General features: G+C 35.2%; 1 protein-coding gene across 1 annotated transcript; it reads right to left on the reverse strand.

Moving 5' to 3' along the window:
• Nucleotides 1–15128: 15128 nt before the first annotated feature.
• On the reverse strand, nt 15129–40690 carry qdpra (quinoid dihydropteridine reductase a). Its single transcript, XM_056472402.1, has 7 exons — nt 40543–40690; nt 40293–40385; nt 37608–37704; nt 34420–34560; nt 21888–21996; nt 18934–19017; nt 15129–18044 (listed from the first exon to the last, which is right to left on the reverse strand). The coding sequence occupies exons 1-7, from the start codon at nt 40627–40629 to the stop codon at nt 17942–17944; spliced, it is 714 nt and encodes a 237-aa protein (XP_056328377.1). The 5' UTR covers nt 40630–40690; the 3' UTR covers nt 15129–17941.
• Between the last annotated feature and the right edge of the window lie 31399 nt (nt 40691–72089).

A 72089-nucleotide genomic window follows, 5' to 3' on the forward strand; every position in this document is an offset into this window, starting at 1 on the left:
GTTTTGCAGGTTGTAATTTATTTTGCAATATTTTGCTTGGGTTTAATTCAACACAATCTCACGGCAATTCATAACTTTTTGATTAAGTGGCTAATTCGTATGAATTCGTATGATATAATTCGTACAATATAGTACGATTTGCTCATCCCCCAATGACGGTTTGGTTTAGGGGTGGGGTTAGATGCCACGCCTCCTTTTTAAAATCGTACAATTTCGTACGACTGAACTCGAATTTTCTCATGAGATCAGGCTGGTTTAATTGTGTTATCTTTCAATTTCTAAATATGTTTGGTGACCAAAATATTATTTTGATAAATATATCTGTTGAATAAATCTGTTTTGTTTAAATGCACCTAAATACATTAGCTATATTTGTGCATATGCATTAGATTAGTCAGTACTGAAGCCAAATCTGTAGCTAATTTAATAAAATAACTTACAATAACAGTCCAAACAGTAGTACAGCCAAATTTATATGTTATAGAAAAATATTAAATACAAATTTAACAGAGGAAAAATCAAGGGAAGCAAAAAATTGAAAAATTTAGTTGAAATTTTGTAGGTTGTAATTTTATTTTGCAATATTTAGCTTGAATTTAATTGAATTATCTTTCAATTTCTAAATATGCTTGGTGACTAAAATATGATTTTAATAAATATATCTGTTTTATAAATCTGTCTTGTTTAAATGCACCTAAATACAGTATATTACCCATATTACCCAAACCCATATACAGTCAAAATGGGGTGTACTCAATTATGCTGAACACTGTACTTAACAATAAGATTAAGTATTTCAAAACCCTGTAAATGTACTCAATCCACATTTTTTCCCTCTTGGTAATACCTTAGATTGACCTGAAACCTTTTATCTTAAAGTAGATTCATATTAAAATCATAATAGAATCGCTTAGTCTATTCAATTACGTTTTAATTGATATTCAACTTGCCTTAATTAAATTAGAAAAATCACACATGATAAGATTACTTTCAACAACATTATTATTCAGAAGTGCAGCATGACTTTAATGAGTTTTATACATGCAAATTAACAATTAGTTTGTATTTAAATGCCCAGGTGAGGTCTTGACTCCTCCATTATTTAACACACTTTATTGACCTCATCTAATTTACCAATATAACTTTGCTACACATAATCAAGATGAAGCTTTTCTATCTTTCTAACTCATCCCTGCACACTCAAAAATTATGTTTGCTTTTGCTCAAAATACTTTTTTTAATCGAGCTGCAACAACACAATTCTTGAGTTTTTTTGGTTGGGGCAGCTTAATTGCTTTATGTTCATTCATTCAATCTCCTTCGGCTTAAAGGTTTATACTTTTGTGTCGAGTGCATGTGTATACCGCAATGCAGTCGCATGCCCCTCATCATGGTTGACATGCACCTCTCAAAAAATTTAACTACACGTCGCATTGACACATAGCACAAGCTTTGTGATTGCTCAGCTTGGTAGCGTCGATGAGTGTGGGCAGGGTTGAGAGCCGAGCGAACCCGTTGGAGCGAGAGTTGAGTCCCTTAAAGGAGCTCCAGTCAGAAACTTTTTTTTTTGTGTTTACCTTATGATCAAAGTTGTCGCACATTCCTGCCTCTGTATGAGTGGGTTTTAGCTACTTGTACATTAAGGTAGCATTCAGAAATAACAAAACACCCGCAAAGAAACTCGACACAGAGGAACATGAAAACCTCACTGCCTGCTAGCATTTTGCAAGTGTTATCACAGAGCAACACAAACAGCACGCAGAAGTATAAATGCACGATTACGCACATATCAGGCGATGTGGGTCATGCAGATCACTCAAAACAGAAGTATAAATCAGCCTTTAGTCTCCATTTTAAAGGGCACCACAGCGTAATGAACCGCCAACTATTCCAGAATATGTTTTACGCAGCGGATGCCCTTCCGCCACAACCTGGTACTGGGAACACCCATACACACTCACTCACATTCACACTCACACACTCATACATTACGGCCAATTTGTTTATTCAATTTAGCTATAGCAAATGTGTTTGGACTGTGGGAGAAACTCACGCCAACACAGGAAGAACATGCAAACTCAACACAGAAATGCCAACTGGCCCAGCCGGGACTCAAACCAGTGACCTTTTTACTGTGAGGCGAGAGTGCTAACCACTTAGCCACCATGCTACCATATTTCCGTCTCATCCCCACTTAAAAATATTATGTTTAATGTTTGTTTAATTAACTTATTTAAAATGAAACAACAACATTTGTGTTGTTTTTGGGATGACAACTTATAATAAGTTAACATAATACCTTCACGTTGCCCCAACACAAATCAATTGTGTGAAACCCTAAATTTTTCACAGTGCACACAAAATTCATTTATGTTGTCCTAACACAAACAGATTATGTTTACTTAACAAATTTTCAACAGTTCACACTTAGATATTGATTGATAATATAGTTTGGCATGCTGTCCCGGGACAGAAACCTGAGCTCGGAGATACTTGAGCCCAGGGCTTCTGCCTGGTCAAAAAGCATGTAAGCAGGTACGAGATTAGGTACTTCTCGAGAGCTCCCCCTGGTAAAAGAGGAAAAAGATGGGGTGGATGGGGGGTTTCTTCCTAAAACGAAGATAAGGGAGTCCTTATAGAAAGGCTACTTAGCCTAGTGAGTTTGGGTTAATCTGATTGGCTTACTAATGATTGCATATGGGAGATCAGCTGCGATCAATCATATCATGTGCTCCTCTCGAAATTAGTTTATGAAACTTCACTAAGTAGATTGAACACAAAACCAGCGACACGGTGGCTCAGTGGTTAGCACTGTCATCTCACAGCAAGAAGGTCGCTGGTTCTAGTCTCAGCTGGGTCAGTTGGCATTTCTGTGTGGAGTTTGCATGTTCTCCCAGTGTTGCCATGGGTTTCCTCTGGGCGCTCTGGTTTCCCCCATAAGTCCAAAAACATGCAGTACAGGTGAATTGCAAAAACTAATTTGGCCACAGTGTGTGTGTGAATGTGAGAGTGTATGGGTGTTTCCATGTACTTGGTTGTAGCTGGAAGGGCATCCGCTGTGTAAAACATATGTTAGAATTGTTGGTGGTTCATTCCGCTGTGAGGACCCCTGATAAATAAAGGGACTAAGCCAAAGGCAAACAAATGAATGAACATAAAATCATTAAGTTGTCAAAAAATCCCAAGAATTGTGTTGTTTCACCTCAATTAAATAAGTAGTTTGAACAGGCAACAAAATCTTTTTTTTGATTGTAGCATGCACTTTATGGCAGACAATTAATACATTCACTAAATCAATAAAACTGGCCATTTCTACAAAAAAAAAAAAGGTTGACTGTAGAAAACAATATGACAATTTTCCAAAATAAAAAAAGAGAGACACAGCAAAAAAGACAAAGACAGAGGGAAAAAGATTTTTCCGGGTCCTGGATTTGCAATGGCATCCTGTGTTCTTGGATGTGCCGTTGCCAAGGCAACAGTAACTTGGTGACCTCGTTATTTCAGCCTAATCCAGCGCTGAAATTATGGTTGCTCCACCCTTTTGCCTGGCTGCCCTGATAACATAATCATTGCAAATGAGGCACAGGAAGACGAGAGAGAGAGAGAGAGAGAGAGAGAGAGAGAGAGAGAGAGAGAGAGAGAGAGAGAGAGAGAGAGAGAGAGAGAGAGAGAGAGAGAGAGAGAGGAGAGAAACAGACTGACAGAGTTACACCGAGATCCAAAGATGAGAAGAGAGCGAGAACCAGAGCACTAACATGCAGAGAGCGAGTGTTGGTGTGACTGATGAATAAATCAACAGCGAATCAAACCATAAAATATAACTACTGTAATTTCTGAATAAAATAACTCCTGAAATTGCTCAGAGACCATCCATTATCTCATTCCAAACCGGATGATTTGGACGGCTTGCGCTATAACTGCACTTAAACTGTAATCCGACAATAGAGTTTCTTTGAAATAACTAACAAGACTGCCAATTCACACTTTACATATCTGACGTGTGCTTTAAACAAGACGAGACAAGGAATAATGATGCATTTAAAGTCTATATTTTAGCTATAAATGACTTTTTATTCAACTCAAATGAATGACTTAATAATAATTAATAAAAGGAGCACATAGAATGATTAAAAAAGATATTTATTTCAAATAAATATGAGAGCTAATGCGAATCTTCGACTATGCCTCTTTAATAATTCACCAAATTTGCATATCATTATCTGCATATCTCATTACCTCTGACAGAGACACTTACATATTCAAAAATATCATTAGGCTTATATTCGATTGCATAAATTAGCATGAATAATGCAGGGCTGATCCCTTTTAACCGGCTGAAAAGAAATCAATTGTGCGGATGAATTTGTTTCTTTTTGATAATTTTCTAAATGCGTAATAGTATGTGACAGTTGGATAAAAGGTAAATGTGAACTCAAAACTAATATACAGTTGAAGTCAGAATTATTAGCCCCTCTGTTTATTTTTTTCCCCCAATTTCTGTTTAACGGAGAAAAGATTTGTTCAACACATTTCTAAACATAATATTGTTAATAACTCATCTCTAATAACTGATTTATTTTATCTTTGCCATGATGACAGTAAATAATATTTGACTAGATATTCTTCAAGAAATTTCTATACAGCTTAAAGTGACATTTAAAGGCTTAACTAGGTTAATTAGGTTAACTAGGCAGGTTAAGGTAATTAGGCAAGTTATTGTATAATGATGGTTTGTTCTGTAGACTATCGGAAAAAGATATAGCTTAAAGAGACTAATAATATTGACCATAAAATGTTTTTTTTTTTTTTTTTATTAAAAACTGCTTTTATTCTAGCCAAAATAAAACAAATAAGACTTTCTTAGAAGAAAAAAATATTATCAGAAATACTGTGAAAATTTCCTTGCTCTGTTAAACATTATTTGGGATATATTGAAAAAAGAAAAAAATTCAAAGGGGGCTAATAATTCTGACTTCAACTGTATGTAGGTGCATGACTCTATCTAAAGGGAACGCTCACCCAAAAAAAGGAATTTGCTTAATATTTCTTCACCCTCAGGTTATCTATGCCGAACATTAAAAAAGATTTTTAAGCTGAAATTGTACAGTAGCATTTGGTGATTCACACTTCCGAAACAAAATTAATCTTTTAGTTGTGAAGGGTGTCGTGTAATCATTTCATTTGATAAGACCTCATTCTTTCATAAGGAGCCACAAGTATTTCTGTTGTCTTTATAATAATAAAACTTACTTACTCTCAGGGTCATTTATATTGAAGTTGAAATTTAGCCACACCGTACTGGTGTTTCGTAACATCTACACTGTAAAAATTAAAATCACCATTTGTTCAGCACACTGTATGACAACAATATTCGCTAAAATGTTATATCTACATGTTTAACAGAGTTTTCTGGACAAACATTTTTGTGTTGAACAGGAATGTTGATATTTAAATCATTTGCGCATGTGTGATGCGACGTTCGAAAACTAAGCTTGTTTATCTGTTGCTTTCAATGGAAATAAATTGGAGAAGTTGTAAGAGGCAAGACACAGTGGCGCAGTTGCTAGCACAGTCGCCTCACAGCAAGAAGATCGCTGGTTCGAGCCCCGGCTGGGTTAGTTGGCATCCCTTTCTTCGTGTTGGTTTCCATTAGGTGCTCCGATTTTCCACACAGTCCAAACACATGCGGTACAGTGTGAATGAGTGTTTCCCAGTACTGGGTTGCAGCTGATAGGACATCCGCTGTGTAAAACATATGCTGTATAAGTTGGTGGTTCATTCCGCTGTGGTGACCACTGATGAATAGAGGGACTATGTCGAAGGAGAAGGAATGTAGTAGTAGGTTTGTGCTTGTCATTTGTAAGTAAAAAATATTTAAAAACAGGATGATAAGCTAACTAGTACTAATTAATTATTTTGCAGATTAAAAAAAAATCATCCACTAAACAGAAAAAAATGAATTGACTCAATAGCAGAAACTGTTGCTTCAGTTGATGTGGCAGGAATGTCTTTATTAGTAAAATCCAATAATCAACATTGCATGAACAAACTAAATTATGTTAGCTGAACAAAATATTGTTACTGAGATAAACAGTTGAGACAACTCAAAGTTCTTACTGCATCAAGTTGCCTTGTTTTTTATGTTTTCTCAACAATTAATTTTTACAGTCTACTTTTTATGAGGCGAGTTGTTAGCCCAATGCTCAACCCCCAACCTGGAGGACCAGGACATACACTACGGATAATTTAGCTTACCCAATTCACCTATAGCGTATGTCTTTGGACTGTGGGGAAAACCGGAGCACCAAGAGGAAACCCACGTGAACACTGGGAGAACATGCAAACTCCACACAGAAATGCCAACTGACCCAGCCGAGGCTCGAACCAGTGACCTTCTCCCTAACCACTGCGCCACCATGTCATAAATTAGTCTAGAAAATAGCAACTTTTCATTTTCGTTGGTCTTAATACATGATGTATCTACAGACATTCATTCATTCATTTTCCTTGAACTTAGTCCCTTTATTCATCAGGGGTCACCACAGCAGAATGAACCACCAACTTATTCAGCATATGTTTTACATAGTGAATGCCCTTCCAGTAGCAACCCATCACTGGGAAACACCTATACACTTTCATTCACACACATACACTACGGCCAATTTAGATTATTCAATTCACCTATAGCGCATGTCTTTGGACTGTGGGGAAAACCGGAGCACCAGGAGGAAACCCACGTGAACACTGGGAGAAAATGCAAACTCCACAGAGAAACGCCAACTAATCCAGCCGAGACTTGAACCAGTGAGCTTCTAGCTGTGAGGCGACAGCGCTAAACACTGCGCCACCATGTCACCTTATAATAATAATAATAATAATAATAAACTTTATTAGGAGCCTTTAAAAGGAGCATCTTAAGGCACTTTACAGACATATAAAATGTGCAGCAGTAAAATATACATGCATAGAAAAAAATTTGTAAAAAATAAACTAGATAAATTAGTAAAATAATAATCATAATAATAATAATGATAATAATAATAGATCTAAAAATAAAATTCAAATAAAATCACATAATGTTTTGTGTATGTTTTTTTTACTTTCAAAGTGCGGGTAGCAATTGACTTGCATCAAGGGGTTTCACCCAAAAATAAAATAAATTCTGTTTACTCTCTGTTTACTTGTCACACACCTGCGAGTTCTTATTTCCTGCTGAACACAAAAGAAGATATTTTGAAAAATGTTGGAAACCTGCAACGATTGACTTCTACAGTATTTGTTTTTCCTACTATAGAAGTCAATGTTTACAGATATCTAACATTTTTCAAAATATCTTCTTTTGTGTTCAACAGAAAAATAAAACTCTTAATGGTATGAAACCTTTTGAGGGTGATTAATTGTTTATTTTTGGCTGAACTATCTCTTTAAGTAGAAAGATTTGAACCTTTTTATTATTTTAACCAAAGTTAGAGCAATGTTAATGAATGTGACATGGTGTAAAGAATGGAAGAGAACAGAAATACATCACAGCTCAATATTCATAAGAATGAACCTCTCCAATTGAACAGTGAACATATTCATTCAGTTTTAAAATCACTGTTTGCATGTTCATTCACATTTTATTATAACGTTTGTCTCAAAACTAGTCTAAAACGCTCTCAGAATGGCAGAGAATTTTATTTAATGGAACAGAAATTAAGCACTCATATAAAATAAGTACCTTACTCTATAAAGTACTTGATTATTACACCATTATGAGAGTATAGTTCTTGTGCATAGCAGTCTAGAAAATAGAAACTTTTCATTTTCTTTGGTCTTCTTTGGATAGTCATTTCAAATTTTATGTAACCTTTTATTGGTTTGTTTTATTGTTAAGTTACAAATTAAACACTGAAATTAAATGTTTCAATATAAATGGTTTAAATTAATCATATTCAGTTTAAAATGTACATACTGCCACCTGACTGATAGAGGACAATTCAGAGAGTTTGGTGAGTGAATCAATGCAAGGGCAGATTCTGCTTGACTAGTCTATACAGCACTGAACTACACTGGTATAAATGTGATTGTTTTTAATGCAATAGGTTATAACTAACATTATACTGCATTAGTTAATATGATTCAAAGTAATGTTTTCTATTTATTTATAAATATTATGAAATTACTTAGAAAATTACTCAGGGCAACTTTAATGTAATATAGTTTGGTATATTTATTTTCAGCACCCGGCTCTCAATGCAATTTGGATTTTGGCCCTTCATACAAAAAAGTTTGGGCATCCCTTATCTTAATACATGATGTATCTACAGACGAGTCAACTTTAAAAATGAAAATCATGAAAACTAGTCATCTTTTTCGAGATGCTAATGGTCTAATCTGATTCAATGATTTATGCTAAGCTAAGCTAAAACCTTGTGCCAGACCCAGAGATCTGCTGAATGGATTAAAAAATGGTGAAACTCAACAGTTTAACTCTAGGGGATGATTTTATTTTGAAAAGTGTTTTTTTTTAATCCACAACTGAACTATTGATAACCATTCAGCAATTTTCATGCATTGCCAAGGGAGACTCTACAATATTATCTGAGAACTTACATGTAAGTCCATTTATATATAGCAGCTCACTCTTATTAAGAATAAGTCATTTACATTGATTGACGTTTGTGCATAAAAGGAAGTAACACTTTTTGAAAAGCTTTTATGTATTACTAGTGTTAATGTACTGTAGAAAATTATTTCCCAACCACGAGACACATCCCAGACAACTAAAAGAGGCTTGTGAAATTATTGATTTGTGGAAAGCTGCTCAGTCAGTTTATAATCATGCACGGTGCAGACACTAACTCTGTTTTAAGAAGGTCCTGATTATATTAAAAATGTAATGTCTTTCTGCCAACCAAATTCATATTTAGCATTAACTGAAAAGGCTTCTCAGACTTCTTGCTGAAATATCTGATATCTGTTTTTCTTTTGCCTGTGGTGGTTTCTGACCTCCTGCACTCATCTCACTTTGCTCCAAATGTACAGACAACCCATTACAGTTAAAAGTGATGCTAAATTTTGCAGAGGCATTCAAAATGTGGCAGACAATAAGAAGTCAAAGTGGAAAATTCACACATGCACGCGCACACACATCAATATCTCTGCATTTATAATAAATAGTTATATGATTGAGAAAATTTAGATTTTTGTTTTATTCTGCAAACTACTGATGAGATGTCCTCTCATTTAAAAACAAAATGTTGTTACTAAGAGCATTTTCTTTTAGCTAAAACAACACATGTGTATTCATTTTACACAACACAATACCAATGTTTTAACTTCGTAAAGTTTAAGAAATCAATCATTTCATGAAATAAAAATTTGGTTTAAAAATGATCTCACAAATCAAAATCAATGGCCCAATCCCAATTCTACCCATAACCCCTTCCCCCTCGTTTTGCTCGTTCACGTGAAGAGGTAGGGGTGTCCCAATTCTCTTTAGCTTGAAGGCGTAGGGCTAAAGGGGAGGGCTAGAAAACCCTTCAAACAGAGATTTTTCAGGACCACACTCGAAAACAAGGGGTAAGAAATTTGCCCAGAATACATCATCCACAACGACAGCATAGCTGCACCCGGAAGTAAGGAGATGCACAATGAGTATTTTTTTTGTCCTTGTTATGAATTTTTACAACAAACAAGCACATGTTTTAATATATTCATAATGGTGTTTGTGTTTTACCGTTAAAAACGCTAAATTTCGATAACTATCATTCCTAAAAATAACTCCTGTACAGCAGTCCCACAACATTCTGACACTCGATGACACTGGAATACCCTGTCAGTAATGTCTAGTGGAGGGAATGAGCTTTTTACAGTGTCTGCTATAATGTTAATGTTGTTTTTTGTGTGTTTACATAGATAAATATGGCCACTGTGTAAATGCACAGTACCGTTACAATCTTATTGCCACATTAGATCTTTATGATAACATAATTTATGCCTTCAGTGATTTCCTGAAGATAATTACCCACAAATAACACAACTGGAATAACTACAGCAGTCGCGATTATCGATCTCTTATTAAGCATGAGATCGCGATGACATCTGATGACGTGTGCAGGTGCTGTAGTGCTGTCCCATTTCTTAGGGGTAAATTTCGAAGCCCTTCCCCATCACACTCTGTTTCAAGGGCCAAGGGGAAAGGGAAGGGGTACACAAATAGAATTAGGATTGGGCCAGTGTGTGCAAGCAGATGGTCTTGTTTCTAGTACTTTGAACGTAACTAAAAGAGTTCCACAGGGTTCAGCACTTGGGTCTCTTCTTTTTACCATATATACAAATAATATTGATCAAAATATCAGGAATGCAAATTTGTATTATTACGCTGATGATACAGTCATATACACAGCTGCATCTACACCCAATCTGGCCCGTTTCTCAACTATAGATTGCTTTTAATGTACTTCAACATAATTTATCTGAGTTAAAACTAGTTTTAAATGCTGATAAAACAATGTGTCAATATACATTAGTTATTTTCAAATTCAAAACAAGCTAAGCAAAAGCTAGGTTCTATTACAACTCATTGCGAAGAGATTTTAATTGGTGTCCCAGTACAAATATCTTGAAATTTTAATCGATGATACACTGTCTTTGCTATTTCTGCACAGAATTTTGTACAAAATCTGTGTATTTATGCAGAATTGTAATTTTGAGTATATAGTAGCTAAAAACTGAACACATTAAATAAAAACAGAAAAACTTTTTTTTTACCTCCATTTAAGGTTTACAATGCAAATCAAATGGGGTATATGCACACTGACTTTTAATTTCAGTCAGCCAGCCCCATGGCTTCTGGTGAATTGTCATCCCATACAAAATCGCTGCGTTTAAGATATGATTTTTTTCCAAAAACAGCTATCTTCACTGCTGGCTAAGATACGATATTAAGTGAGTATCAGACCAAACAAGAAGCACAGCAGTAAATTATAATTTTCTACACCATGTCTTTAAAATATGGAAATTAATTTTATCTCAAAGGCAACGCAGTGGCACAGTACGTAGTGCTACAGTAGGTAGTGCTACAGTAGGTAGAAGGTCGCTGGTTCGAGCCTCATCTGGGTCAGTTGGCGTTTCTGTGTGGAGTTTGCATGTTCTCCCTGCGTTCGCGTGGGTTTCCTCCGGGTGCTCCGGTTTCCCCCACAGTCCAAAGACATGTGGTACAGGTGAATTGGGTAGGCTAAATTGTCTGTAGCGTATGGATGTTTTCCAGAGATGGGTTGCAGCGGGAAGGGCATTCGCTGCATAAAATATGTGCTGGATAAGTTGGCGGTTCATTCCGCTGTGGCAAAGGCGGATTAATTAAGGGACTAAAAGAAAATAAATGAATTTTACCTCAGTATTTTCAATGGAATTTCTGCACTGGCCTGCAGCTAATGACGGCTTTCGTCTCTTTTTAGGCTTTAACAACCAAATGGATGCTTACGTCTATTTAACTGATTATATTGCATTACATTACAACATCCATGCTGTAAAAGTAACCTTATGAAATTAATAAAGCTCTTACCGGAAGTTCATCATTGGCTGAAAAACACTAGCTGTGTGTGCATAGCCCACTAGAACCACTTGTTTGGTAAACAAAGTAGGCTAAGTCTCTCATATAATATATCTAAATAAACATTTGTTACCAACATTAATAAAGAGAGAGAGAGAGAGAGAGAGAGAGAGAGAGAGAGAGAGAGAGAGAGAGAGAGAGAGAGAGAGAGAGAGAGAGAGAGAGAGAGACATCAACGTGTTGATTGTTGTGGTTCATGTCAGCAGAGTTGATTATTAGCGCCATCTAGAGGTGAGGTCATGCCAAACTATGAACACGATGTGAAGCTTATGGTGATTTATCGTCAACTGTGCAACATAAATTGTTTGCATTTGTGAGTCGGATTCGCGTGCTTTCTAAACATTAGGAGGACACAACGTTTGTCGTTCACAATTTACTCTCACATACACACACACACACTCACCTTCCAATGTCCTCACACTCAAGTTAACCACGGCTGAACTAACCACTTCCATCTGTAAGCTCTTCATTTCTACAGTCTCCACGCTTGCCAGACAAAATGGCTTCCACATGGCAATCAGACAGAACAACAACAACTGCGGGGAGAGAAGGAGATTTAAGCCAACAAAACACAGAATTGCTGAGGGAAACCATCAGCCAAACAAAACAAAACAAGACAAACCTTGTCCTCAGCACATCCTCATTGAATACAAACCATCAACAGCTATCTGTTCAAACAGACAATGTGAACCTGGACTTAGTTTGAAGTATAAGGTAGAACTAAAAATCTCTTAAAGCAACAGCTGAACTCACTCACCATGTTGTGTTTGCAAATACATATCCTGTTCGTTTTTATTCTAGCAACACAAAATGATGTTTATCAATGTCAATCCACTCCAATTTTTGAATTAAAATAACAAATTCTGGGTATTTACGTCAAATTTAGTCATTTAGCAGACACTTATTTTGTCCAAAGCGACTTTGGATTAGCTAAGCTAGCTAATTGGTTAACATTATGCAAAACCAGTCAGAAAATAACTTGCAAAATGGGGAAAAAACAGAACAAATGTTTATGTTGTCCATCGTTTGCATATGAAATACATAGCCTTTAAATAAATAAAAAAACTTATATATATATATATATATATATATATATATATATATATATAATTTTACGTAATTAAAAAAAACCTAGTCACATTGAGAATTATATTCTCCAAAAATGACCTCTTCACCGCATCTCAGAAATCACAAATTGACACGGTGATAAATTGTGAAAATAAATATATAAATAAATCTAAATAAATACATCAGAAAAGTTCCAATGGTTTCCGCTTTGAAAACACTATACAATTTGCACCATCAAAATCAGTACATTGTAATGGTTTTTAATGTGCTTGGGGACATATTCCATGTATTTCTATTAGCATGCCAACAACAGAAAGCAAAAAAATATATATACCAAGAGACCATTACAGACAGTCCAAAACAATTTCCATTATAACAATTAAACCATTAGAACTTCTGTGATGGTTTCCATAGTTTATCATGTGCCAATTCAAAGTTTTATTATTTATTATTTGTCGCAGTTCAAGCATTGGCTAGGTCAGTTAGCATTTCTGTGTGGAGTTTGCATGTTCTCCCCGTGTTCATGTGGGTTTCCTCTGGGTGCTCAGGTTTCCCGCAGAGTCCAAAGACATGCGCTATAGATGAATTGAATAAGCTAAATTGACCATAGTGTATGTGAGTGTGTGCAATATTGTGTGGGTGTTTCCCAGTGATGGGTTGAGGCTGGAAGGGTATCCGCTGCGTAAAACTGGATAAGTTGGCGGTTCATTCCACTGTGGCGACCCAGATTAATAAAGGGACTAAGCCGAAAAGAAAATGAATGAAGGAATATCTGTCACAATTAGCATGATTTAGCCAGTTACATACATTCCTGTATGATTTGTCATATTCAACTGATGAATGTCTATGTAAATTTTATTTTTATAGCACTATTAAACACAACCAAAGGTTGACCAATGTTCTGCACAATACAAATCACAAAGAGAAAGATATAAAGTTATAGCTAAAACAAACAATTCTCATTGATGAAATGCCAAATCTAATAGGTAAGTTTTCAATGTAGATTTAGAAAAAGACAGAGATGAATTAAATCTAATACAAAGCGGCAGAGCATTCCACAATGTAGGACCAGCTACTGCGAAAGCATGGCCACCCCTGCATTTCAGCCTCGATTTAGGGATGCATAATAATCTCTGGTTTGATGACCGAAGAGACCGACCAAGCTGATGCTCATTCAACAGGTCTGACAGAAAAGAAGAAGCTAAGCCATTTAGTTATTTAAAAATCAAGAAAAGATTTTTAAGTGGCACAATAGCGCACAGGCAACCAGTGCAAAGAGCGCAAGACTGGTCTGATATGGTCATGTTTTTTTGGTACCAGTTAAAAACCTTGGAGCAGCATTTTGAACTAACTAAACGGGACCGTAAAAAGCAAGATGCCATAAAATATAATGCATCCTCTGGAGGTAAAAAGAGCAAAGATGTAAAAAAAAAAAAAAAAAAAGGGATTAACTGTCACAGGTGGGAATGTGTTGGTTTGTGTTTTTAGTATTACATTTTAAAGTGTTAGCTAATCAGCCTTCAACTTGCTGTCTTGTTTTATTCAGCAAAATCAATTGCTTAAATCTATTGCAGATTTGAAGATAACTTTAACAGACACATACTAGTCAACTTACTCTAGCACAGAGATGCCTAAAGTATGGTCTGTGGGCCAGAGTTAGCCCATTGTAAGCTTTGATTTGGCCTACAGTACCATCCCATCTGAGAGGAGAGTGAGAATGATGGAGAGGGTTGGGGCGAATAACTTCAACACGGAGATCAACATTTCTAATTTGACGTAACCGTTTTTTAAATGTAACCTCATTTGTTTTATTCTGAGCTACAAAAAAGCAAACTGAAATTAAATGCTTCAGATTAAATGTAAATTAATCAGATTTTTAAAAATGTAAATTCTACTGTATCACTCGACGGAGAGAGGACTATATGCAGAAGACCTCGACGAGCAAATCAAGGCAAAAACTAGTGTCAATCTGTTTTAAATGAGATTGTTTTGTTTGAACTGTAATAAGTTCATTATGACAATGTAAAAAATACTGTATTAGTTAATATGAAGCAATGTTTTTTAGTAATTTTTAAATATTAATATATAAATTAGGAAATTACCCATGGCAACTATATTTACCTTCAGCCCACTAACCTTATTCGAGTTGTTTTTGGCCCTTCATAATAAAAGTTTGGTCACCCCTGCTGTACAATGTTCTCTGACTTACTTGTGTTTCAATCTGGCAGACAACTTCGTATAGCGACCAGTAGAAACTGCTGCTAATGAGGCATCTATCTGTATTTATAGATATATATAAATATAAGGGCATAATTGACAGTTATTTAACAGCATACAGTGCAAGTCCAAATTTGCATGCAGCAAATATAAAAGAAATACTAAGAAATATTTTAAAGTAAAAGTTATTTAAAATATATAAATATTCATATAATATTAATAATAATGACAGTGCTGACAATCCATATAGTGTTTGTTTTTCTTTATTACGCAGGAATGGTACACATTCAGCAGCACCACAACACACTGGAGAGGAAAACTACTTTAAGCATCCAAACATGATTTCATGGGAATTGATAATCAATCACTCACACACAGTTACACAAACTAAGGCCACTTTTCTGAACAGAAGACTGTACGTTTCACATACGACAGCGGCACACATTTATACAAGGATATCCTCCATTAACCACCATTCTTTTTTACCATGATTTTATACTATGTACTAATGTAGCAAGGCAGTGGTATTAAAAGTCCAAATTTGGTGCATATCTCACACATGATGCAAACTATCTACAGCCAAACAGATTTACCTGGAATATGAATGCAATTACTTAAACTGCATTGTAAACGTTCCCTATATTTTATGAAAAATGCTTAAAATGGCCCAATGTATTGAGATACTGTATATCCTGACATTCATACTGTGATCCATCTTCTTGCATGTATATTGTATGGTTTATCAGTAAGATGTACTGTACTGTCAATTAAATTTCATTTTTTTAAATAATTCAAGTCTTTAATTCAATAAAACACAATTTAGTCATTGTAATCCTGCACAGAAGTGGTGAAAACATGTTGTTTCTTCACATCTTTTTTTTCTTCTTCTTTTAAAATGCAATCTAAAGCTATCTACAATAGATAGTTTGAGCATCAACACTGCAATAATCAACAATAGTCACATTGCTGGATGTGTGGTGTTAAAAATATATTATAATGACCAGACACCACAATTTAGAACCAATGTGATTTGTGGATTAATTGCTAAATTTTAACTTAACATAATGAAAGTTTGACGTGTGACTGAAAACAAACAAATAGTCTAATAAAGTCTTAAAGGGGTAGTTCACCCAAAATTACAATTCTGCCATAATTTACTCACCCTTACTTATTCAAGACCTAGTGGAGTTTCTTTCTTCTGTTGAAAACAAACAACCAAATATCCTATTTTGTGTTCAACAGATGAAAGAAACTCAAATTTAAAATAAAAATGAGCTTTAGAGGATTTTTTTGTGCATAAAATGACAAAATAGCACCTTGTTTTGGCGTGTTTATATTGATTTTTTTGACAAAACAACATCAATTTCAACTTCCAATGAGTAAAGAAGGCAGTTTTTGGTGGAATATACTGATTTTCAAATGAAAACACTTGCATTATGACCAATTGTCATTTCTAAAGAAAAAAGTTTGAAATTTGTTCAAAATTAAACGACAATAATTCTAAAAATACTTTTCAGATCAGATGCAAAATTTGAAGTGTCTCACATTATAAAGTGAAATTATCTGCCTTTTCACACGGCCATACATAAGATAATTATTACATCAAGGGGTTGTTTACCTCAAAATATAAATTCTGGCATAATTTACACTTCACTTCTTTAAATCCTATTTGAGTTTCGTTCTGTTGTACATAAAAGAAGATATTTTGAAAAATTATGATATAGTTGGCACCAATTAACTGGCATGGTAATGTTTTTCAACCAAATATCCTATTTTGTGTTCAACAGAAGAAATAAACTCCAATTTAAAATTAAACTGATCTTTCGAGCATTTTTTGTGCATAAAATGACAAATAGCACCTTGTTTTGACGTTTCTATTTTGATTTTTTTGATAAAACAAAACCAATTTCAACTTCCAATGAATAAAGAAGGCAGTATTTGGTGCAATAATCCTGATTTTCAAATGAAAACATTTGCTATTATTACCAACATATTACCATCATTTTTGAAGAAAAAAATGTAAATTTGTTCAAAATTAAACGACAAATTCTAAAAATACTTTTCAAATCAAATGTCAAATTTAATTGATCTGCCTTTTCACATGGCCATACATAAGACAATTATTACATCAAGGGATTGTTTACCTCAAAATATATATTCTGGCATAATTTACTCTTCACTTCTTCAAAACCTAGTCGAGTTTCTATCTTCTGTTGAACATAAAAGAAGATATTTGGAAAAATTCTGATATAGTTGGCACCAATTGACTTCGATATAGTAATGTTTTTTTAAACAAATATCCTATCTTGTGTTCAACAGAAGAAAGAAACTTCTGTTGAAAAAAGAACTGAAAAAAGAAATGAGCTTTAGAGTATTTTTTGTGCAAAAAATGACAAAAAGCACCTTGTTTTGATATGTTTATATTGATTTTTTGACAACACAACACCAATTTTAACATCTAATGAGTTAAGAAGGCTGTATTTGGTGGAATAATCCCAATTTTCAAATGTAAACACTTGCTATTATGTCCAATTGTCATGTTCTGAAGAAAAAAAGTAAAAAATTTGTTCACTTTTCTGAGTTTAGATGCAAAATTTGAAATGTGTCACATTATAAGGTGAAATGATTTGCCTTTTCACATGGGTTAGATATCTATTACATCAATATTAAAGAAATAGTTTACCCAAAAGTGAAAATCCACTTGTTCATATCCTATTTGGGTTTCTTTCTTTCTGGTATTCGGGTATAGTTAGCACCAATTAACCTGTATAGTAACTTTTCTTAACCAGCAATATCTTTATTTTGTGTTCAACACAAAAAAGAAACTCATAAAGCTTTTAAAACCACATGAGGGAGAATAAATGGTAAGTTTGGATTTTTGGGTGAACTAACCCTTTAAGTTGGTTAATACTTTGGTCATTCAAAGATACTGTACAATGTATTTCCAATGAGACTGAATAGAAATGCCACATTATTTCTCTCTCCTCTGCTGCACAGTATATTGGTAAACATCACTCTCCTCCACTCTTCATTTTTCTCTTTTTTCCATCTGTTCCTCCTTTACTGGATGGCCGTGGCCTCGGTTTTCCCCCCAGTGGTCTCCAGCTGTATGAGGCTGCCTGAGGCTGGACGGCCTGACCCAGTGGCCCAGCTGTGGAAGGTTCTGGAAAGAGAGATTGAGAGACAGGTGCAAAATAATGGTGCTGAGGGATGGATAGAGAAAGAGAGCGAGTGAGATAATGAGAACGGAGATGGGAGGAGGGCGACGGAGAGTGGAAAAATAAGAACCGAAACAGCTCTGGAACATTCAGGAGAAACTGCGGTACAAAACTGTAGCAACTGAAGTGAGACTACACATTAATTACCTCTTACACAAAGACTATTTATACTCCTCTATCTCTCATGTGCTCCTCTAATCCAGCCGGGTTTTGCCGCAGCTCCTTTGGGATTATGGAGTTGCATCAAATCCTCATCCTAATCTGCGCTGACTGGCAGGAGAGATTTGGAGGCACTGAGATACGCTAAAAAAGTACAATAGTGTGCAGTGCTAAACCTTAAAACTGGTAGAATGATGTTTTGTGTGTGTGTGTGTGTGTGTGTGTGTGTGTGTGTGTGCATTTCTCTAATGAAGCTTGACAGTACTCCTTTAAATTCCTGATTTAATTCAATCATTCATGAAGGGTGTGCTTGCTTCTAAGAGACTGTTTGTGGCTTTTTTGGCTTAACACTACTGAATCAAATCAAATGGTATACATATTTTCAATATTTTCCTAAAGCAAGACTTACACAAATCTATCATAACACTCATAGGTGAACAACATGAGACCTTAATAAATCATAACAGTGGATTTCAGATTATTAATGTGTATTTCATAATATTGAGATCATCCCCAAACAGCATGACTTGAGGTTTTTTATTGGAAGAACATCACTGCCCTCTTCTGGCAGCTTTCTTATTTAATCCACTTGCTTTTTTTCTCATTTCCAAACAGCCTAAATGTGCAATTTACGACATTATCAGCCAATTTTGGATGTCGGATATGTGCACTCACTCTGCGATGTACTCCAGTGGTGTCCAGCTGCCGAAATCTGCGTCAGGCATGAATTTCCTGTTCATTGGTGTATCCAAGGTAACCCTGGGGAATGATGTCATAATGTTGTTATCTTAGTGGAAGAGGAGACTGGCTGAGACTGGCCTTTTGAAAACACTCACCACACGCTATACAGACAGATTAATGCAAACAGACAGAAGTCAAATGAGCCACATGCAGGTCACTACAGAACGGAAGAACATACATAACGGCAGATGCTCAAGCATATATTTACAGACCAAGTCAGAATTATTAGCCCCCCTGTATATTTTTCCCCAATTTCTGTTTAGCGGAAAGAAGATTTTTTTTTTTCAACATATTTCTAAACATAATAGTTTTAATAACTCATTTCTAATAACTGATTTGTTTTATCTTTGCTATGATGACTAGATATTTTATTAAGATACTAGTATTCAGCTTAAAGTGACATTTAAAGGATAAACTAAGTAGGCAAGTTAGGGTAATAGGGAAAATCATTGTATAACAATGGTTTGTTCTGCAGACTATTGAAAACAAAAAATTGCTTAAGGGGGATAATAATATTGACCTTAAAATGTTTTTTTTTATTTTTATTTTTTTTTATAAAAACTGCTTTTATTCTAGCCAAAATAAAACAAGACTTTCTTAAGAAAAAAATATAGGAAATACTGTGAAAATTTCCTTGCTCTGTTAAATGTTTAAAACGGTAATATAATTCACAGGAGGGCTAATAATTGTGACTTCAATTGTATGTAATATTGATGAATAAATACTATAATACAAGCTTCAATATTAACACTAATTATTTGATTTATAGGTTAATTAATGCAAAGAAAACTTAAATACATTTTTATGTTCTCACCCTCAGGCCAAGATGTGTGACTTTATACTTATATATTTATATATACTTATATATTTATACTATATATTTTTTTTCTGTAACCTTGATGGTTCATATAATGAAAGTATATTCATATAATGAAACCTTCATAAGACCTCAATGTAGGAGCCAGGAGCCACAGGGATTAACTTTGTCTTGCCTATATGCTTTTTTGACTCTCTAAGTGCTGATAGTTGTTTATGTATGTTTATGAACATGTTTTCACAGTATGTCTGATAATATTTTTTCTTCTGGAGAAAGTCTATTTGTTTTATTTCAGCTAGAATAAAAGCAGTTTTTTAATTTTTTAAACAACCATTTTAAGGTCAATATCATTAGCCCCTTTAAGCAATTTTTTCTTCAATAGTCTACAGAACAAACCATCGTTATACAACAACTTGTCTAATTACCCTAACCTGCCTAGTTAACCTAATTTAAGCCTTTAAATGTCACTTTAAGCTGTATTGAAGTGTCTTGAAAAATATCTAGTCTAATATTATTTACTGTCATCATGTTATGAAATCACGTTATTAAAAATTAGTTATTAAAACTATTATGTTTAGAAATGTGTCTTTTCTAAAAACGAATCTTCTCTCCGTTAAACAGAAATAGGGGAAAAAATAAATAGGGGAGCTAATAATTCTGACTTCAACTGTATATTGCGATATACTATATCTGTACAATTCCAGCAAATGATTGAATGGCACTATTTGGAAAGAATTTTTAAGGTTCAATTCTCACTCATATCAAACCATTATGACTTTTGCTTCAATAAACTCTTACTGGGTAGGATTTGGGATGTAGAATAAGATCATTCAGAACACGTGCTAGATAATAGTGGGATTAGGCAATAGTAGGCATTGGTCCTTAAAGTGTTACCAAATGTATTAATTTTGATTGATTGGGATGATTCTGTAGGGCAGTGAATGATGAATAAAACGTATTAAACAAATTACAAGCATAGATAAATGCAATAAAGCAAAAATAAAAGCTAAATAAACCATGATGTATTATTGTTTTGTATATGTAAATGTAAAAATTATACTGCAATTTCAACTCAGCACTGCAGATCTATGAGATGTGACTACATGATATCAATGCTAAAACAATATATTGTGCAGCCCTAATCCCTAATATAATATATATATTATTTTTTGTAAACTACTGATGATATTTATTTTAGATTTACAAGAAAAATGTTGTCTTTTTAAAAACATATAACAACAAAACAGTGCCATGTTTTTATGCATCATACATTCATTTTATTTGGTGTAACTATTTAGTGGAATAACCCTGTTTTTCAAATGAAAACATTTGTTATTGTGACCAATAGGGTATATGCACAGCTAGTGGTTCTTCCCATACTGATATATTTCTGGTGAACGGTTAATGTGACGTTTTTCCATTTTATAAGGTTCCTTTTACAGCATCGATGTTGTAATGTAATTAAAATACAATCAGTTAAATAGACTTTGGCATTTATTTAGTTGCACAAGAGTAAAACAAGACAAAAATCCATTTACTCGCACGCGCCCGTCAGAATCGGCAGGCTAGCACAGAAGCTCCATTGAATAAACTCGGGTAAAACAAATGTTCATATTTTAAAGACATGGCGGGGCGAAATGTAATTTAATGCAGTGGTTCTTGTACAATCCGAGACCCACTTTATATCAGATATCACTCAGCTAGTGGAGATCGCTGATTTTTAAAGAAAACAGACCTTAAAGGTGCTGATTTTCTGAAGGCATACAGTTCACCGGAAGCACTTAACCCAGGTTACTGACAAATTAAAAGTCCTTCTGCATATTTCCGCATATACCCTATTGTTATTTTCAATAAGAAAAGTTTTTGAAATTTAGCATAGTAAAAGCTAAATTTAGCATACTGATACAAAATTGAATACATTTTAGACTTTTTTTAATGCTGTTTAAGGGTCTTCAATTCTCTAAATTGTCTTATCAAACTTTAATATGTTTTAAGACGTGTGGACACCCTGATCTTGGACAGAAGCGTAACTAAGACAGACAGATGAGTGTATGAAGACAGAGTCTCTTACGGAAGAATGGCCACAGCTACAGCTCCAGAAGGAAGACCGCTGTTCTCTCCAGCCAGACTCTTGCACAGCTGATGGACTGCAGCCTTGGCCATGCCATAACCAATCATACCTGCATCAACAGACAAGAACAACAACTGAAGGACGATCATGACAACATTTTGCACAAAATTTATAGTCAAGTCATTATCTAAATATGCTGACGTCAATGTGAATTGTTCATGTTGTGGATTGGTCGAGGAAACAGTGCCTCATTTGTTTTTGTTTTTTAAATGTGGTGTAACAAAAAGATTTTGGGTTGAGTTAAGTTATATTTTAAGTTAAGTTAATATTTTTTAAGGGTGCTTTCACACTTGGCTCGATTACCTGCTCTAAAGCAAAGTTCAATTGTCCCCCATGCCACCTTCTCGGCTGGTTTGTGTTCACACTGTCTTTTTTCCTTCTGAACTCTGGTATTCTTTAGACTTAAAGCTGCTGTTGTGTGTACAGCTGTTGCTAGTTGATGATTACGAAGGCAAAATGGAAAGATGTACACATATCACGGTCGTTCTGCTTTTACTGAATCTTTTGGTTTTGTTATCAAAACATGAAAACTAAAGTTTGTTGTAGAGTTGGCGGTTCACTTCTGTTATTTGGTACGATTGCATTCATATCAGAAGTGAACCATACCCCAAACCACTTCTTTCAGATGGACTAGGTTAAGGTTTGCAGGTGCGCATGCCAATTCAAAAGACGACGTTCACACTAGCTAAACATACCGAACTCTGGCATTAAATGAACCTGTGTGCGAAATAAAAGTGCTAGTGAGAAAGCACCCTTCGTTTACAAATTTGACACACACTTTTGTCCTTGAAGGCGTTATTTAAAAAAAAAAAGGATTAGTTTTTACAAATTTAAGTGGATTGAACATAAATCAATTAAGTTGTTGCAAAAAATTATATATAAAAAATAAGTTAAAAAGATGCTATTTTCTATTATGAAAATCCTACTATCTATCTTTTGAATACATTGTTAATTTTTTCATGAGTCAAAATGGCTTAAATCTTTGTATTTTCCCATTTGTCTTGCCCAATTTGACTCTCTTCTTTCTTCTCTTAGATTTAATAAGAACAAAAAAAAAAAAATCTAAATATTTGATACATTACGACAACCTTTTTAAGGACACATAAACCGTTTCTGAGTTTTTATTTCTTTTTCTCTATTGATAATGTAATAGCTTTAATGTAAACACATTCAAGCAAACCCAATTTTTTGGGGTTCGTTTTATTGTTGTTGTTGTTTATTTCTCTGTATTTTATCTTTATAAAATTGATAAATGCCGTACTTGTTAGCCTAAAATTAGAAAGTAATGTGAATGTTTTTGTAGGGTACTTAAATAGTGGTTATAATCTAAACAGCAGCGTTTACACAAATAGTCTATTATTAGTTTGTTTGGTCATGCTGCCTTTGCTTTGGCCTTATAGCTATAATATGTTAAAAATCATGATGTTGTGTATACAGTTGAGGTCATTATTAGCCACCCTGAATTAATAATCCTCCTGTATATTTTTCTCCACTTTATGTTTATTGGAAGGAAGTTTTTCAACACATTTCTAAGCATAATGGTTTTAATAACTCATTTCTAATAACTGATTTATTTTATCTTTGCCATGATGAAAGTACATGATATTTAACTAGATATTTTTCAAGACTCTAGTATTCAGCTTAAAGTGTCATTTTAAGGCTTAACCAGGATAATTAGGCAAGTTAGGGTAATTGGGCAAGTCATTGTATAACAGTGGTTTGTTTTATAGACAATTGAAAATAAAAAAGAGGGATAATAATATTAACCTTAAAATGTTTTTAAGCAATTAAAAGCTGCTTTTACTCTAGCTGAAATAAAACAAATAATACTTTCTCCAGAAGAAAAAAATATGATAGGAAATACTGTAAAAAATTGCCTTGCTCTGTTAAACATTTTTGGAAAATATTTGAAAAAGAAAGAAAGAAAAACTCACAGGAGAGTTAATAATTTTGACTTCACATGCATATAGATATTTATTTTCAATTTATTTTTTTAAATGTCAAGCCTCCCTCGGACAGCTGTTGATAATCTGCAAGTCTGCTAAAACATGTAAACAAATGTATTTGGTTTGTACTTGTTACATTCCATGGGAGTTGTTTGGACATTTTCTCCCTCTCTGTCTCTCTCTCTCTCCTTGTCTGTAATTTGCTCTTGCTCTCGCCTTATCACCTTTTGTTCCAATTTTTTTTTTGCCTTCACAGGTACAGTTGAAGTCAGAATTATTAGCCCCCCTTTGAATTATTTTTTCTTTTTTAAATATTTCGCAAATGATGTTTAACAGAGCAAGGAAATGTTCACAGTATATCTGATAATATTTTGTCTTCTGGAGAAAGTTTGTTTGATTTTGGCTAGAATAAAAGCAGTTTTTAATTTTTTAAAGGTCATTTTAAGGTCAGTATTATTAGCCCCTTTAAGCTTTATTTTTTTCGATAGTCTACAGAACAAACCATCGTTATACAATAACTTGCCTAATTACCCTAACCTGCCTAGTTAACCTAATTAACCTAGTTAAGCCTTTAAATGTCACTTCAGCTGTATAGAAGTGTCTTTAAAAATATCTAGTCAAATATTATTTACTGTCATCATGGGAAAGATAAAATAAATCAGTTATTAGAAATGAGTTATTAAAACTATTATGTTTAGAAATGTGTTGAAAAAATCTTCTTTCCTTTAAACAGAAATTGGGGAAAAAATAAACAGGGGGCTAATAATTTAGGGCGGCTAATACTTCTGACTTCAAATGTATCTGCTGATTGGATCCTGAGTCTGTCACTCTTTATTAGGGCGTTTCCTCGTAGACCAATAAGGCTCCGTTCTGCGCATTTTAAATTTGAGCAGCACGACTTGTTTGTTCAGTGCTTCGTGTGTGGGTTTGTGTTGTGTATGTATTATGATTTGTCTCTGAATTAATTCAAATATCTGTAAATCCCATATGATTTAAAAGTTTATCATTCCTTTTTTGGGAAAAGGGAATAGATTAACGCAACATAGGTTTTGCCTGTAGTTTCAAGAGTGTTCAGAAACATTAGGTGTGTGTGTGAGTGTCGCTTTTTCGCATTTTTGTTTATTATTTTAGGGACTGTACGGTATTTATTAGCGTCGACTACGCTGAAGATTTCAGTTACTTTTCCACATTTTTATTTCTCCTTAGTAAGATTAGAGGGGATCTTGTGTTCTAGATTATGTGGCTGTTGGTTTTAAGTTCTCTGCTTTGGCTCCACTCTGGTTTGGTTATGTTTCTGTGATTGTTTCTACCTATTTTCAAATGCACTTACAAAGCTCATTCATGCTCTCTTGTTGGATTTATCATATTCCATTATAGAGAAATAAACAATTTAAACGTTAAGATTGTTTGTCCTTGTTTATTTCCATCCATTTTCTTCAGTCATAATACTTCTAAATGTTACGTTACTTAAATCGTACTAAATCGTAACAATACTTAAGAGATATAACACACTCTGCACACTCCTGATTATTAATAGCATCCTGTACATATATTCATTTATTGTAAATCTGTTTACAGCTAATACAACCTGTATATAATGTTGATAGTACATCCATCTGTAAATATTACCATAGTTTTTCTATAACTGCACTTTATAACTTATACCTGTATCCTGCACTTGCTGCTATTGCACTGCTGGTTAGACCGAAACTGCATTTCGTTGCCTTGTACTTGTACATGTGTAATGACAATAACGTTCAATCTAATCTAATCTAATCTAATAAATGTCTCATTTCACTGTTCTTGTATAAGTTTGACTTTAAAAAACACAAGAACTGAGCCCTCTTCACTACAAGACACACACACACACTGACAGAAATGAAAGCTTTAGCGATAGTTCTGCCAGGAAGACCGAGATGTCACATCATTCATAATAATTATCTCATCAGCCTATAACAACCAAGAAAGTTATATATAAGCCCATCTAAACAATCTGTTTCACTGTACTCAGGTGACGTCGCAGAAGTTTCCCTCCATCCTGCCCACCACCACCACCAGGTCGGCCTTGTCTCCACTCAAAGGGTTGGCTTCGCTCTGCCTTCATCTTCAGGCAGGATCTGCCAGCTCATCCAGAGTTCTGCACTATAGACGGAGCTTACACCGAAGGACTTTATGAAAGGACCGTAACGATTTATGCAAACAATTACAATAAATGTTCAAACGTTTTTCTGCCTCCTATAAAGTCTTTCTGGTAGAACGGCAGATATACACAAACTGCCTCACAATCTCTCACAGGCAGCAGCTGTTGCTTTGAGCTTTGGTCAATAACCGTTTGGTTGGATGCCTGAAGCAGGGGATATAATGGATTTTGCGATACAAAATAAGCTAATTGAATTTGATTCCTCTCACACACTCAGACTATTCTTGAAGATCTACGCACGGAATGTTACCAGCATATTTAAAGAGAAAACATCACGGGGAATTCAATTCGATTTTCCAATGTATTTTGGATTCTTTTGAAACAAAGCTGCAGAAATAAGATGTACTGCATTTTAAGCAGACCTCAGGAGACAGATCGATTGAATTAAACAATAAATTCTATCTTTCTTCCTTTATTAGACATACTGAGTATTACTGGTATCACATTAATGCTTGTTTAATGTCTGCTTGTGTTTCCAGGTTCCTTCTCTGCAAAAAGCTTTTCTTACTTAGATTTTTTTGTCTTGTTTCTAGTCCAAATGTCTAAATATTCTTAAATCAAGAAGCATTTTATAGATGAGCAAAACATGTAGCCAGAGTTAGCCACGGGGGCTAATTTTCATCTGTTGCCCCCTGCCAGATTTTAAAAGGCACCCTAAAATAAAAATAAAAACACATCATCACACATACAGAAACAGTAAAGTTACATATGACAACAGGATAAAACATGTAATAAGAATTTCTTAAAATGTTAGACAGAAGAATTACACATGATTACAAACTTGATTTGCTTTTAGCCATTTCTTTAACTTCTATTTAAAAGTTGAATAATTTGTAACACCCCTTAACTCAATAGGAAGTCTGTTCCAAAAATGACTGGCTCTAACTGAGAAGATTTTGCAAAAGTTGTACGTCTGAACTGCACAGCACAGTCTCCCCTGGTAACAGATGGTGTTGCTTGACCATTATTGTTCTTGTGTGTTACAAACTCACATAATGGGGGTGGAGCATGTCCATTTAAAATCTTAAAAATCATACAAACATCATCCAGATATTTCATATTATCAAAGCTCAATAGATAATGTTTTTGTATTATATTACAATGATGATACCTAACAGACTTCTGATCAAATACTTTAAGTGCCTGTTTATAAAGTGATTCAACTGATTTTAAAACTGTTTTACTTGCCTGTGACCAACTAGTAAGACAATATGTAATATGAGAAAAAATCATGGAGTGCATAAAAAGTTTTGCTGCTTCATTAGTCAAGTAAGGTCGTAAATGCCTGAAGTTGGCCAGATTAAATGTAATAATTTTAATGACCTTTTTGGCATGCTTTTGGAATATCAATTGTGAATCTAAAATTAGACCTAAATATTTCAAATCAGAGACAACGCTGAGCTTTTCTCCTTTAACGAATACATCAGGATGATGGGTAACTGTCAATGATTGTAAGAAAAACATACAAACCATTTTTCCTTAAAACAGGCACAATAATCTCATGTCAAAAGGAAAAACAGGATTATTTTTGCTTACACCATTTGCAGATTATTTTGCTTGTTTTAAAGAAAAATTTAATTTTGGCATTTTACTTCTTAAAACAAAACAACATTGTTGCTTGTCTATAAAATACTTCTTGATTTAGGAATTTTTAGATATTTGGACTGGAAACAAGCCAAAAAAAAGTAAGAAAAGCTTTTTTTTTGCAGTAAATATGAATTTTATTTTATTAATAATAATAATAATAATAATAATAATAATAATAATGCCTTACATTTATATAGCGCTTCCTGGACACTCAAAGCGCTTTACACATTGGGGAATCTCCTCATCCACCACCTGGAAGATGCGACTGCAGCCAATTTGTGCCAGACCACACACCAAACAAACTAGTGATCGATGGAGTGGAGAAAGATTGATGAAGCCAATTATGATATGGGGAGGGTTAGGAGGCCACGATGGACAGAGGCCAGTGGGCAAGTTTGGCCAGGACGCCGGGATAAACCCCTATTTTTGAAGGATTTTTACTGAGCAGTCCCCATCAATATACTGGGGCATTAGGGCCCACACAGACCACAGGTTGAGTGCCCCCTGCTGGTCTCACTAACACCATGTTTTGTTTCTACTTAATTTAAGAAGTATGTTCTGAACAAAAAAAGTCTTGTTTTTCAGAAATAATAAAAAGGTCATAATCAAGTGAGTTTTTCGTTAAAACATGTAAAATACTGAGACAATGGTGTAAGTAAAATAAACTTGCTTTGAAACTAGGTTATTTTACCTACCACGTTGAATGATTATTTAGCTTGTTTTAAGGAAAAACTCACTTAATTTTGACTTATTATTTCTAAAAACAAAACAATATATATTTTTTACTTTTCTGGAAAATCCTTTTTTATTTAAGAAGTTTCAATTCAGTAATAAAACTTTAATGTCTGTCCCCAAAAGGAGTTAAAAAATTGTCTTGAAAAAATGCATTTGATCCTTTATTTATAAACCTTAAAAATGTTCTTTTTTGTTCATTTTATTTTAGATATCTAGACTAAAAACAAGATAAAACAAAGCATTTTTTGCAGAGTAGATGGTTGTTGGCCTGTCATCTGGAATTAATAACCAGCATACTTGTGGTAATAAGTATGAACTTTTTTTCAGGAATTAAGTTTTTCCACCCTCAAACCCCAAATGCATTCTGTTTGCAAAAAAACCCGTTAAATGCACATTGTCAATAAGACAAAGAAACTATTTTCCACGTTCTCTAAAAAATGTGATTGGAGTGTTTTCTGACCCTTTGAGCCACACATGACCCCTCATGACTGAATTAACATCACAGCAGTTTGATCACATGTTCTGCCTCCTGGATTTAGCTTAAATTCCCTTTGGTATGTCTGAGATCCTGAGAAATTCAGCTTTGATCACAGATGATCCCACAAACCCATATCATATGAGAAAAGGTTTGATGTATCATAATAAACATTCCAAGTTAACAGCATAATTATATATATATATATATATATATATATATATATATATATATATATATATATATATATATATATATATATATATATATATATATATATATATATATATATATATATATATATATGGTAACAAAATTCGGAACGGGATCATACCGCCCATAGCATTCATTTTAAAGACAAAATGCTGCCATACGTACTTCTGGCTATATAATTACATTATGGGACAATGATCTTTCCTCCAACAACTTTTAATGTTGAAAAGTTTGAAAAGGTGACTTTTATTGACCTTTTTAATAGTTTAAATTGATTTATTGTCTGTGTTGCACAGAAAAGCCAATAAACTGACACTTTTTCTGTTATTTTACCGAACTTAATTCTCTCTATGTTATTTTAATACAATATATTGTTTCAGAATACAGAACCTGTTAATTAACTGATATTTGTTTACATTTGAAATCACTGTTTTTGCATTGTACTGTTAACTATTGTGGAAAATCTTAACATACATGATGCATGTTTAGTCATGTGATGCAGTGTGTGCCTGCTATCTACTACTTATATTCACAGAAACCTGTATGTACTAGTATGTTGTTAGTCTGTCCACACTGAAACAACTAAAATAGTGTCCGCTGCATTTCCAAAAATCTCAGTATTTGAGGGACCAAAACTTCTCCGTAGTGAGAATGCCTGACAAAACTGTACACTGTAAAAAATCTGTAAATTTTACAATAAAAAACAGCAGCTGTGGTGAAATATGGTACAAATTTAAAACAATTTTTACAGAAAAATACTATAAAAAGCAGTAAAAATTACGGTAAAAAAACAGCAGCTGCGGTAGGAAGATATGGTAGGAACCATAAAAGAAGTTTTTATGGAAAAAAAAACTGTAAAAAGCAAAAATAATAAAACAATGTAAAAAAAATGTCAAAATGAAAAAAAATAAATAAATGGCAGCTGCTTTTTTACCATTAAAACTATTGTAGAAACTGTAAAGTTTTATGGAAAAATACGGTAAAAAAGCAGTAGAAATAAAAAAAAATGGCAGCTGTGGTTTTTACTCTTAAAACTATGGTAGTAACTGTAAAAGAATGTTTTATGGAAAAAAAATATCGTAAAAAAGCTGTAAAATTTATGATAAAAATGTCAGCTGTGGTTTTTACCGTAACAAAATATGGTAGGAAACGTAAAATCAATTTTTACAGGAAAATATATTACAAAAAAATCAGTAAAAATTACAGTAAAAATCACAGCTGTGGTTTTTACTGTAAAAAATATGGTAGGAATCGTTAAAGAAGTTTTTACGGTATGGTTAAAAATGTTATGGTAAAAAAAAAATCTGTAAAATTTACGGTAAAAAACTGCAACTGTGGTTATCATTAAAAATATGGTAGGAATCATAAAAACAGCAGCTATTAAAAATATGCTAGGAACCGTAAAAGAAGTTTTCATAGAAAAATACAGCATGAAAGCAGTAAAATTTGCTGTAAAAAACAGCAGCTGTGGTTTTTACCATTAAAATATGGTATGAACCGTAAAAGAAGTTTTCATAGAAAAATACAGAATGAAAGCAGTAAAATTTACAGTAAAAAATGGCAGCTGTGGTTTTTATCATTAAAATTTGGGTAGGAAATGCCAAACTTTTATGGTTCCTATTATTAAAAATATGGTTGAAACAGTAAAACTCCTACAGTTCCTCCCATCGTTTTATTGATAAAAAAAGTTTGATCACAGGTGCCTTATTTGACCATAAATTAGATTTTTTGGATGTTGGATGTTTTACAGATTTTTTTTTACCATACTTCTACAGTACTTCATTCATTTAAAGTATTATATACCAGTATTTTGATGTACAAACATCTACACGTCACACCTTTAATACAAGGAAACATATACTGTTAAACAGGTCACAGATTTTTACCGTAGTGGTTTCAATTTGTTTTACCATTGAAATTGCGAAGCATTTAAAAACGAAAACACACTAGTGTAAATGTAGCCTGATTTCTTTCAGACAGGGTAGCAGTGTTTCATCTTTGTGGTGTGACTAGCACATGACTCTGATCTTGTTGGGTTGTAAAAGCTGACAGACCCATCAGAAATATTCAGCAGAGCTTGCTCCTGTTTCTTTGAACGAGACACATCAAACGCTCCAACTAGAGTTTCCCTTCATATCATATCAAAGCGCTGTTCGACGCTGCAGGGCATATCCTGTCTAAATCACTTCTGTGTGGGGAAGCAATACAAACTCCTAAACACAGACCACATGTGTTCTTGTCTCCCCAAAACATGCTGACTCATTCCCCTCCCCGGCCCCTCAGCCAATCAGAGCACTCTGCTGACGCTGGAGCTTTTCAATGGACTCTGTGTGTGCGTTGTATTGAGTTCTGTCACTAAAAGACTTGAATTGAGCATTTTCACACTTAAGCACTATAATGGCAATTGTTTCTCATGGGGATGTCTGTAAAAACATCTTTAGCTGCCCCGTGATTACACTGGATAAAGAGAAATATACATTTGCTCATTTATTCTGTCTTATATTAGTAAAGCATTCATTTAAATGTTCAGGTTTTATTCATTTATTATTTTTAAATATACATTTAAGTTTTTAGGGTGGCCTGGTGGCTCAGTGGTCAGCACCGTCACCTCACAGCAAGAAAGTCGCTGGTTTGAGCCCCAGCTGGGTCAGTTGGCGTTTCTGTGTGGAGTTTGCATGCTCTCCCCAAGTTCACGTGGGTTTCCTCCGGGTGCTCCGGTTGGGTAAGCTAAATTAGTCGTAGTGTATGTGTGTGAATGCAGAGTGCATGGGTGTTTCCCAGTGCTGGGTTGCGGCTGGAAGGGCATCCGCTGCATAAAACATATACTGGATAAGTTAGCGGTTCATTGCTCAGTGGCGACCCCAGATTAATAAAGGGACTAAGCTGAAAAGAAAACGAAAGAATGAATAATATAATGTGGGGTGGCGCGGTGGCTCAGTGGTTAGCACTGTCACCTCACAGCAAGAAAGTTGTTGGTTTGAGTCCCAGCTGGGTCAGTTATCATTTCAATAATGAGTTTGCATGTTCTCCCCGTGTTGGCGTGGGTTTCCTCTGGGTGCTCTGGTTTCCCCTACAGGCCAAACAAATAAGTTTCCTAATACTGGGTTGTGGGTGCAAGGGCATCCACTGTGTGAAACATTTGCTGCAATAGTTGGCGGTTCATTTCGCTGTGGCGACCTCTGAAATAGAGACTAAGCCGAAGGAAAATGAATGAATGAATGAACGAACAATGTGCATAATTGCAAAAATTTTGCTGAGTCAACTTAACAGATCCAAATTACAACAGGTTCACTTACTTTTTCTAAGTAAGCTTGTTGCTTTTTAATGAAATGGGTTTACTTACTATTTTAAAGCAGCTAAGTAGCTAATCACTGTGTTTGTTTCTGTATTAAAGTGTTAATGCTAAATTATTTTTGTAAAAACTTGTTAATGTACAGTAACCAGACCTGTAGCCAGCCTGTTGTAAGGGGTGGTTTATTTTTCACATAAAATGGACCATTTTGCAGTTATTTGCCACATTTTCTATTTAATTAAGAGGTTTAAATACTGCATTTTAGTGACATTTCAAGCACTTTTTTTAGCTGGATTAGCTTGTCGGATGGTCATCATAACCACACTTTTTGATGATCCAAATCATTTCCTAAAGATTTATAATAAAGAAATATGAATAAAGACTTATTTTTAAAGCACTAATTTATCTCATCATATATCATTAGAAAAAATAGGAATCTTAAAGTTTTAAATTAAAAACTGCAGCTGATTGTCAATGACAAACCGGCCAGCACATTCAACTCTCCTAAGTCAGAATTTGACTCTTTAAATAATAGGATTAAAACATAATGATAATAAAAAAGCTTCATGATTTGTCTAGCCTCTCTTGTAAAAAAGAAAAGTCACTGAAAAATCATGGATATCAACATTAGCCAACTTAGTATTCAAATTAATTTTAATATGGTCTGCTTTTGGTGCTTTACACCTTTTTAATCGGTCATTTTTTCAAGAGTAAGGTCCAAGATTTAAAATAAAATTTACTTGTAACATGTTTTCTCTATTTAAAAACAATACAGTAGCAAAAGTCAACTTTACTTACAGCTAGATGTTGGACTCATGAAAAATGGTCTGCATTGTCCAAAACTGATTAGCTAAAGTCACACTAATGTGACAGTCAACAGATGATTTGGCTTGGTCTTAACCTCATAGGGCTTGAGTGTCCACATACATGGACAGCACATTTTAGCTCTTAAGTGGCTATTTAAAATACTTTGAATGTTTTATATTTTGATACAGACATTCAGTGTCATCCTGCAACTGTTTTGCAGCATATGAAATGTCCCAAACCCTATTTTTAACTGTCCAAAATGGAATTTTTTTTTGTTTTTAGTCAAAGCAAGTAAAAAAATAAAAAAAAAAGTCTATGTTATATATGCATTAAAAAACATTCAGGAAAAAGTGTTTTATCTAAATTCGGACCACCAGTCCACATATATGGACATCATGTTTCTTTAAAAGTACATCATATGAAAAGATGATACTTAGGTTTTAATCTAATTAGGTTCCAATAAGCCCAAATAGTAAAGAGAAATAAAAAAATGCATGTAAATAAACTCCTTGGGCCTTAAGTGGTTATAGCCTTTTTTCAATGTGTTATTTTTATAATTTATGATGGTGTAGCAGTCAAAATACAACAAATGAGATCATGTATGGGACAAATTCTGGACCTTTGTCATTGAGGGGTGGTTCTTTCGAATCTCCCGAACCCTCCCATACGGGCCTGGTAATGATACGATGCATTTGATGGATTGACCCAAAATTGATAATGTGAATACAGACATTAAAGAAATCACCACAAAACCTTGGTGTTTGCCAAAAAGAAAATCTAATCGGCTGGGGATTTGTACATGGGTGGTAAGAGAAATCACTCTGACATTCTCTCTGCCAATAAAATCACCAACTACCCCCTGTACATAGTGAAAATCATTTACACCCCCCTGAGAATCAATTACTGTCTGAATAGGGCTTATGAACAGGTTTGGGATGTGAGGCAATAGGTGAAACTAATCAAGTACAATGGAAGTGACAGCCGTTTCACAACTGTATACACTTTCAAAGCCTCGCTCTTATAAATGAATCAATTACCCACCTAAGGGAAAAGCCTCATAGAGATTGAAGTGCTTTCTAACATAAACTATATTATATAGCCGCTCTGAGGGAATAAATGCACCTTCACACGATAAACATCCAATTTTGTCCTCAGGTTAGTTGGAAACACAATTACAAGATGCGTTTTTTTAGTACGGATGGATGTTTCTGCTGTACCTGGAGTGGCATCCAGTGAAGCCTTTGCTCCAGCGAGGGTAAGCAGGCCTCCTGGCTTCAGATGGAGAGATGCAAGATGACTGGAGATGGTGGAGGTCCAGACACTCTGTTTCCACATCATATCAGAGTTCTTATACAAGTCTAATAGAAATGAGAAAGAAAAAAATATATATTTCTCCGGCATACTGCTCCAAAACTCTGGAACTCACTTGCTTATAACATTAGGCAAGCAGAATCTTTTAAAGAATTTAAAGTATCCCTGAAGACTTACTTTTTTAGACTTTTTTGTGTTTTTATATTTACAATGTTTTTGACTGGTTTTATTTTTATACACAGTTGCAATCAGAATTATTAGCCCCTCTGAATTATTAGCCCCCCTGCTTATTTTTTCCACCAATTTTTGTTTAATGAAAAGAAGATTTTTTTTCAACACATTTCTAAACATAATAGTTTTAATAACTCATTTCTAATAACTGATTTATTTTATCTTTGCCATGATGACAGTGAATAATATTTGACTAGATATTTTTCAAGACACTTCTATACAGCTTAAAGTGACATTTAAGGGCTTAACTAGGTTAATTAGGTTAACTAGGCAGGTTAGGGTAATTAGGCAAGTTATTGTATAATGATGGTTTGTTCTGTAGACTATCGAAAAAATATATAGCTTAAAGGGGCTAATAATTTTGACCTTAAAATGATTTTAAAAAATATTAAAAACTGCTTTTATTCTAGCCGAAATAAACCAAATAATTCTGATAATAAAAAATATTATCAGACATACTGTGAAAATTTCCTTGCTCTGTTAAACATCATTTGCGAAATATTTAAAAAAGAAAAATACATTTTTAAGGGGGTTTAATCATTCTGATATATATATAATTTTTTTTTCTACTGTCCTTGTATTTTTTAATTGTAAAGCGCTTTGAGAATTAAGTTTCAAAGGCGCAATACAAAAAAGTATTATTATTATTATTAGCATTACCAATTAAAATTTAAATTCACTTAAAGAAAACAACTAAAACTTGCAAATATATATGAAAGTCTCAGAAAACAAGGCCAGCTAAGGTTTTTGTAGCATAATATACAACACCAACCCAGAAAATATTTCATTTTAGACTACTAATACTGTCAGTAAAAGTGACTTATTTTACTTTTCAGGGTCAAAAGTTGTTGGAAGAAAGATCAAAGTACCATAATGCAATTCAAAAGCAAAAATAAATATAAAAAAATAAACGAAAACATGAATCACAAAATATGCAAGACTGCTAATTTACAGATATTTTACAGTGTATTATAAACATTCATTTTCATTGACTATATGGTGGTATATGACTACCGGCAAAGACTATAGATTACACAAGATGTGTCACTCGTATACTTTTGAATGGGGAAAAGTGTAACGATCAATTTGGTGAATGAAGCCCCGCCTACTAGTACAGGAGCCAATCGTCGATCGCTGTAGACTGACGTTTCTCCAGGGACGTGTGCTTTTACGACAGGTTTTGTGGTCAACAAACACACTGGAATCTCAGCGAATACTTGCTTCATGAGAAATATATTCACATAAAGCTTAAAATCTGTACTTTTAAATGAACTAACTACACTTGAAAACAAAAGTTTTTTGGTTTTGTAATTCATATGAAATGAACAGGTACAGTCCGTCTTGTCAAACACGCATCACATGAGAGCAGCAACTATTCAAACGCCCACAAACTAGTAAATAAAGAGTTGCTGTCATTTCTGGAGGAGATTCACCATCAAGACCAAGCTGTGAAAATACTTCAGAAGCGCATGCGCTTACATTAGCTTGGGCAACCTAAAAAAATACAGATTTTGTTTGATTCAAACATTTAGAAACAAAATTTATTGTAAACAATGTTGTTTAATTTTATTGGTGATTCCAAATATGTATGTAATCGTAAGCTTGGAAAACAGTTTTGGAGAATTTGATGTTTCCTCATTCAGCATACTGGCTGAGAGGTGGTTCAAAGATGGCCACCGAGTGAAATTAATTGCCTTAAAGGGACTTTGCTAACAGTCATTCATAAAATTCCCTCGTATTTCATTCTCATTTATTAGTTAGCTTTTTTAATCATGATAATTTAGTAATATTGATAATGTATTCAGCTACCAGTAAGAGTGTACAGGGTGGGCCATTTATATGGATACACCTTAATAAAATGGGAATGGTTGGTGATATTAACGTCCTGTTTGTGGCACATTAGTAAATGTGAGGGGGCTCATGAAATAATAAAGTTACGTTAAAACCAAGCACACCATTGTTTTTCTTGTGAAATTCACAATAAGTTTGATGTGTCACATGACCCTTTTCCTATTAAAAAAACAAAAGTTGGATCCAAGATGGCTGACTTCAAAATGGCCGCCATGGTCACCACCCATCTTGAAAAGTTTGCCCCCTCACATACACTAATGTATACTACTAATCCTACTTCCATTTTTACTTCAGTACATATTTTCGATGAGTTTAATACTCAAAAACTCAAACACTTGGAACAAGTGAAAGATGATTAAACGATGGCAGAATTTGGGCGAACAATCCTTTTAATACATTTTTTCTATTATAGTAATATATATTTCTATTATATATTTTACAATACATTGTCTTCATTTATAAAAGGGGACCTATTACGCAAAAATCCCTTTTATAAAGGGGTTTAAACACAGTTGTGTGTCAACAGTCTGTGAATATAACCTGCTTCTAATGGTAAAGATTCATTAATTTTACGTTTTATAATCATACTTCATAAAAAAAGTCTGCAGAAAGTCTTTGATTGGCATAAACCATTAGTGACCATCTCTCCCTCATTAGCATAGGATGTTAGGCTTGCTTTTGAATCTGCCACTATGCGGACACACTTGCGTTTGTAGCTCTGCCCTCTTTTGAAAAGAGCACAAGCTGATTCGAAATTAAAGCGACAGTCACCACAACACCAAAAAATAGGATCAAAATCCAAAAAGGATCAGTTTCAAAGAGTTACAAAGCATTATTTGTGTAGTATTTTGAGCTGAAACGTCACATACACACTCTAGGGACATCAGAGACTTATTTTACATATTGTAAAACTGAGCATAATAAGTCCCCTTTAAAGCGTGAATGAAGTAAATCAATGAATTACAGAAAAAAATGCAAATTAACACTGTGACAACAAATTAGGTGTGCTAACCTTTCGAGCTGCAGTTTCCCCCAGCCCATCCTCCAGCCACACAAACAATGGCCTCAACCTTGTTTTCTCCCAGCAGTTTGGATACATCCGATGTCACCTGCATCAAATCACATTACTCTAGTAAGCTCGGGTTCAACAGTAATTCGTTACAATTTAGTAAAATCAACCTTATGCTTTGATCCAGAGAAAACCAATGAGGCGAGAGAATGTTAAAACAAGTTGCTAAAAAACAGAAAACCGTAATCTGCCTCAGTGAAGTCCTCATTAAATATTTATAGGCTTTGTTCAGCCACAGTGTCAACAAAATAAAATGCAATGGACTGATTTCATGCGGCTGCCATTTTAAACAGCGAAATCGAGGCTGCGGTGGGAAGAAACCTGGAAGTATCGCCTGAGTCACACAGGAATATTTTGTACTCGGCTGTATATCTTATCAGCGAAAAGAAATAGACACACATTTATACTTTCACCGCCTTCTGAGTGATTCAAAGGTCCGTTCTGAATGAATAGTGAAACTAAAAAGGGACCTCATTTTCAGCTAAGTTAAGAGAAATGGCAATAGTTAGCTAACGTTTTTCTTCCCAAACACACATTTTAGATACCCTTCATCAAACTCAACTTCTTTTACTATATTAGACATGTCACGATACTGAATTTCGGTACTGAAGTAAAAAAAAAAAAAATCCATTCCCCGTTAACATTTAAGGCACTGTTGATGGCATTCTTAAACAGCGCTGATTTGCCATTGTGTTCACGTGCTCAACAGAAATGACAGTGATTGGCCGTGAAGGTCATCAGTTCACCACACTTCATCGATGTTTACCGAGTGCAAACACAGATGAGCGATCCGCTGATGAATCCACTGATCTCCACAGCTTTAAACGCTTCAATGTTCGTCTATCAGTGTTTGCATTCTGTGAAGAGCGGTGAGCTGATGACCTTCACGGCCAATCACAACCATTTCTGTTGAGCACTGGTAAATACTATGGCTAATCAGCTGTGTTTATGAGCACGCTCAGCGGCGCTTAAATGTTAGCAGGAATTGGACGTTTTTAAAACTTCAGTACCGGGACCACACTATTACAGACAACACGAGGGTGTGCAGCAGAGGACTGCATTGTTTTATCGCTCACCAGGTTACATAGACTAAAGCATGGTGTTTACCTGGTGCCATGAACTGAAGCCTAGGAGGACACTTGGACGTATGACTCTGAAAGAGATTGTGATGTTGTTTGATGCCTAATATGCTTTTATTTGTTTAATTCAACTGAACTGAATGATATTAAAGTGATGTTTACACCATATCTGTATTTTGAAATCGTGGCACCAGCTGGGGGTTTGTAGTAAACAGCATGTTGCTGCAATGTTTACAGTGCTGATCCTATACTTCAGGGTTTCTTCAAACCGCAGCCTCGCTTTCTTGTTTCAAAGAGGCGGCCGCGTAAAGTAAGCGTATAAAGTGACAGCAGAAACATAAAACGAAAGCTTTGTAATGGGGGTTAACAATTTCAAGTGTAAAAGCACAATAATGTTAAAAGAACTCAAAATGAGAGTCCATCTCCAGCTGTGCCATGTAACTGAGATTATTATTAACAGCATCTGAAGTCAATGGCAGTCACAATAAGGCCAATAATGAGAAAAGATTGCTAGTCAAGAGCACCAGGGATGTCACGGCAAGCCAGGAAATTACTTCTGCAATGTAATCAGAAAGTAAATGGCAGCATGACAGACAATTTAATAAGCCCTATATATTTTTATGAATGTTTTACGAAACAGAACTTGCACTGTAAAACTGTAATAGTAATAACGATAATAGTCATTATCGGAAATGGACAAAATAACTAAAATCCTTTTGTTATTTGGAAAGTACCACATTCACAAAATAAATGTATGCTGACTGTACCAAACTGAAAACTCTTTTTAATTGATCTAACGATTTTTTATGATTCCCTGACTTCAATACAAAGTAATCATAAGGTTCTTAAGACATCTGAAACAATACTTAATGTACATGATTCACATGCTTGAGTTAAATATATTTAATATTTTTGTTGCTAGTTCTCATGTAAATTGTTTTATGTGTAACTCTGTATTTGCCTGAATAAAAAAACCCCATAATAATAGTAATAACGTAACAAAACAAGTTCAATAAGAATATAAATGCATATAAAATAATATAATATGGAAAGACGGAAAAGTAAATAAATAAAATATCAATAAATTGTTTTATTATTGCAGAATTAACAGAAACATGCAAACAACAAAAAATATGATGATGATAATAATAATAATAATAAAGAAAAAAAGAATACAAAATAAATAAACAAAAATAAAATAAATATCACATTTTTTTTATTGCCGTGCATTTATTATAATATGATCTTGCAATCTAAATGTTTACAGGGACCTCCTCACAGTCTGCTGGAAAACAAGACCATACTTTTGCATGGCCCAGAAAGACGCTTGTTGCTATATTTGTTTACATGTTGGACAGTTCTTTTACACAATATTCACACGAGATAAACAGGATAAAGAGCAAAATCAAAAACAAAGTACATAAATAATAATAATAAATTTAAAATAATAATAATGCAACTTAAAAAAAAGATAAAAATTAAAGTAATATCAATTTAATAAGCCCTAAGTGCCGATGACGTGTGACAACACGAGGTTGGCTCCACCCACCTGAGCGGCTTGATCGGTGAATGACTCGCAGATCTTCACCAGGACGTTTGCGTTCGCCTCTTCATTAGCTCCGATGTCAATACTGGCAACCCACTTTAACATTAAAAACAACACGTTTATACTGTAGTTACTATGATATACAGGCGTGTTATTAAGCCGCATCAACAGGTGTCAGTTACTCTGAGCGCACGCATCAGCTCACGTGACTTGACTCCTACAGAATGAAAATAAAGAGTTTTTTCCCACTCACCCAGCCTTTGGACTTAAAATAATGCACACACGCCGAGCCGAGAGCCCCTTTCCCTCCGTAAACAAGGACACGGTTCGCAGCTGCCATGGCTTTTCTCCGCTGTGAGACGCTTCAGCAAAGATGATGATGAGTATGTATCCACACACACACACACTGAGAGAGAGAGAGAGAGAGAGAGAGAGAGAGAGAGAGGGAGGTAACACACGCGCTCGTATAGCGGGTAATGATTGGCTCAAACCGGTTTTCCGCCCTAAACTCCACTCTAAATGAAAACCATCTTTAGAAATGATGAAGCTGCACCTCGGCCTTAAAATTTGTGGCGTAAATAAAGTTAAACCGGCCTAGCTAAATCCCTTTTTCTTAATTAAAGCAGTATTTCGTCCAAAAATGAAGATTCTATCATTATTTTCTCATCCTTCACTTGTGTCAAACCTGTTTGACTTTCTCACTCCCTTTTCTTTCGAATTTGTGCCTGATTTTTATCAGGGGTCTCCACAGCGGAATGAACCGCCAATTACCCTGACATAAGGGAGTAGATTTGCCTTGATATTGCTATTTGTGGGTACCTAATTTAACACCAACCCCCCACATTCATTCATTCATTCATTCATTCATTTTCATTTCGGCTTAGTCCCTTTATTAATCCAGGGTCACCACTGCGGAATGAACCGCCAACTTATCCAGCACATGTTTTACGCAGTGGATGCCCTTTCAGCTGCAACCCATCTCTGGGAAACATCTATACACACTCATTCACTACGGACAATTTAGACAACCCAATTCATCTGTACCGCATGTCTTTGGACTGTGGGGGAAACCGGAGCACCCGGAGAAAACCAACGCGAACACGGGGAGAACATGCAAACTCCACACAGAAACGCCAACTGACCCAGCCGAGGCTCGAACCATCGACCTTCTTGCTGTGAGGCGACAGCACTACCTACTGTGCCACCGCATCGCCTCCCCCCCCCCCACGATTGTAACATTTAAATGCAAATTTAAAGGAATGTCTGACAAAGATAGTTTGATAAAGACCTCAGTTTACTGAGGGCTTTTATTTGTGCATAATCACTTACCACCGCATCTGAACACATTTGTGCAACTATAACATTGCTATTTATGCACTTTAAGCTAAAAGATGACTTTACATGTCCATGTTCATTTCCTTCTCTGAGCGTGCAAACATCATCACATGTTCTACTTCGCACTTTAAAAACAACTTTAATAAATAAATCAAATACGATTAGTAATAAAAAAAAACATTAAATCAAGCATGTGTTGTGGTGCAAAACTAAGTTTACAAGATTTTACTTTGACAAGGAATGAATGCAGACTTCTGGAAAGGGGGAGGTATATGACACAATAGCCATTTTATCTCGATTCTTGTTTTTTCATAATCGTCGTGGAGGCCAAAATCGAAAAAAAAAATTTCATTAATGGCACATCTATGGTTACTATTATGGTGGACTTGTATTGAACTTGACTTCAAGTGACTGATACTTTTCTTCTGTGCCGGCTTGTCCAACAGGCAATATAGGCAGTCACCTTGGGCCCCACGATTCTTGGAGGGCCCCACGAACGCTTCTATCATGTTATATTTACTGTGAACGTAAACGCAAGGGCAATCGCGAATGTTTAAATCAATAATAATGTGCAATACACAAACCCCCATTAAACGTGATACAATTCACAACGTCAGTAAGAGAAAAACAAGTGACGTTTTATAAACAAATTTCGGGAGGAGCACGATCAGTCTTTGACAAGGCTAATTCATCACACACACAATCATTCTATTATCCAATCAGCTGAAGAGCAAACCCCTATAAGTAGTAACACACGTCATACAGTACCTCGGTTTTCTCTTGACTTCAGCGTCCCTCCACCACCCCAACTCCACACTATCAAACCAGATACCTATTTAAATCTGAGGGGGAAGCGTTCTGGAGCCGGGCTAGACACTAACTGGGACCCTTTCTCTCTTTATCCTGATAAGGGGAATAACACGAGTTAGGGTGTCTTCCCGAGCTCAGAGCCTTCTCCCCGGACAGCACGCCAAATACGCATAGTCTATTCAGTCAAATATCTGTGAGTGTGAACTCGTGAAACTTTCATTAAAAGAAAAGCTCCGAATAATCAGCCTGATCTCAAGAGAAAATGTAAGTATTTTATGTTTTGTCAGTCTAGTGCAGGGGTGGGCAAACTCGGTCCTGGAGGGCCGGTCTCCTGCACAGTTTAGCTCCAACCCTGATCAAACACACCTGCTTATAGATAATTAGTGATCTTGGAGACACTGATTAGCATGTTCACGTGTGTTTGATTAGAGTTGAAGCTAAACTATGCTGGACACCGGCCCTCCAGGACCGAGTTTGCCCACCCCTGGTCTAGTGGCTTCAGTCGTACGAAATTGTACGATTTTAAAAAAGGAGGCTTGGCACCTAACCCCACCCTTAAACCAAACTGTCATTGGGGGATAAGCAAATCGTACTAAATTGTAGGAATTAGATCGTACGAATTCATACGAATTAGCTACTAAATCAAAAAGTTACGAATTGCGGTAAGATTGTGTTGGTATAATTCATACATGACAAATATCTGAAAATGATAATAAATACACAACAACAGTATGAATAAAAGTAGAAAATATTAGAAAAATACTCAGCAACACCACACTCTATTTTGCATAACACCACCTGCGATCGGATATTGGGCAAACTAGAATGATGTAACGTATTCCTATGAAGTCTCCACATATCTCTCCAAATTGCTCATGTTGGACATAAAGCCGAAAAGTGTCTAAAAGTCTTAAGTGATATAACGTCACAAGTGTCATTGCTATTTTTAATCAATCTTAATCGAATTTTAATTTGAAACTGCATACAAAACAAACGGCATCTTCCCGGAGCTGAAAAAGGAAAAAAAACGAAAAGCAGAGGAAGAAAAGCAAGCTCAACGTAAAGCTTTGTTCTGCTATGCATAATACATTATTGAGTAGTGCAGTATTAAAGCTTGTTTTAATAAATGCAACAACATCCATGATCACAGAAATACTTGTGTGATATGCGAGTAAAAATAGGCCACATTCAGCATGTTTCATTAAATAATCATAACACATATATCTATGAGTTTTCCCGGTGGACAGTATGTGAATATTTTTTTTTATTAGAAAAATTATCACTTTACATCACTTTTCTACGTTGATGGAGAAGTGACCGCACGAGTGTTTGTGTGCATGGAAAGTATTATCCTCCCTCCCTGTTAAATTAAATTTAATCCGTGTCCTGAATCACACCCCCTCTCCTGCGTTCACTTCTCATTCTAATGGAGGGAGCGATTTGTTTGTGAATGAATCACCGTTATGAACGACTCGTTCACTAGCCAACAATAATTTCTGACACCGCAGCATCTTGTTGTCATATTTCATTTACATTGTTTGCTGATTTTATTCAACCAAACTAGCTGAAGCCTATAATTTAGTGCGAGTTGGTGCGACTTACCTTATGATCAATGCAGTAGGGACTGTATTATCATCAGTGGTGGAAAGAGTACAAAAAAATCATACTTAAAGTACCATTACTTGCCTAAAAATGTAATGCAAGTAAAAGTATCTGTTGTAAATATTACTCAAAGTATGAGTAAAAAGTAGCCCTTTCAAAAGTACTCAAGAGTAGTGCGTATTACGCTGTTAAAAACTGATGCAATTTGTGGATGTGTGTAAACATATCATTCTGCAGTGCATTTAGTAGTCTAGCAGGCACACAATGTCATAAGACGTTGATATTAGGTTAGATTTAGGTTGTGACGTCAGGTGACCAAAATTCAACGTCAGTCAGCGTCTAAGGACAATGTAATTTTGATGTCCAATAATGACGTCAAATGACGTTGATATTTGGTCGATTTGGCCAACATCGACCCAGCATCTAAAACCAACATCATATTGATGTCAAAAATGTCATTTATTCATCAGGTATGGCAACCAAAATCCAACGTCTGATAAATGCCAATAGTGTTAACGTTCACACAACGTCAAGCTGTTACATCATTAGATGTTGATATTTGGTTGATTTTGGGTTGGATGATGGACATTGACGTTGACCTGACGTTGAGTTTTGACGTCAAGTCAATTTTCATTTTTCAAACAAAATACAACGTCCCCATGACGTTGGGGTACAACGTCAATCTGACATCATGTTGATGTCTTGTGCCTGCTGGGTGTTTAAGGCCATTTCGCAGTGCATTTAGTAGTCTAGCAGGCACACAATGTCTTAAGACATTATTATTAGGTTAGATTTAGGTTGTGACGTCAGGTGACTAAACTTCAACGTCAGCCAGCGTCTAAGGACAATGTAATTTTGATGTCCAATAATGACGTCAAATGATGTTGATATTTGGTCAATTTTAGGTCGTTAGAAAGTGACCAAAATCCAATGTCAACCCAGCATCTAAAACCAACATCATATTGACGTCAAATATGTTATTTATTCATCAGGTATGGCAACCAAAATCCAACGTCTGATAACTGCCAATAGTGGTAACGTCCACACAACGTCAAGCTGTTACATCATTAGATGTTGATATTTGGTTGATTTTAGGTTGGACGATGGACGTTGGCCTGACATCAACTGAATTTTCATTTTTCAAACAAAATGCAACATCCCCATGACGTTGGGGTACAACGTCAATCAGACATCATGTTGATGTCTTGTGCCTGCTGGGTGTTTAAGGCCATTTCGGTCATCATACAGTAAACATCCGTCATCTTCTCATAAGTGACATGCATCTAAACAGTCTCTGGGTCAATGCGTGTAAAGACTTTGGACATCTTCTTGGACACTTTGAATACTTCCAAACAGTATTCAAAGTGTCTTGAGGTAGTTTATTATGATGCGGTTTACCTTCTATGTGGGAGCACTGTACAAATATGGCAGCGCTATTGACGCATGCTGAGGCTCTGTATGAGATATGCTAATCCATGTTGAAATCATGCTAACAATATGCTAATTCCTGCTTATTTGTTAGAATCATGTTAATTTATGCTAGAATTATGCTAACAACATGCTAGTTCATGCTAGAATCATGCTATTGTACTGTCCAGTTACTTCTGATTTATACAAACAGCCTCAAACTTGAAAAAGGCTCAACCAACCACAGACACAATGATCAACTAAAGATTTTACTGGCTTGCTTTAGTAAAAAAGTTTAGATTGTTGACTGCAGGGATCTTAGACATTCTTTTAGCCAACTTGATACTTTTTCAAACTATATAAACTATTTCCAACAGGTTTTCTCAGGACACCCTAAAGTTTGTTCTTTTAAATCTAGGTTAAAAATAAACATTTATAAATATATCTCTGTTAATTTGTTTATATTAAAAAATATATATAAAATGAAAATATTAATTAAAAATATATTAAAAATGTTAATCTGTAATGACCACACTTTCATCACAACATAATCTACACACTGAAACCAACACTATTACCAATAAACTTGTAGATAATAAAGTACAAAGTTCTCTGATATCTTTTGCCCAGTCATGGTGATGCAACTTCAGCAAAGCCTCAAGGCTAGCAGCAGTGCTAAATTAAAACCAGGAGAGGAGATTACAATAAGAAGGAAAATGCTTAATTTAACCAAGCTACACAATGAGTTCAAAATAAAACTTCATACATTAACTGTCTGTTATTGTTTACTTAACACTGTAAAGCTGTAAACTTTGTTATAATGTAATATTATATTGTATATTTGATTTTTAGGCGACGCAGTAGGTAGTGCTGTCGCCTCACAGCAAGAAGGCCGTTGGTTCGAGCCTCGGCTGGGTCAGTTGGCGTTTCTGTGTGGAGTTTGCATGTTCTCCCTGCATTCGCATGGGTTTCCTTCGGGTGCTCCGGTTTCCCCCACAGTCCAAAGACATGCGGGACAGGTGAATTGGGTAGGCTAAATTGTCCGCAGTGTATGAGTGTGAATGAGTATGTATGGATGTTTCCCAGAGATGGGTTGCAGCTGGAAGGGCATCCGCTGCATGAAACATGTGTTGGATAAGTTCATTTATTGTTTTTTTTTTAATTAATGCTCAAAGAACAGAATACAGAACAATCAAAATATAGAGAAAATAAAAAATTGGTCAGGGGTGTGCAGAAAAACAAATATAAATAAAACAAAAATAAAGTATTTATGCTTAATAAAACAAAATAAGGGCCTTGTGGAATTACAAAATATTGAAGGATTCAATAATAAAAAATAAATAAATAAAGAAAACAGTTTTTAAGACTTTCTTTTAGTATTTTGGTCTTTAATTGTGTTCATATAAGGTTCTCTTTAAGTGCATCAGATAAAATTGATTTCTTTGTAAATGTAACTTTGTATTTTATTATGTCTGATCATGTATACAGTATAATTTCTGCAATTACAAAATATTTTGTCTGTCTTAAAGAAAACAATGATTCAGATCTGACTAAAATATCTAAGTCCATATACTGTATGCTCTCCATCAACAATGCTCTCATATCACAGTATAAAATATTAGTTAAAGCAGTATTCAATAATGTTAATATGTAGTCTAATCATACTGAACTTTATTATAGCATTACATGACCTGTTTAAGTAATAGCTATTTTCCAAATATAAACTATTATATAAATTATAACAGGTTTTATATAACAGGTCACAAATAAATAAATTATATAACAGGTCACAAATCTCCATGCCACGATGATTGTTTGCATAGCTGAATACTGGTGGACATTGAATTCCATTAAAGAAAAAAAAGAAATAGTATAGAAGTCAATTGCCACTGGTTTTCCAGCACCCCCCCTCATATATTTTCTTTTCCGTTTCTGAGAAGAAAAAAAAAAAGTCCAAAACAAGTGGAGGGTCAGTAAATGAAATGTCTAAATGACATTTTAGAGTGAACATTATGTTATCAAGACCAAAAATGCCAATTTACACCACAAGAGGGCAGCAAACTTCCATGAACAACCAGAGATTACGTGAAGCACTTCCCATTCCCTCCTAAAGGGATGGTTGGTTCTCAAGTATTTCCAAACGTTTATGAGATTCTTTATTCGTGTTGAGTGCAAAAGAAGATATTTTGAACCTGCTAAGAACTAATTTCCACATGTACATTTTCCACGTGGCCCATGTACATTTCCTGCTTGCTATACAACTATTTCATAACTGTAACAAGAGGCAATTCAATCATAACTTAATATTCAAACAGCTATCATAACATTATTCATCAATATGTGGCTCTTTTTGGATTCTCAGTAGCTGTAGAAATTAAAAATATATAATAGGGAATTACGTTGGGACCATTGTTTTTGTTTACATCCCTCAAAATGGTCTATAGGAAAAACAAATAGAAGTCAATGGTTACAGGTTTTCAGCATTCTTCAAAATATCTTCTTTTGTGTTCAACAGAATAAAGAAACTCATAAAGCTTTGGAACAAGTAAAGAGTGAGTAAATGATGGCAGAATTGTAATTTTTGAGTGAACTATCCCTTTAAACAAACATAAAAACAGGATTGAGAAGATCAAGATCCATGCCATTTCTACAGCATTTTATTAATTATGATTACTATACAGTAAGCACTATACATTGCACCTTGGAGTTATTCTAATTCCATACACTTCTACAGATGCACATGTTGTCTCTACTGTACATCAGAAGCATATTTGTACAGATGGCTTTTGGGTGTTATGTTCAATCACTGAGGTCTCAACAGGCAGCACGAAGCCAGTTATTAAGCCCAAAGGAAAGCCTCCGTGTTTGAACCTATGCTCTCTTTATATTCAATATTCAGAGTAAGAGTTTCTTCAGGCTCTGCAGGTCCCCTGAGTGATGCATTGTGTTTTTGACAACAACAACAACAGGGTTGAAAACACAGAGAGATTTGCAAATGATGCAAATGCAATAAAAATAAATTAACGCTGCATTTAGTGATATCTGAAGCATGCCAAATGTAAATGAGACAGAGATCGTGAGGTATAATTAAATTGTCAGTACTGTATATAATCAAGAGCATGATCTTCTTCACTTTAGTGTGAAATCAACACTGTAGTTTATAAATAATGGGTTTCTAAATGATAAATGCTTTCTTTCATTTGAGCTCCTGGGCCGAGTGAATGTTATGAAGAGAAGCCATGAGATTGGATTTGCTCGTCTTTGTCATATCTGTGGCCGTCTTCATTTGTCTTATTGCATTAACGGGCTCATTGCTTGCTGTCACGGCTGATAATAAGATGTCACGGCTGACAGTCATGCCACTGTGGGCCTCGTGATTATGAAATTTGATGAATTCAATCTAGCCTGGATGTCCACTGAAAATCCGTGTTTGCTAATCAAAGGCTGTGCTGATGGATTTTAGTCATTCTACTTATCAAATATTATACAGTGTGTGAAATCACCTGGTGTTTATGAAACAACCAGCCTGATCTCACAAGAAAACGTACAGATGTTACTACTTCAATGTGTTCCTTATGGCGCCATTCATACCGCGGCGACAGCGGTACTTGGTGCGCCAGCAGCTTTTGACCGCTGGGTGGCAGTTTAACCACAGATATTCAGCTTTGTCTTTCCACAACACTAAACAGACTTTTCTGTGCGTACCTTATGTGATCAGATGTGTTCAATTAAAATATAATTTTGATTTAGTTTTCTTAGTAATAAACATGATCTTACCAGGGCTTAAAGTATTCCGGCACCATGCCGGATCTCCGGCGTGCGGCCGTGAGAGAAAAAAAAAATAGAGCTTGCACATGCGGTTTAGTTGGGGATGCTCAAAATAACCGATTAAGCAATAACCGAAAGGGCACGTTTGTAACCGATGAATGGTATCAGTTAAACGATTAAAATATGCTTTATACATTTTTAAAGTTTGGCTGCAGACGGGGCATCTGTTAAATTGTTTACTGACTGCAGCCAGTGTTTTACGCTCTGCTTATGCTCTCTCAGCGCCAATCTGGAAACATTTTGGATTCGTGGCGAACGAGAAAGGCGAATCAATAATTAGGATGAAGCTATTTGTTGGGCTTGCTTAGAAAAATAAGTGTTAAATGGACAAACACGTCGAACCTCCAGAGCTGCGGTCATGTCACCCAGCCCATGGAATGCGGAGCCAGCTCCGGTGTCATCTACTGAACGCAAATGCCCAGCTAGTCCAGCCAGTTATGGCAGAGAGGCCTTTTCAAAAATGGCCAAATACAAAAGAGAAACTGATAAATAGTAGACGTTGATGAGAAATGGAGCAGCATATTTTGGTAGTTGAGAACGCGCCGCTCCGCGATGTAGAGCTGGTTTCCGAGAAATGCAGGCGGCGGAGCAGGATACCCTCTTTGCCACAGTATCTGCATGCGCTACAGGCACACGTCTCAGTGCTGCTGGAAACATTGTAATCTCAAATAAGTCTCCGCTTAAACCGAACAAAGTCAACATGTTAGTTTTTCTGGCAAAGAATTTAAAATATGAATAGAAAACAAAAGGCGGAGAGACGCCGTTTTTTTTTTCAACATCTGACTTATGTTGTTACAAGCCTAGGCTAATATTTTTGTTCTTCGTTACTATTTATATTATTATTGATTAGTATTTGTGAAGTTTCTAAAATGTAACGTTTACTGTTTCAAGCAGTTAAAGTTATTTCTATTTAACTAGCCTTCATTATTATAGGCTGTATTGTGTTGTTTTATCAACGAAAGTTAAACAAACAAACATGTTCGTTTGTACGGATATTTAGCATAATACTTTGGTCTTTTTTGATTTCTTATTTTTTACATGAAATGTAAATTAACTTAGGTAGGCTACTTGGGTTCAGGGGCGTAATTTGTTGGTAGTATACCGAGGAATGCTTAGACAGTGAATATTGTCATCATTATTTAAAAAATTATAAATAAATAAATAAATAAACCTTACGGAAAGGATGAAATAAAGGAAAAGCATGCTGTTAATCATTCTTCATAATCTGATTCGTAGCTATACATGCAATAAACTTATATTGCGCCGACAAGAACAAGCTCTAAAAGGTAAAGTCTAAAGCCAGAGGAGTTATTGATATTAATGTTAGTTGTTAATATGATCGTAAACACTGCGTTGTATAATTAACGCCGTCATTGTGTCGTGTCTGCGATTTTTTTTTTTCTCGTTGAAGAACAGAAAATTCATGTTATCGCCGTCTTCCCAGCCAGGTTTTTCAACATCTGACTTATGTTGTTACAAGCCTAGGCTAATATTTTTGTTCTACGTTACTATTTATATTATTATTGATTAGTATTTGTGAAGTTTCTAGGGGCGCAATTCCGCTCTTTGTTATGAGCCGTAGTTTCAGTGTAAACTTAGTAAAGGTGAGTTTCTTTGGCGATGATGTGTACAGTGTTAGATTTTATATTTAGCGGACATTTGCGCTGAACACGCGGTGAAGGCAAAGCATCAAGATTCGGGCACCTTCTCCGAAAACACTCCATTGATCTCAGCTGTTGGATCAACATTTACCTCATGTTATGATCGCTGTCATCTGCGCCATTATTATTATTATAACTTTAGGGGAGGTTTGCAAACCTGTGCACTTTTCACTCTTCAGTCGTTTGTATTTCCTGCAGTAACAAAAGCTCCCTGTTCATTATATTCAGACACACAAATGCTCCCAAATATATTATAAGGGGGCATAGATTAAATTTCGGGCGTCATGCGACCAAAATGGTTGCAATTTCGAGCCCTGTAGTATAAGGACATGTATTCAGACCACAACTGAACGTTTGAAGAAAATTGAATGCCTTATTATTTAGAATTAGCTATTATTGATGTAAATGCAGCCGTTCAAGGCGCATAATTGATTTATTACGGTACTGACAGTATTAGAAAATCCATGTCGTGGTGCAATGTCACACCGGTGATGACTATGACACCGGTGTACCGCCCACCCCTACTACCTGTTATTTAAAATATCTATATTACGCTCCAAGCATTCGCCAAAAAGAAAATATTTCTAAGTAAAAACACAAAACATAGCTGAATAGAGTGTTGCCTGCTTTAGAGGATGGGTTAGTAATTATATTATAACTGGTTATGTTCAGGTCAATGAAATAATACCTTTAATAAATAAAATATGTTCGTAAGAACGTGGTGGGCCAGTGATTCCGTCGCTGTCATCAGTGGTTTAATGAGCTCAGGAGAATTCTGCTTTGCATTTTTCTATGCATTACTAACATCACTAAACCAGACATTTGTTTTATAAGTTAACCAAATATTCGCAGAGATTCAGCAGTTTTTTTTTTCTGACGCGTTTGCCAGTCATGCCAGTCAGTGAAAAAAAAAGTAACCGTGGCCCTGTTTTCAGGTATTAATATTCGTTTTTTCGTCAATCTGATGCAATTTTTATTATTTATACAGGACGTTAAAATGCAATTAAAAGTTTCAAATCAATTAAACTCAATTTATAAAAAGGCTAGCCTATTTTATGCATTAAATATAACTAATTTCCTTTATTTCTGATTAGACCATGCATTTTAGACTATTTTACAATTGTAATATGTGCATATGCTTTTTTTTTAATAACATTCGTTTAACAAATATTTTAGCACATCGAAAGTAATTAAGTGACCTGTTTTTTTTTTTTTTTTTAACCTTTATGCAAAAGGATCAGAGGATAAATTATCGTAGGATAAACGTATCTTATGGAAAAACACCAATTGACGGGTTCTGCTTTCGGTTTTAAAAGAATCAAGCAGCTTTAAAAATATATAATTTGCTGAAGAGAAATGACAGGAAAAAAAGAAAGAAAAAGATTAAATATATAGGGACTGTTAAAAGAACATTTTTCTTTAATATATTCTTTCGACTCCGAAACATCAGCTAAGAAAGATTATGATGAATGACGGAGTTTCTCTATTGCCTGCTTCAGCAGTTGTCCCGGTCCCGCTGGTTATGAACGAGGAGGCGGAGAGAATGCGCTGTTTAGTTTCGGCTTGATATATTTAAATAAAAACTAACACCGAACTGCTTTTAACGCTCAAAAAGTTAAACTAAAATGCACAATTCTTGTTGGTTGCACTCGCGGGATGCACAATGAACCAAACGCGGCATTATTTTAATTCTATATTCGTGAAGAATGAGCCATGAGATTGAGATTTTTGAAGGTGCTCTCTAGCGGCGAAGTTCCTGGCAGAGTAGCGAGTGAAAAAATGTGCATAAAGAAATTGGACAAGAGGAATAACATTTTAAATTATATAACAATCATCGTATTCTTTCTAATCCTCGCCCAGTTTTAATACAAGTTGTGTTTTTTAAATATTTGTGGCTGGGAAGTTTATTAAGAATATATTTATAATTATATATAATTAAATAAATACATAATTAATTATAATTATATATATATATATAGAGAGAGAGAGAGAGAGAGAGAGAGAGAGAGAGAGAGAGAGAGAGAGAGAGAGAGAGAGAGAGAGAGAGCTGCTGTAAAGGCTATTTCTTTCCGTTCGCATCCCGTCCCTTTGCGCCCCCTGGCGGCTTTTTCACAAACTGCGGTCTTACACTAAAAACAGAGCAGCATTTATTTCAAACGGCGGCGGTATAAGCCACGGCGGTAATAGCCACTTTGAACTCTCACCTACTGTAAGTATTTAACATTTTGTCAGTTTAGTGGCTAATTCGTACGAATTCGAATGAGTTCAGTTGTACGAAATTTTACGATTTTAAAAAGGAGGCATGGCACTTAACCTAACCCCACCCCTAAACCAACCATAATTGAGGGATGAGCAAATCGTACGAAAATGTACGAATTAGATCGTACGAATTCATACGTATTAGCCACTAAATCAAAAAGTTACGAATTGCCGTGAGATTGTGTTGGAAACAACACACACATTTAAGTGTTAAGACATGCACATTGTTCAATATTAAATTTTTTTTGTGTTTTAATTTTCTTTATTAATTACCAAATGTGATGTTTTGTGTTAGGACATAACATTGGAATTAAGTGGAACCCAGCATTTTTATAGTTTTTTTTTTTTTTTACTAATTTTATAAAGTCTTATTGTTGTTAATAAGTATGTTCATGGAAATTTTGTCTTAAGTAAGGCTTTTGTATATAATATATTGTTCAACGGAATGACACAATAAGCAAATCATGGTAAAACTGTAACATGCTGTAGTTGCTCAGAAAAAAAGTGGACACATGCTAATGTATGTCAAAAAACAAGCATGTAACATCTACACTCACCAACACTTTATTCGGTACACCTGTCCAAATGCTCGTTAACACAAATTTCTAATCAGCCAATCACATGGCAGCAACTCAATGCAGTTAGGCAAGATGATCTGCTGCAGTTCAGACCAAGCCTCAGAATGGGGAAGAAAGGTGATTTAAGTGACTTTTTCACACACAACCATCTCTAGGGTTTACAGAGAATGGTCTGAAAGAGAGAAAATATCCAGTGAGCGGCAGTTCTGAGGGTGCTTAATGCCTTGTTGATGTCAGAGAATGGGCAGACTGATTCCAGCTAATAGAAAGGCAACAGTAACTCAAATAATCACTCGTTACAACCGAGGTCTGCAGAAGAGCATCTCTGAATGCACAACACGTCCAACCTTGAGGCAGATGGGCTACAGCAGCAGAAGACCACACCAGATGCCACTCCTGTCAGCTAAGAACAGGAAACTGAGGCTACAATTCACACAGGCTGACCAAAATTAGACAATAGAAGATTGGAAAAATGATGCCTGGTCTGATGAGTCTCGATTTCTGCTGCGACATTCGGATGGTAGGGTCAGAATTTGGCATCAACAACATGAAAGCATGGATCCATCCTGCCTTGTATCAACGGTTCAGGCTGCTGGTGGTGGTGTAATGGTGTGGAAAATATTTTCTTGGCACACTTTGGGCCCATTAGTACCAATTGAGCATTGTGTCAACACCACAGCCTACCTGAGTATTGTTGCTGACCATGTCCATCCCTTTATGACCACAGTGTACCCATCTTCTGATGGCTACTTCCAGCAGAATAACGCACCATGTCATATAGCACGAATCATCTCAGGCTGGTTTCTTGAACATGACAATGAGTTCACTGTACTCAAATGGCCTCCACAGTCACCAGAGCTCAATCCAATAGAGCAAATTTGGGATGTGGTGGAACGGGAGATTTCCATCATGGATGTGCAACCAACGAATCTGCTGCAACGTCTTGATGCTATCATGTCAATATGGATCAAAATCTCTGAGGAATTTTCCAGTACCTTGTTGAATCTATGCCACGAAGGATTAAGGCAGTTCTGAGGGCAAATTGGGGTCCAACCTGGTACTAGTAAGGTGTACCTAATAAAGTGGCCGGTGAGTATGTTTTGATGCTTGAAAACACTTTCTTTTTTTGACCCACAACCATTATAAATCACATAAAAATTTTAGAATCAAGACTTTATGTGACCTTGAAAACTGTAAAGGAAAGTTTCTTTGGCGACAAAGGATGTCCACGGAGGAGAGAAGAAAAAAAAAAACAGGCCAGTGGTCAAACACTTCATAGTGCACATTGTGCTCCGTGATTCCTATCTTTCCTATCTTCTTATCTTTTCTATATGTGAGTGAGGTTTAGCAAGAGCCTGGCCCTGACAGTTTTTTTTTCCACAGACTTACAGTAAATGGATTTCTTCAGAAGCGCACTTGCAAAAATAACTTTAATGAGTGAAGTCAGGAAAAAAAATCACATCATGGCCACAATCTCACTCCTCCTCTCTTTTCCCTCCAACCTTTAATTGACACTCCGTGACACTGGAGCAAAACAGACCTTAACAAGCAAAACATTTCTCTAGTCTTTCATGCTGCGGGTCTAATCGACAGCCTATATCTAAGAAAAGCGCTCTATAGTTGATCACAATGAACTCGCTGACTTGAAGACCGGAAACCTCTCGCTGTGTGCACAACCTTAATGGGGCATGAAAGAAAAGACGGATACGATAAAAAAAAAAACAAGTTCTTTGTCCTCTGCTGCATCTTAAAAGAAACATTGGCCTATTGCACACCTGCTGTACACACATCAGAGATTTACCAACATAAACACTATAGTCATTCATTGACTGTAAATACTGTAGTGTTTTTGAACCGTATTGTGAAGCACTTGAAGTGTTTTTACAGTTGCCATGGTAGCACAACAACTATGGTCAAAATATAAACAAATAACTCAATACTAGTGGCGTGCTGGTACAGTGGGTAGTGCTGTTGCCTCACAGCAAGAAAGTCACTGGTTCGAGCCTCGGCTAGGTCAGTTGGCATTTCTGTGTTGAGTTTGCATGTTCTCCCCGTGTTAGCGTGGGTTTGCTCCAATTTCTCTTTTTCGTCTCTTGTTTATCCTCATAGCATCCAAGTGGCATAAAAGAAAGGCATCTTAACTCTGTCTTTTGTGAAACACAGGTGCTGTTTAATGTGTAGTAAATCTGACTCAAAGTCGCGCCACTGCGCAAACAAACATTATGAATGCATGCTACATCTCCGACCGTACAGTGTTTTCTTTTTCTTATAATGCACAGAGTTTTGAGGTAAGGCACGTTTTCGTAAATAGGCTCATCCAGTTCATCAAATTCGGTCTTTTAAAATCGAAATCGGATTAAAACAATCTCCTCATAATAGCCGGTGTATCCGCGTGTGCTACATTGAAAACATATGATCCGATTCGAATCTGATTGGTTCTCGGGATATAGCGGCTTTTGCTGTCAAAGGCAAGTGGCGTTTAGCGGCTTTTGCCAGCAAACTGTTATTTCTGAATGCGCTGAAGCTGCCATTTGGATGATTTGAATCACATCTATTAGTTGATGGTGTACTACGTACCAAAAGCATTCACTCAATGTCATTATCTCATTTTTGGTGGAAGTGGTGTTTAGAGGCTTTAGCATCTGAACTCTTCAAATGGAGTTATATAATATTATTCTTAAGCTTTCTGTTGATGTCTGTTAGATATCTTTTAAGTGTACAATATACAATTACCATAACTACTAATAAATTAACTAATAACCCAGTTATTAAAAGGGAAGAATTATTAAACATGGCATATGGTTAAATTCACGATTTTTAATGATGATTTCCAAATTGACGATTTTCTAAATGGTCCATATGACTGAAAGTGCCAGAACATTACATCCCCCTCTCTGCCATTGTCCTTGCTGAACACCTTCCTTTATCTCAGGCCGGCAGAGTGTTCATTAAATTCATAAGTGTCATGGAAGAGGTTGGTCAGACGAGGCCGGAGGTTTGACTGATTTAATGAGTCTGCTGGCGAACGCTGAGATGAGTTACACAGAGTCTGAACCTGAGCCGATTCATTTAGCGCCCACCGTCACTCATTTTAATGGGAAATTAAATTAGACTGACAGACAATAGGCATCACGGTGGGAAAGCTGTTATTTATGATCTTTTTCTCCTTCTCGCAGCATGCCAAACACAGCAGGGGTAATAATAATGTTATTAAAAGCAAAAAAAATGCATTTCAAATACAAATCATATGAAGTTACAGTATATGTATTTTTGTGAACACGATTTCCTTGAATATGACTAATCCTGCCTGAAGTAAATGTAGGATTTATGATTTCTAAACACACACACACACACACACACACACACACACACACACACACACACACACACACACACACACACACACACACACACGCACACACAAAAGACGTTTGCTGTTCGTTCAAAGTACTTATTTTTTTACTTATATATTTTTTTGCAATAACTTAATTGTTTTTGTTCAATTTATTCACTTGAATTTGTGAAAACTAATGAGTTAATTTAATTCTTTATGTTGTCCCAACACAAATCGATTGTGTGGAACCAACAAGTGCACTGTTGCTTCATTAAGAGAAACTAATTTCCATTCTCTCTCACAGATGCCAAATACTTTACATGCAATAATAATAATAATAATAATAATAATAATAATGATAATAATAATGATAATAATAATAATAATGATAATAATAATAATGATAATAATAATAATAATAATGATAATAATAATGACAATAATAATAATGATAATAATAATAATAATAACAATAATGATAATAATAATGATAATAATAATAATGATAATAATAACAATAATGATAATAATAACAATAATAATGACAGTAATAATAATGATAATAATAATAATAATAATAATAATAATAATGATAATAATAATAATGATAATAATAATGATAATAACAATAATAATAATAATGACAGTAATAATAATGATAATAATAATAATAATAATAATAATAATAATAATGATAATAATAATAATGATAATAATAATGATAATAACAATAATAATAATGACAGTAATAATAATGATAATAATAATAATAATAATAATAATGATAATAATAATAATAATGATAATAATAATAATAATGATAATAATAATAATAATGATAATAATAATGATAATAATAATAATGATAATAATAATGATAATAATAACAATAATGATAATGACAATAATAATGATAATAATAATAATAATGATAATAATAATAATAATGATAATAATAATAATAATAATAATGCTAATAATAATAATGCTAATAATAATAATGATAATAATAATGATAATAATAATAATAATGACAATAATAATAACAATAATAATAATAATAATGATAATAATAATGACAATAATAATAACAATAATAATAATAATAATGATAATAATAATGATAATAATTACAATAATGATAATAATAACAATAATGATAATGACAATAATAATGATAATAATAATAATAATGATAATAATAATAATAATAATAATAATAATGCTAATAATAATAATGCTAATAATAATAATGATAATAATAATGATAATAATAATAATAATGACAATAATAATAACAATAATAATAATAATAATGATAATAATAATGACAATAATAATAATGATAATAATAATAATAATAATAATAATAATAATAATAATAATAATAATAATGATAATAATAACAATAATGATAATAATAACAATAATAATAATGACAGTAATAATAATAATAATAATAATAATAATAATAATAATAATAATGATAATGATAATGATAATAATAATAATAATGATAATAATAATGATAATAATAATAATGATAATAATAATAATAATGACAATAATAATAATAATGATAATAATATAAATAATAATAATGATAATAATAATGATAATAATAACAATAATGATAATAATAATAATAACAATAATAATAATGACAATAATAATAATAATAATAATAATAATAATAATAATAATAATAATAATGATAATAATAATGATAATAATAAAAATAATAATAGGACAACGCGGTGGCGCAGTAGGTAGTGCTGTCGCCTCACAGCAAGAAGGTCGCTGGTTCGAGCCTTGGCTGGGTCAGTTGGCATCTCTGTGTGGAGTTTGCATGTTCTCCCCGTGTTGGTGTGGGTTTCCTCCGGGTGCTCCGGTTTCCCTCACAAGTCCAAAGACATGTGATAAAGGTGAACTGGGTAAACTAAAATTGTCAGTAGTGTATGTGTGAATGAGTGTGAATGGATGTTTCCCAGTGATGGGTTGCAGCTGGAAGGGCATCTGCTGCGTAAAAATGTGCAGGATAAGTTGGCGGTTCATTCTGCTGTGATGACCCCAGCTTAATAAAGGGACTAAGCTGAAAAGACAATAAATGAATGAATAATAATAATAACAACAACAACAAAAAGAAGAAGATAATCATTATTCAGTATATTAGTATCTTGGTTAAAAACAAGATGTCCAAACTTTTGATGTCTAATTAAATTTACCAAGTTAAGTGCATAAAAATGATAATAAATGCAAGTAAAGTGTCTTCTTTACAGCCGATTCACATGGGGCTTCAGCGTCAATGCTTCCTATTCACTTTGAATGGGTGATGTCAAGCATTGCCAAACTGCATAGTGAATCCTTCAGCGTTGCTTTAGTGGAGTTGCTCGCTGCAGAAGTTGGGAAATTCTCAACTTTTCAAGCGCCAATGGAAGTTTCAGCCAATCAGATCACTTTATGCAAATACACAAGCTCAGACAGTAGCTGATTGCGGACTACTTTCATTGGCTATGATGATCACACCCTCGGTCAAGTGTTGACGTGGTATATTTTTTGCATGTTCTATCTGTGTTCATGTGGGTTTCCTCCGGGTGTTCCGGTTTCCCCCACAAGTCCAAAAACATGTGGTATAGGTGAATTGGGTAAACTAAATTGTCCGTTGTGTATGAGTGTGTATGAATGTTTCCCAGTGATGGGTTGCAGCTGGAAGGGCATCCGCTGCTTATATATAAATATATGCTGGATAAGTTGGTGGTTCATTCTGCTGTGGTGACCCCAGATTAATAAAGGAACTAAGAAGAAAAGAAAATAAATAAATGAATATTATATTATTCATTCATTCATTTTTTTTTTGGCTTAGTCCCTTTATTAATCTGGGGTCGACACAGTGGAATGAACCGCCAACTTATCCAGCATATGTTTTACGCAGCAGATGCCCTACGCAGAAATGCCAACTGACCCAGCAAGGGATCAAACCAGCAACCTTTTTGCTGTGAGGCGATCGTATTACCCACTGCGCCACTGTGATGCCTATATTATTAAATTATATTAAATTATATTATCGAGAACTTTAGTATTTTTATCGGACAATTCTCACTCTAAATATGCCTGAGATGATTTTTCAGTATATGAACTACTATTGCATTGAATGACATTTTAATGGGCATCTTCTGTAAATCTCAGCAAGTCATTTTTCGCTCAGAAAATGTACGGTTGAACATGTAGAAAGTATCAAAGGCGGTGAAAATAAGCCTCATCTCACTCATGTTCACATTACAATAGGTGTGGTGTGAATTACGCTCGAGTCTGCTACTTTCTACACTGCATGAGGCACAGTAATGTGACTTTGGCCGAGCAGTTGATGACGGCTCCAGCATGCAGCTCTAACAAGAGGCAGTTCTGACATTTCTGTGAAACTGGCTTTAGCCTTCAGCAGCTCCATCCACACTGGCCAGCCAGTTCAGCACTGAGCCCGATGAATCTGGGAGGCAATTATGGATGACATTCTCTGATGTTTGCTTGGTGAACACCTCTGAAGGTGGCTCTTCCCTGGAGAAAGGTTAGAAAGCAGCTCCAACTTACTCCATCGCCTCATATATACACAGTTAAAGACAGAATTATTAGCTCTTGTGTATATTTTTTACCCAATTTCTGAGATTTTTTTTAAACGATTTATTAAAATTATTTTTAGAAATGTATTTCTAATAACTGATTTTCTCTTTTGGCATGATGACAGTACATCATATTTTACTAGATATTTTACAAGATACTAGTATTCAGCAATTTAAAGGCTTAACCAAGCCGCAGTATCCCACTCTCCCTCAGGAAGCTGATACGGAAGTTACTGAAACTGCAGTTCATTGAATGGCCATTGGGGGCTGGCTCCAGAAACTCCAGATGTTCACTGACTGCAATGCTAAATTGCCAATTTTACAGCTGATAAAAACATGTTTACAGCCTGGTACTAAAGATGGTTTTGGTGCATAGAGCTAATATTACCCTTCATGAGAACTACAAGGGGGTGAATTTATTATAACTCATTCGTTTCATTTATTTTAAGTCTGCATAATTTAGGACGTGGCCACTTGAGTGACAGCTAGGTCTCGCCAGTCGCAGTCACGTCACCTCAGCTGATTCCAGCTGATTAACCATTGAGCTCGGCATTTACATTGTATTTTTCTTTTGTTTTATGTGGCTTTATACAGTCAATTGCCTTTCGGGATTATTTCTTACAATTATCAGATGATATGGCATGCTGTGTGCACTAAATTGTGCTCACAAACCATTCAAGTGGCCTCCTTTTCTCAAGTGAGTGAAATTATTCATGAAAATTCCTGAACAGTCATCTGAAATGTTGTCGCACAGTGCTATGCCTGGGTTTCATAAAGAGCCTTGCATTTACTAGCACAGACTACACTCACTGGCCACTTTATTAGGTACACCTGTTCCTAATTAGTTAATCAAATGGCAGCAACTCAATGCATTTAGGCATGTAGACATTATCAAGATGATCTGCTGCAGTTCAAACCGAGCATCAGAATGGGGAAGAAAGGGGATTTAAGTGACTTTGAATGTGACGAGCTGGTCTGAGTATTTCAGAAACTGCTGATTTACTAGGATTTTCACGTACAACCATCTCTAGGGTTTACAGAGAATGGTCCACGATGACAGGTTTCGAGTCAGGTGAAGAACGGTTCCAGAAAGCAGGCAAGACAAAAACAGACACCAAAAAAATTAAATAAACAAGTAAATTACAGGGTGAGAATGTGGTAAAATCTAAAAACATGGTAAAAATCAGGCGAAGGCTTTTCTTTTCCTGGATTGCTTTTTAAAATTGGTGGTTGGGTTTAGGAAAGGAGAAGGGTGGGTCAGTCGATCAGTCAACCAGTCAGTCGACAGCGGCCTTTGGTGTATTTACGCAAAAAAACATAGATCTTGGGACTTTTATGATGCTCTCCAGAAATGTATTTAGCGGTACATTTTCAGAATGAGCCTGGGTTTGTTTCTTACAGTGGCTTAACTAGGTTAATTAGAGAAGGTAATTAGGCAAGTCATTACATAATGATGGTTTGTTCTGTAGACAAAAAAAAGTTGCTTAAGGGGGCTAATAGTATTACCCTTAAAATAAAATTTAAACTGCTTTTCTTCTAGCCAAAATAAAACAAGCAAGACTTTTTTCAGAAGATAAAATATTTTAGGAAATACTGTGAAAAGCTCATTGCTCTGTTATACATCATTTGGGAAAATTTCACTGGAGGGCGAATAATTTTGACTTCAACTGTATTATTTGCTGTGGAGGATGCCGCTGACCTTGATGATGACCATGTTAGAGAGTTCACCCAGTGTTCATTACTTCTCCATTGCCTTTTATTGGGATCAATCTCAGTGATATTTGATCAAGCGTAATTACCGGATCAAATCTTTCTCTTCATCACACACATCGAGCCGTTGTCGGTTTGTGAAGCTGCACTGACCAGATCAAGGGCTTCGAATCCAGACTCCCTCCACTTCTTTCATCCTGAAAAGACAGAAACATCTCTTTCTTTCAGCTCTCTCCTGAACTAAATATAGAGCTTTGAACAGGCTGTGATGGACAGATGAAGGAAACCAACCTCACTTCTCTCAAAGACTCTTATATGCCTTGAAAATTCAGCTGCAACCAGTAGAAGCACTTTTTTTTGTGGCACCTGTGGATTTTTTTATTCAGCATGGGATGGGAATCACTGTGAGCCTGTTTGTTCACATGGTTGAATTTCGCAGCTGTAAATTTCAGTATTTTCTGGAAAGTAAGTAACACTGGGATAAAAGGGCATTGCATTTTTTTACATTGCTCTGAAAATAGCTGAACAACGCAGGGAGGATCATACTGCATCAATAAGTAATTTAAAGACTTTTTTTAATGATCATTTTGGTAAAAATGTCTGAAAATAAACAATGTGTTTTATTGATTTAATTATTTATTTTCATTAATAGGTTAAAATAGGTGCTGTCATTAGTTTGTTACTAAGTTTGGTTTGTAGAGATACAGCCTCAGCTATACTGTGTGTGTGTGTGTGTGTGTGTGTGTGTGTGTGTGTGTGTGTGTGTGTGTGTGTGTGTGACATATCAGGACACAAATCTGTATAATGACATAGGTATGACACAGGTATTACAAAAACGAGGTGACATATGGGGACATTGGTGACGTCCTCATTTCTCAAAATGCTTATAAATCCCACAGGATGAGTTTAATCAGAGAGTAAAGCTGCACACCGTCTCCTGTGATGGTTGGGTTTAGGAGTATGGTGGGGTGAGGGCAATACAATATACGGTTTGTGTTGCATAAAATGAATGGAAACCTATGTAATGTACCCACTTTTCACAAAAACCAACGTGTGTGTGTGTGTGTGTTGCATTCCTTAAATTGTTCACTAATGTCCCCACAAGTATAGCAATATCATTAAATTTTGACTTGTGGGCACCCTCTGTTTTAGTTCCCATGAGCAACATAGCTTTTAAATAACACAGAACTAAATATTTTGAAAATGTATGTGTGTGTGTGTGTGTACACTTTGTATTCCTTAAATTTACTGGTATTGCTATACTTGTGGGGACATTTGTGAACAATTTATGACCTAATGGGACCTTTTTTTTGTTCACATGTGGAAAAGACAGAATTAAATATTTTGAAATTCTAAATGTGTGTGCACACCTTGCATTCCTTAAATTTTTCAGTTATGTCCCCACAAGTATAGCAATACCAGTTAATTTAAACCTTATGGGGAATTTTTTTTGGTCCCCATGAGGAAAATGACTTGTAAATAACACAGAACTAAATATTTTGAAAATTTAAAAGTGTGTGTGTGAGTGAGTGCATGTATGTGTGTGTGTATACACCCTGCATTCCTTAAATTGTTTACAAATGTCCCCACAAGTACAGCAATACCAGTTAATTTTAACCTAATGGGGAAATTTTTTTGGTCCCCATGAGGAAAATGACTTGTAAATAACACAGATTTAAATATTTAAAAAATTTAAAAGTGTGTGTGTGAGTGAGTGCATGTATGTGTGTGTGTATACACCCTGCATTCCTTAAATTGTTCACAAATGTCCCCACAAGTCTAGCAATACCAGTTAATTTTAACCTAATGGGGAAATTTTTTTTGGTCCCCATGAGGAAAATGACTCGTAAATACCACAGATTTAAATATTTTAAAAATGTAAAAGTGTGTGTGAGTGAGTGCATGTATGTGTGTGTGTGTGTCTGTATACACCCTTCCTTCCTTAAATTGTTCATAAATGTCCCCACAAGTACAGCAAAACCAGTAAATGTTGATCTAATGGGACTTCTTTTTTTGTTCACATGAGGAAAAGACAGAATTAAATATTTTGAAAATGTTAATGTGTGTGTGTGTACACCTTGTATTCCTTAAATTGCTCACAAATGTCCCCACAAGTACAGCAATGTTCAGCAAAAATTCAATTTTGACCTTGTTAGGACTTTTTTTTTGGTTCCCATGAGGAAAATGGCTCGTAAATAACACCGAATTAAATATTTTGAAAATGTAAAAATGTGAGTGAGTGCTAGTGTGTTTTGAAGACTGGTGTAAAACTCTTAGTCTGTACTTCATTTTTGGTCCAGGCATCTCTGTTGTCCTACTGACCTTCACAGATCCGCTTTTAAATGGATTTCCTTCACTGTTTCCTGCTGAACGATATAGGATACATGTCTAAGCACTGACACAGAGGAGGAAGGGAAATCTGAGCGTAATTAAAGAGTAGATCTTGTATAGTCACTGTTGGATCAGGTGGATTTTTCTGTAGTTGTTGGTTGCCACATATTTATTTTGCATGAAAATAAATGTGCAGCTTTCAAATTGGAAAAAATGTCCCCTGTTAGCAAATAGCTGAGTAGAAGCTGTCACACAGACAGATGTCATTTCTCAGAGCACTTATTTCAATGATATCCATCAGGCCGAAGGGACAATTTATGCAGGGAAGGCTATTCTGGGGAAATATATATGCACCTTTAAAACTAAAAAGGTTAAATGATAGCTACTCTCATTCCTTTTGGGAATAGCTTTCAATGATTACTGTATCTTTTATTGTATTATTAACATTAATATTATTTGTACACTGATAGTTTTGAAAAATACATTCTTTATTTGAAGAGTTCAGATGCAAAAGCCTTTAAACGCCACTTCCACCAAAAATGAGGTAATGACATTGGCTGAATGCTTTAGGCACGTAGTACACCATCAACTAATAGATTTGCTTCAAATCATCCAAATGGCAGCTTCAGCGCATTCAGAAATAACAGTTTGTTGGCAAAAGCCACTAAACGCCACTTGCCTTTGACAGCAAAATCCGCTATATCCCGAGAACCAATCAGAAGGCGCGAATCGAATCATATGTTTTCAATGTAGCAGCGCGCTGATATGCCGGCTTTTATCAGAATCAGAATCAGTTTTATTGCCAAGTGTGCTTCACACACACAAGGAATTTGTTTTGGCTACAGAAGCTTCCAGTGTATATAAAGTGACAACACAAAATAAATCTGAAAAAATAAAATAATAATAATAAAAAATGATGAACATTAAACAGATGTGTTTAGTCAAGAAACATGGATGTTGAGTTGTATGTACAGATTGTTATAAATATACAGGTTATAAGGTGCTGTGTACAAGTGCGAATGTACAAAAAGTATCGCATTGTATATTGATATAAGGTGCTGTGTACAAGTGCGTATGAGAAAGTACATATGAGACGATTGTTTTAATACGATTTCGATTTTAAAAGACCGAGTTTGATGAACTGGATAAGCCTGTCCGACTGTCAGTGAATGGCAAATATAAACATTCCTTACCTCAAAACTCTCTGCATTATAAGAAAAAGAAAACACACTGTACAGTCGGAAGTGTAGCATGCATTCATAACGCTTTTTTGTGCAGCGACGCTACTTTGAATGAGTTCGATTTACACATTAAATGGCAACTGCGTTTCACAAAAGACAGAGTTAAGATGCTCTCAAGTATGGTGAGAATGAATGAATGACTGCTTCTAAAATTGTCTGAGAGACATCCCCTTTTTGCCCAGTACCTTGTGTTTTATTTGCTAATTTAAGCCATTTTAAATTTATAAAACTATACATTATTTATATTAGCTCATGTGGGGAAAAGGAATTTATATTTATTACTTTTGTGTCTTTATTTTTTATTAGAAAAATGTTTAGATCAACAACAGATTAATCAATCTTTTTCTTTTGTATGATACCATAAATTGACCAGGCATACTTCTTTTACTGTGCTGCATACTTTTTTAGAAGGACCTGCTGACAAGAGGGAAATAAGAGAATAAGAATAAATATAGTGTGAGGGCCCTTGCTCCAGACTGTTGTCTAATAAGAAGTCTAGATATGTCACAAGGAGCATGATGCTTGCAGAAGTTGTGAAACATATTAAAGATGCACTTAATTGTTCAGTTCTGGTATGCAGAAAAGGGTTGCAGAAAGAGGAAGTGTTTCAGGGGTACAAGAGCCAAAGGACTGCAGAATGACTGATAAGTGACGTTACACCAAAACTCCACCTGTTAATATCAGTTGTGTAAATATGCTGGAGTCAGGGAAATGTATGTTAGTTGTGAATCTCTTAATGTAATTCTTGTATTGCATTGGGGTAACGTAACCCAGAGCTCTGTCATCGAACTATTCATTTGTATCTAATAAATTACTATTATTTTTGGCATTAAAGAAAACTCTCTCCAGACCTTTTCTATTTGAACATGCATGGAATTGGCTTGATATTCCAACAATCATAATACCTATACGTCTAATAAGCTTTTTATATTAATGAACAATGCACAGGTATTGATGTTTCATATTGTTTTACACTACATTATTTGAATCCACCAAGCTCAGTTTGCAGTGTTTACATTGTTCTACTTACATTCAATCTAAATACCAAATGTCAGAAATGACAACAGACTGTTAAGATTTAATTAACGTCAGCTTTAATGTTATTGATTGATCCACTTACTTGACAGATTTCATTCAATCATTTTGCATCTGCTTTTTCTCTGGTTTATCGGGGGTTACCCTGATACTCTGTCACTTACTTGACAGATTTATATATTTTTTAATTTTAGGTGTTTAATGTTTGGTAAAATAATTTATAATTGCATCTTTGGTGATTTTCAACTAATTACAATGTCTTGACTCAATAGGTGGATTTAGAGGTTTTTGCTAAAAAAAGCACAAATGGATTTAGCTGGTTTTAATGTAAAATAAATTTACCTTGTTAAAAACCAAATAAGTGACATTTTTGAAAAAAAAAAAGCATTTTATTTACTAGATAATAACCTTTTCGTTACATATAAACTGAAAATTTTGAGCCTAATTATAGGAGCCTGACAGAAAATGCTTATTTACAACAAAGGAGGTCTGGTGGATTTACAGGGCTTTGCATCTGAACTCTTCATATGGTCATCCACGTTATGATGTAAATATTGACAAAATCTTCTGAAAAACCCATATGTTTGGATTGGAATTGAATTGGATGAGAGCACATTTTACACTACTTTCAGTTTTGCTTTTTAAAAAATTCTGTGCATAATTCTAAAAACACATACATAGTTTTAGAACAACATGACAGTGTGTTCATAAAATATATTTAACAACAAAATTCAAAATGACATCTTTCAGCTCAATATATGCTGCTATCAGTGTTTCTACAGGTTTCATTTGGTTCCTCATGGGAAACAAAAAAGTGCCCACAATATCAAAATATACTGTTATGGCTAAAATGGTGGGGACATTTGTGAACAATTTAAAGAGCCCCATTATACAATAAAAAGGGTCATATTTTGGTTTTAAGGGTCTCCAACAACATACTGATATGCATGCAAGGTCAAAAAAACACTTTCATTGTCTTATAATCTGCATTTATTTTTACCTAATTATCATAGCGACTCCCATTCGTATATGATTCCCAAACCCCTCCTTAGCTCGAAACTAATCTGCGCTGATTGGACTGATGACATCCTGTTGCGATTGGTCGACAGTGTTCAGCGTGAGACAGAGTGAAATGCCCAGCACGGCTTATCAACAGTATTGAAGTAGTCAGTGCAGAGTGTATGTGTGAATATACCTGCCAACACTCATTTGCCAACATTTTTCCCGGGAGTCTCCCGCATTTCAGACCCATCTCCAGACACCCAACCATTTTGTTAATAATCCCGGAAAACTTCCGTAATTTTAACCAGCCCCTCATTTTGGTATGGTCTATGAAACCCCCGGCCCTCCAACATTGGTATAGGATCTGATCGCAGCGGACGGCCGAAACATGCTTCATAGTAGTTAACTTACTAACACCACAGTACTCGGTTCTCAACAGTGTTATTCAGACACCTCACCCCTGAACCTAACCCCCCCAGTCTCCCGGATTTTTTATGTGTGCATGAGTGCGTTAAAGCAGTAGGGGTGTCAAAACTCTTTAGTGCTCCGCGATGCAGATGCAGACAATTCGGTATCTGTTCAGTAATAATCATAACCGGTTGTTGTGTACTGACGTCATTTATCTCATATGCTCTATGTCGCTGTAGCTTACTATGGCGAGGGAGGAGAGCGCGAGTGTTTACAACGCTCCAACTACTTAAAAATGCAGAAACTGTGCACAATTTCATTGCGTGTGTGTTTGCTGGACAGTCTTTCACTGACACTGACAGCAGAAGCCCCTATTTCACTGCGATTGAGAGGATGAAAGTAAACTCCATTTCTCTCTCACTCTCACTGTGACCCATTTGACCGGCTGTGTGATTTTTCCTCTTCTCTCGACTGTTACAGTGATACTTCTGGATACAGACACGAGCGTGCGAGTTTTCTCCACCGTGTCTATCATGGATGAGCTGAGATCGCCGCTGCAGTGTTGTCAGATGTAGCTGACTGATTCCAGCCCAAATACTATCCAAAACCCACCGAAATGCCTATCCAAAACCGCCCAATCTGGCAACACTGCGCTGCTGCAGTTTATCAGTGTCACTTATCAGTGAACAGCGCCTGTGAAGTAAAATATAAAACTGTGAATGGAAAGCATCGTCAATGCACCGTGATGCACCGAGATATCGAATTGAACCGAATTGATGGCATGATAATCGTAACCGAACCATGAGACCAATATAGGTTCATACCTCTATAAACCAGTGCAGTTAAACACCAGCATATTGCTCTATTCCTAACCATGACACACATTCAGTATTAATCCACATAGCGGCAAAACTATTTTGAACCTTGACCGCTGCACGCGTGTAGGAACAGATGACGGTGGCCATAGCAATGACAAACGGCAGTAGATCATGAGCTCACATTTAAATCCGTAAACAAAGCGGCATGCGTCGTATTTTCAACATGGCATTAGGCGCGATATGAGAATATAAAGAGTTAACCAGATACAGTACAAGCGGTTACAAGTAACAAAACACAATTAAATACTTAATTTGCAAGCTAGAGAAAACGAGGCAACCATTTACTTACACTTGTGAAATGGAGGAAGAAACTGGTCATTGAGCTGTGTACCGATTAAAGTCCTGTTAAACTCTGACAAAGTCCCACACATCAATAGTCTTTTCTGATCCTTTCTTTAACAAACATCTGACGAACCTCCTGTTGTAAGCGTGTAGATTGCTGAAGCACTTGTCAGAAAAATGACGGGAAAAGCACAAGGCAGGGCTATAATTCTGAGGTATTTTTGCAAATAAACCTCAACTACTGACTCTTCACAGTTTCATCTTTGAGTAGAGAAAATAACACTTAATAAAAACGTTCCCCTCACACTACCAATAATATCCAGCTAAGCACAGCGTCTTCATGACTTGATTCTACTGGGATCTGTTTGTCTTCCTCTTCTTTGCTACTGTGTTTGAGCATGGGCGGGACCGCATGTTTCAATTTTCCCAGGTTTGCGCGCACAACAATTGGGCGGGGCTTATTTTTCATATCTGCATCATGCCGAAATGGCTAAAGACTAGTTATCAAGACGATTCATTCGAACCACTATGAGTCGAATCTTTTATAGATGAATCAATGGTTTTAGACACTGTCCACTATCAAATTTAGCCTTAGCTGGATATTTCACTTCACTTAGAACTGTATACACACACACACACACACACACATTTTCAAAATACGTAATTCAGTGTGATTTACGAGATATTTTCCTCATGGGGACCAAAAAACATTTGTGAACAATTTAAGGAACACAAGACACTGAGATCGACACGTGCATGAACACACACACACTATTAATTTTCAAAATACTTCATTTACTGTGATTTACGAGACATGTTCCTCATGGGGACCAAAAAAAAGTCCCTACAAGGTCAAAATATACTGGTATTGCTAAACGTGTGGGGACGTTTGTAAACAATTTAAGGAATACACACACACACTTCTTTTCGAAATACTTCATTAACTGTGATTTACGAGGCACGTTTCTTACAGGGACCATAATATAATGGTACTGCCATACTTGTGGGGACATTTGTGAACAATTTAAAGAATACAAGGCACACAGACAGACAGACACACACACTTTTCCCGTTCAAAATACTTAATTAACTGTGATTTACGAGACATGTTCCTCAAGGGGACCAAAAAAAAGTCCCTATAAGGTCAAAATATACTGGCACTGCTAAACTTGTGGGGACATTTGTGAACAATTTAAGGAATACAAGGCACACAGACAGACACATACACAGATACACACACTTTTCATTTTCAAAATACTTCATAAACTTTGATTTACGAGACATGTAGACATGTTCCTTACGGGGACCAAAAAAAAAAAGGTTCCCATGAGGTCAAAATATACTGGTGTTGCTATACTTGTGGGGACATTTGCAAACAAGTTAAAGAATACAAGGCACACAGACAGACAGACAGACAGACAGACAGACAGACAGACAGACGCACACGCGCACACACACACACTTTTTAAAATACTTAATTAACTGTGATTTACGAGGCACGTTCCTCATAGGGGCCAACAAAAAAAAGTCCCCATGACGTCAAAATATGCAGCTATTGCTAAACTTGTGAGGACATTTGTGAACAATTTAAGCAAATACAAGGCACACACACAAATTAAGTTTATTTTTATTAACTTTGGCTGTAGCATGGCATCTGTTTTATAAAATGTGTACTTGCCATTCTTACAGCTAATCCCATAATAAATGGGTAATGTGTCTGTGAAAGCAAATCTTGTATATTTTCTAATTAGCATCTGTTGCCAACGTGCATGACTGATCTTCTGTTACTCAGCACACTATGGCACACGCAGTTCCAGCAAAAAAATAAAATTTCAATAATGATTAAAACGCTCTGTATGAGCAATTTATTTGTTCCCAAATGTTCCTAGCAATTTATTTGCTACTCCTTCTGTAACCCCCGAAGCGTTGAAATATGCTCTTATTTTATTTTAATAGGCCTCCTCCAATTTACTCCTCCATCCACGTAGAGATCCTGGCACATCTGTCTGCCTATTCATACCTTTCAGAAAATAAAGCTATTGTATAACCAAAATGCTTTCATTTGAATGTGAAATTAGCTGAAACCAACATGTTCCCACTGCGCTAACACAATAACGTCTCATTCAATAGATAAATCTGAGCATTAGCATGATGCATTCACTCATGACACACATGACAGCCAATGGCATTTAATACTCAGAAATTATGTAAAGCTTCTTCAGGTGGCTTCAGGAGAGAAAGTGTGCAAATTTTAAACCAGGGTTGCCAAATGAACACTATTTCAACCATATTTCCTCTATTCTGGTTACCTCTTAACCCTCCTGTTGACTTCCGGGTCAAAACAAAGACAAAAGCAGCATTTTAAGATAAAAAACCCTAAACAAAAGTTTGAGAACAATTCCAGAAAGCGGGTAGAACAAAAACAAAAGCCAAAAAATAAAATAAACAAGTAAATAACAGGGTGAGAATGTGGTAAAATCTGAAA

Source organism: Danio aesculapii, chromosome 14 (genome assembly GCF_903798145.1).
Source record: "Danio aesculapii chromosome 14, fDanAes4.1, whole genome shotgun sequence".
In the NCBI taxonomy this organism is placed as follows: domain Eukaryota; kingdom Metazoa; phylum Chordata; class Actinopteri; order Cypriniformes; family Danionidae; genus Danio; species Danio aesculapii.

Coding starts and splice junctions, on each gene's coding strand:
- qdpra (XM_056472402.1), bottom strand. CDS start 40,629: ATGGCAGCTGCGAACCGTGTCCTTGTTTACGGAGGGAAAGGGGCTCTC. Junction 19,018..21,887: donor GTAGCTGTGGCCATTCTTCC/GTAAGAGACTCT, acceptor ATCATTCCCCAG/GGTTACCTTGGATACACCAA. Junction 18,045..18,933: donor CCACTGGAGTACATCGCAGA/GTGAGTGCACAT, acceptor CTCTCTTTCCAG/AACCTTCCACAGCTGGGCCA.